This window comes from Limanda limanda, chromosome 8 (genome assembly GCF_963576545.1).
Source record: "Limanda limanda chromosome 8, fLimLim1.1, whole genome shotgun sequence".
In the NCBI taxonomy this organism is placed as follows: domain Eukaryota; kingdom Metazoa; phylum Chordata; class Actinopteri; order Pleuronectiformes; family Pleuronectidae; genus Limanda; species Limanda limanda.
Window position 1 is genome coordinate 24,261,434 of NC_083643.1, and position 65,004 is coordinate 24,326,437.

The 65,004-nt window shown below is 42.2% G+C and overlaps 2 protein-coding genes across 3 annotated transcripts in view; both read left to right on the forward strand.

Moving 5' to 3' along the window:
- avpr1aa (arginine vasopressin receptor 1Aa) overlaps positions 1-1,447 on the forward strand; it is a 2,959-nt gene extending 1,512 nt beyond the window's left edge. The window contains exon 2 of the mRNA XM_061076668.1: positions 129-1,447. Within this exon, the coding sequence (XP_060932651.1) occupies positions 129-412 (284 nt within the window). The 3' untranslated portion in view covers positions 413-1,447. The remainder of the gene's footprint in view (positions 1-128) is intronic.
- Positions 1,448-19,679: 18,232 nt separating this feature from the next.
- On the forward strand, positions 19,680-58,246 carry ppm1h (protein phosphatase, Mg2+/Mn2+ dependent, 1H). 2 transcript variants are annotated; one of them, XM_061076277.1, is made up of 11 exons: positions 19,680-19,949; positions 29,174-29,339; positions 30,381-30,428; positions 32,039-32,395; positions 41,726-41,838; positions 42,144-42,228; positions 42,444-42,562; positions 49,081-49,144; positions 52,207-52,314; positions 55,016-55,167; positions 55,500-58,246. In XM_061076277.1, exons 1-11 carry the CDS (start codon positions 19,705-19,707, stop codon positions 55,645-55,647), a joined length of 1,605 nt encoding a protein of 534 aa, XP_060932260.1. In that variant the 5' UTR covers positions 19,680-19,704; the 3' UTR covers positions 55,648-58,246. The 2 variants fall into 2 exon arrangements, with proteins under 2 accessions (XP_060932260.1, XP_060932261.1); XM_061076278.1 differs by lacking the exon at positions 30,381-30,428.
- The last annotated feature ends 6,758 nt before the right edge of the window (positions 58,247-65,004 follow it).

The window sequence follows — 65,004 nt, forward strand, 5'->3', positions numbered from 1 at the left end:
AAACAAACAAATATGTATATTTCAACTTCACGTCAACCAGCTTCCACAGGCATTTCTGCAGCCTCGCCTGCTCCAGATGTTTTTTTGAATCCATCATCCTCTCCCTCTCTCCTCTCTCTGCCCTGTAGATTCTGAGAACACAGCGGTGACTATTTCTGCGCTCCTTGCCAGTCTCAACAGCTGCTGCAACCCGTGGATATACATGATCTTCAGCGGCCACCTCCTGCAGGATTTCATGAAGTGCTTCGCCTGGTGCCGCAGAGCAAACACAGACTTCAAGAAGGAGGACTCGGACAGCAGCATCCGCAGGACGACCCTGCTGACTAAGATGACCAACCGCAGCCCCACGGGCAGCACTGGCAACTGGAGAGAGCTGGACAACTCTCCCAAGACCTCCATTCAGATGGAGTAACGGCTGGGAAGATAAATGTTTACCGGGGGTGGGAATGAGCACATGTGTTGCAGCGGCGCAGAGGTGCACTCACAGTATCAGCTGGTCTTAGCTGCAGACATGACAGACAGTGACGTAAATGTCCCTCACACCCCAGAGCCGCCATTCAGAGAGGAGACATAGATTGAGAAGACTTTTGGAAATGTCAATTGTTGCTTCTTCATGAGTTCTTGTTGCTTCACATAATCTCTGTAACAATATAAGGAAACTATTGGAAAAAGGTGTAAATCATCACTGTTTTATATCTTCTAAATAGTTTGTAAATGCCATCTTTGCTAACAGTTGTGTTTTGCATAATATTCAAAAATCCAAAAGCAACAGCACGATTTCCTCTTTTCGTGCTTTTGCGAGAAAGCAGTTTTCCAGGAGTACGGGTGTGTTTACGGTGGCTATCCCTCCCTGCACCGCTACCGAGGAGCCTTTCCTGTCAAGGTGTTTGCAGAGATAAAACTTGCAGAGCAGCCAAGTGGTGTGTGGTGGTGGTGACGATAATTCCAGACCACAGGTCTCCAAGTAACTGAGGCTCATCCTTTGTGGTTAGCTTTCCATTTTGTTATTATTTCTGCACTGAGACAGATTTTAGAGGGTTATAAACAAAAAACACATTTACACCAACTTTTCCTTTGGGCCCTTTACAGAAAGGACATTTTAATGGTTGAGGGATTTGGGCTGCATTTACCCACTGAGCCTTTTACATGCATCCATGTATTTGTAATGGATTTGTTTCATGTTAAAGCAGGCAGCCCTAAAGGATGGCATTCATTTCTGCTCAGCGTGGGCAGATGGAACATAGAGGGACATTCACTTCACACTCACACACACACACACACACGCACTTGGGTGCGAAGGGGGTGGCAGTGGCTTTGATAGGCCCCAGTCTGCCTACCCACCCACAGGCCCCTCCCACTGTTTACACAAAATGTTGGGGAGAAGCTCAAACATTCCACTAACGCAACGTCAACACACTTCCTGATATTTTTGGGACATCCTGCACCACTGAGGGTTGTATGTGGGGGGTGGGGGGCGTTAGGGGGTGTCTGCATTTTCGTTCTGTTTATCACAGCACGCACAAACAATTCTCTGCACACATGTCTATTACGTACTGCACCACTATGTCGCTCAGATCAACCTGAGAACACCAGGAGGAGGCGGGCATTGTAATGTAGCCATTTTGATTCCTTTATTTGTACATAAAAGTCACTTGAATATCTGTAAATAAGGGAGGAGGCTAATATATGTAAATCTTGTTCCATGTGGATTCTATTTGTCTGTAACATCTTGTGCACAAGATAATCTAAATATTCAATAAATTTATGTTGAAATATACACAGTGATGTACTGGATGTTAAGGCTTTTGTCTCCTGTTTTCAGAGTTTCGACACAGACGATGTCACTGCCGCTTCATGCAGCTGCTGCAGGACCAGAGAAACCTCAGGCCCTAGTTTCCCTGAAAACTGGGCAAGTTACAGGTTATATGTGCAGCCAATCTAAGAGCTAAAACCCTGAAAAAGTCTGGGATTATGCAACAGTGCAACATTTCCGTTTTGTTAATGAGAAGCTTCTGGTCATTAAGCTGTCCTCCCCCAGAATTTATACCATATTAACAGATGCTCTGATAGTACACATGAAAGCTCCCCAAATTATCAAATGTTTTCTCTTCTTATTTTTCTTACGGTTATTGAGCCAAGGACAGTGTTTGATTTTGTATTTTTAAATAAGAATATATGGCTGCTGGCTGAAGAATCATATTTACCAGTGAAAAATAAGTGAAAAAGGCCAAACTATTTTGGCAGCAGCAGCAGCAACCGAGACGATCCACAAAGAGCACAGTCAACACTTTTCACAGGGTCAGAGAAAGTAGATCCAAAGAAAAGTGGTTACTAATCTGAATAAATTCAGGAACGTTGACAGTTTTACTGGAAAGGGGCTTTGCTGGTTTAAAAAAAAACATTATTTAAATTTATGTTTTACTCTCAGCACCACAAACAAAACACATTTTTACTTGTTTGAGAAGGGGCTATAAATCAAATAGGTATCCTGAAACCAGAGCAAAAACCACGACATCTGCATGGTGAGAAAATCAACAGACCGATACTTGAACTGCCTTTTTAATGCTGATGGAGTCCTTCACCTATTTTGAAAATAGAATTATGAAATATTTTCACAATCATTCAAAATAATGTCACACCTCCATACAATAGTAGTCATACTTGCAGTAGTTGTTATTGATCATCGATTAACTTACTTTTATCCATTATTATTATCATATAATACAAACTGATACTGAGAGAAATCCTTTTTATTTATGTCTTCTTAATAGTGACAGCTCCAATCCTCCACAGCTCAGTGTATAGTCCTGGGAGTCATAACACACATGTATAGAGGGGGAAGTCCTACAGGAAGTTGTATGAGTAATTCAGATAGGACCTGCCATACAGGATGGACGTGGTCATTGTCAGCAATAAACAAAGAGAATATAACAAGAATCCAGCAAATCCCTCCTGGTATCAACAGGGATTGTACAGCTACATACTCAGTGCCGATTGGAGGGACAATGCTGCAGGTCTGATGTACATATGTAATTTCCCAGCACAGCGCTCATGTGGGATATTATTAGACATGCCAATCATTCGATACGGGGGGGGGGGGGGGGGGGGGGGCCTGAGGTCATCTGTCAGAGTCTAGACTCGAGGAGGCAGCGATCTAGTTTCTCCTGAGAGCTAGTATGATTCTCCACCGGGCAGGCAGAAAAACAGACAGATGAAATGATCATAAAACGAGGAGCATTAGAAGAAGCTCTTTATACCTGAAGTCTCTGCTCATGGAAACACAAAACATTCCTCTCATTCAGTTCATGGTGTTGTTTCATTTCCTGTGGATATTTCTTTAATGTAATGACACTGGAGAAAAATCCCTTTAATGATACGGGTGCCTGTTCATCTGCCTGTTCTCTTGTCCTGTGGTAATGCTCCGGAGCTACTCCAGAATTATTATTTGTCCTCCGTGAGTCCTCCTCAAAGAGTTCTACAATAAACTGTCACTTTTCATTGTTTAAGAGAATTTCTGAAAAAAGAAACTAAAATTGCGTTAGTTTTGTTCACTTGTGTGTTTTTTTCAAAAAAGATTTCAGACATTGCAGACTCAAGTTGACAACTTTTCAAAATAAAATATGTGTAATTTTGCTCCATATTAAGCAGTATAGAAACAACACCAACGTTGTGCTTCTACTTTGAAGACAACTTGCTACAGAAGAAGTGATTATATATGAATATCATTGCTATGAAGGAGATCAGCACCTGTGAAAGTCAGTGTGATACAGTGAAATGAAAATTTTAAAATTTTAAATAATCTGGTGATAATATATATCACCAGATCATAACATATTGTCAGGTATTATTGGCCACAGCCACTGTAGTTTACCTGAGGACACAAAGTAAGACATGTTCAACTTGATACATAAACTGAAGGCTGAGGTCCCGTTGCTTGTTCATTCAACTTTCTTTTTGTATCCAAGTTATTGCTATGGATGAAGAATGCAGGGTGAGATCTAACAAGTCTGTGACAGCAGCAAAGAACTTCACATCCTTTAGTCTCCTTCCTGTGATGTATGCATCAACACTTTAGGGCATGAAAACACAGGCGGAGGGAATTCCACTGAGGGGTCCGACACAGTGAGCGGAGCCATGAGCTGCATTTATATGAAGGTCATTGTTCCCCTGCACTCATCTGAGCCCTCACTTCACACATACTTCACTCTGTCGACTCTCGGCATCTAACATGACTTCAGGCAACAGGCTGCTGTTTCCTGACAAAGGTTTAAAAGTTGACAACGATCCTGGAGGCTTGACTGCTTAATGGTGCTCTCCGTCTCTAGACAGGGAAATGTTTAGATTGTGCATCGTGTGGGACTAACGCCAAGAATATCCTCACTTCCTCAGGCAGTAAACAACCTCCACCGGGCTTTCCTCCCTTAGCGTCTTGCTGCATCTCCCTCAGATGCATATGGCCTGATTGGCCTCCCTGCTTCCTGCTCCATTGTTCTCCTTCAAATCGTCCTTGTAAAAGAACACATTTCTATCCAGCATTGTGTGGTTTTAATCGATTCCCAGAAGTCATTCACTGCATGCAAACAAGCAGGCCTAAACGCACAAGTACACAAAATCTGGAAGTCGATCTACGACAAGTGTCACGAAGGCAGGAGGCAGAACACGCTGCAGTTTTAAGGAAGCCTAGGAAGTAACAAACAAACGCGACACAGAAAAACAGCTGTACCCCCCCCCCCCCCCCCTCTCCTTAGAAGAAAATTAGGTTTCCTGCTGAATGTTTTCTTAGACATCTCAGCTGATCCACTGGAGTCTGCCTAACACAACATTTTTTTATCTTGGTCTATACATTGTCAACAAAAGTGTTTTGCTTTGCAGAGTGCGTACAGCTGAATGTCTATTGTCTACTTTGGCACTGTCAGCATATTCCTGGGGTCAGGTCAGTGTCTGTAAATGATTGTTTCCTTCCAGCAAAGGGTTTTTACTCCTGTTTATTTGAGCTGAGCTCCTCGAAAGCGGAAGGAGAGAATCTGAATCTGAGATAAGATCATTGAAGCTATGCCACATTGTTAACGGTTTTCTTGCGAATATTTCAATGGTAAAAAATCTTTTATGTTTCAGAAGACCTAAGGTGGAAGTAACATAATGACACATTTACATGGACCCAAATATTCGAATATTAACCTGAATAAAACCCTGCATTATCTGATAACCTTAACCTGAATAAGATCATATACTTGGAATAAACAATACATCAATTAGAACATGTGGAGTATTCTGACCTTTGTCACATTATGTACTCATAATGAGTCTATGCTCTGTAACATGTAGCAGAAATATGAATGGAAGATTATATATGCAACTCCAGTAGACATAATCTGAATAATGTCTCCACAGAATAAGGTCAATAATTACATTACATTACATGTCATTCAGCTGACGCTTATGTCCAAAGCGACTTACATTTTTAGTACACCCAACATTTATGAGGGGCCATTTGGGGGTTCAGCATCTTGCCAAGAGACTTCGGCATGCAGAGGGGGAAGAATGGGGATTGAACGGCAACCTTCTTGTTGGAGACCCCCACTCTACCCCCTAGGCCACACCGCCAATAATCTGAATATTGCCATTTATGTAAATTTAGTCAATGTGACTGGCCAGGTCTGAAAGGCCTGAGGACCCGAGCGGTGAAAGTCCTGATGTTACAGGGAGAGGCAATCAGCAATATAGTCATCCAGATATAAAGATGAGGGCATAAACATTCAAACAATCTCTCCACAAGGACAGACCCCAGTTAACATGAATGCAGAAGCTTAATTTAACGTCCACTTTGGTGTTGACCCGGTCAATCCCAGAGCTGTATAGGGACGGAGCTCTGTAAATAGCAGCCAATCGCAGGTCCCCCCCCCCCCTGGAAGCCAGACGGGGCCTTGACACTGTTGACAGTGTGGTGGTGGAGGAGCGAATCAGCAGAGACTGCAACGACAGCAGAATCAGACCAAGGTGAATGTTGTGCTGCTGGATGACAGGAGAACTCCCTTTTAGAGAGTGACTCAGGGAAATCACCTGATAATCACAATGAATGATCACAGAGAAACAACACACTTTAGAGGGGACATATTATGAAAATTCCACTTTTCTAGTGCTTCTACACGTTAATTTGGGTATCTAGCATGTCTACCATCCCCAAAACAGGTCAATCTGAGAAGGGCTGCTTTAGACAGGGTAAAAAGGCTGCTGTTTTAAATGATCCTTGTGGTATTTTGACCAAAATATGTTTCAGACATTTCATTAAGACAATGAACCATATCAACTGCGGTAAAATGGGCATAATATGTCTCCTTTAACATAAATAGCGTGGACAATTGTGTAGGCAGCGTACTTACCCCGGGGAGATTCTGTCTCAAACCTCAATAGACTCAACCACGTTAACACACTGATCACTACCACTGCGACTCACACTGAGAGGACAAACAACAGTGTTCCAGTGACCACCACCCTTCAGGCCGACCACACTGCAGTCAAAGTGGTGTGCATCCCACGACCACTCCCAGCAGCTCGCCCAGCTGCCTTAAACAAGGAAAAGAGTGAGACTCAGTTGGTTCAGGGTCGCAATAAAAAAAAACAAAAAAAAACAATCAACACATTTATTATAGGTTGAACTGTCCATCACGGAATGTGATGCATGACACGTCGGACCAACATTATAAAACTAACTCAGAAACCAGTGGCCAGACTACACTGGTATAGGCAAAGCAACAGCCTGGCACTTGATCTGCAAAGAGGGGGATTGAGATCAGTATTTAAATGCAACCACATACATTAGAGGGGATCACCCTGTACTTTGCTATTGAGCGTGACCTTGCTCAATATGGGGCCCTACTTTACAGCGATAACGGACGTCTGACTCTGTACTGTGGCTCAAGGGAACAGGCAATCAGTAACATTGTCATCCAGATATATGGATGAGGTCATACGCATTCAAACAATCTCTCCTCAAACAAGGACAGACCCCAGTTAACATGATGCATACGTTGAACTTGACGTCAACTTTGGTGTTGATCCTGTCAATCCCAGAGCTGTATAGGGACGGAGCTCTGTAAATAGCAGCCAATCGCAGGTTCCCATCCTTGGAAGCCAGACCTTGACACTGTTGACAGTGTGGTGGTGGAGGGGTGAATCAGCAGAGATTGCAAAGACAGCAGAATCAGACCAAGGTAAAGATTGTGTTGCTGGATGACAGGAGGACCCCCTTTTAGAGAGTGACACAGGGAAATCACCTGATAATCACATATATAATTGTGACAATGAAAATAGTTGACGGTTGCTTTCCTGTTCAACAGGGTCATCCGTGATAAAGTGGGGGAGAGTGGTCTACTCGCCACTGATCCCTGACATCTTTTGACCTCATGACACAGTCCACTCATTCGTTTCTTTATGGGACCCAACACAGTGTTGTGTTTAATTTCACAATACAAATTTTATAATGAGAGGACTGGAATGGAGGACCTGAGAAAGGAAAACAGATATAGACGATTATAAGTAAAAGCAAATAACTTTATTTCAGACTGTTTATAAAAGCTAAAATAACTAAATTACTGAGACCACATAGAGACAACACACTTTAACATAAATAGCAGGGACAGTTATGTAAGCAGCATACTTACCACAATGAGATTCTATCCAAACCCCAATAGACACCAATGTGGGCAGTGGGCATGGACCTTTTCAAGAGTTTGAAAAGAGCCGGAGACGTGCGTTCAGTTCACAAATAAATCTTTACAACTAAATACATAAGAGGGAATCACCCTTTATGTTGCTATTAAACGTTACCTTGCTCAATATGGGGCACTACTTTACAGCGACAATGGACGGCTGACTCTGTACTGTGGCTCAAACAGGGGAGAGGTGAACCACGACGCTTCTCCTCCCAAGCATTCAATGTACAAGATTTCAAGCAGAAAAATAAAACCCATCTCTTTCTCCCAGTCTCCCTTACCTGCACAAACACAGCAGTCACCATCTACCAGGCATCAGACACAGAAGCAGTACCTGGAGGGGAGATCTTTAATCCCATCTACCAGGGCAGTGCTCTATCTCCAGCTGTCTGACCTCACATATACAGCTCTGAAAGAAATTAAGAGACCACTTCAAAATGATCGGTTTCTCTGGTTTTGCTATTTATTGGTATATGTTTGAGTAAAATTATTTTTTTGTTTTATTCTATAAACTACTGACCACATTTATCCCAAATTTCAAATTTCAAATATAAATATTGTGTTTTAGAGCATTTATTTGCAGAAAATGACAACTGGTCAAAATAACAAAAAATATGTGTTTTTTTCAGATCTCGAATAATGTAAAGAAAACAAGTTCATATTCATTTTTAAACAATACAATACTTTAGTTTTGACTTAGAAAGAGCTCAGAAATCAATATTTGGTGGAATAACCTTGATTTGCACTCACAGCTTCCATGCGTCTTGGCATGCTCTGCACCTGTCCTTCACATTGCTTGGTGACTTTATGCCACTCCTGGCGCAAACATTCAAGCAGCTCAGCTTTGTTTGATGGCTTGTGACCATCCTTCTTCCTCTTGATCACATTCCAGAGGTTTTTCAATGGGATTCAGGTCTGGAGATTGGGCTGGCAATGACAGGGTCCTGTTCTGGTGGTCCTTCATCCGCAGCTACACTGACCTGGCTGTGTGGCATGGAGCCTGGACAAAACACTCCTCGGAGTTGGGGAACATTGTCGGAGCGGAAGGAAGCAAGTTTTCTTCCAGGACGACTTTGTACTTGGCTTGATTTATACGTCCCTAACAAAAACAAATCTGCCCAATTCCAGCCTTGCTGAAGCACCCCCAGATCCAATTACTTTTGAGGTACTACAGTACTAGCACTGTTTCTGCCATCCAGCTGGTCCTATTGCAAAGGATAGTGATGACCACAGCACAGTTTTTTATACTTTTCTTCATTGAATAAGATTTGGTCCAGATGATCACCTTATCAGTACCTCATTCAGTAGAATCAGGTCTGCCTGTATTGGAATTCAACAGACACTGGAATGGAATGGCTGCCATACATGTAGAACAATTTGGAGTGGTCTCTTAATTTTTTCCAGAACTGTAATTCGTAATTTTGTTATTATTTCCCACTGCTTTAAACCCATATATCACTTACTATCCTGGGTTTGTTGGTGTTGGAAATATGTGACATTTCTCATCTAAGCACATGAGTAAACACACAACCATGAATTTGTTTAGTTACCTTTTAATGTTGGAGGTTAAAAAACAAACATTTAATTGTGTTCAGGTTTCAGACCCATCATGCAAGATAGTACTGCCCAGCACTTCCTGTTTTTTATACCCTTGGTCGTGGATGACATAACTGGGGCAAACCAAGTGCAGGGTGGTCTACTTTTGATTTTCAGGTAGTATTAGTTGTGTTCCAATGTATTTCCTTTTATGGTTGTCTGTGCCGAAACAAGACTGTGTCTAGAACCCTGCTCATTTAGGTTCAGACCAAAGGTGTGAAGTGAACACTCTATATAAATAGCTGAGTCGTGACTTCCAGGGGAGAAGAGGTGAAGAGATGTTGCCACTTGCAACCAGAGTATTATAGTTTGAAGTCAGGTAAGCACTGTAGATAATACTATTCCCCTCTAAAGGAACAAGAAGTCTTTCTCTGACCCTTGAGCTAAGCTATCTCACAGTGTCGCAGTGCAGGCACAGCTGGGAACGGCCTGGAACTCCGAGAACGGAAAGAAATCTTTCTCACATCCACAAATAAATGTGAATATGGGATTGTGTGTTTGAGAAAGATGAGACTTGTTTGATTTCCTCTCCAGCTTCAGAAAGGTGTTCGAGGATGGGGTTTCAACTGGCACATACCTACACCTTTATGTAACATGACGTTTTCTCTGTCACCACCCTCAGGCCAAACCAGTGGTGAGGCCAAAGACGAAAGTATCATTGTCATCTCCACAAAACAACACCCATTCATGAGATTACCAAAAACACAGACCTGCTTTGTAAAATGGAGGATAAATGTCGGAAACTATGGTGTGTTTACGATTTCTTTTCTGCGTTGCATAACACTTTCATGCAGCTATTAGTCTATGCAGCCTGTTTGTCTCATTTCTCAAAGAACTGGAACTTATTAACCAAATATGTGGTTGAGCGTGCCAGAGGATCACAGCATGACATCATCATACCAGGGCTGCACACCGATAACAGACTCGCTCCGTGAATCTGCAAACCGGTTGGTAATCAAAGGCCGAGCGAGGCAGGTTTAGATGAGAGGCTGCTGGAAATGTCATCTACTCCTTCGTCCAGTCTCTGTACACAAAACACAAAACATGTGTGTAAGCACAAATACATAGGTCACATATAACACACACACTCAGTCACGTATTCAGTTTCTCTAATGTAATACATATGTCCTAATAATGGATATGTGTTTATGTCACATAACAATGTTAAGCTTCTTTATTTGAGAAACAAGTGACTGATACACACACACACACACACACACATACACACACTGCAACCACCAAAATATGTGATGTCTTCAAAGAGGAGTTGTTGCCTAGAAACCAGCAGCACGTCTGTAGCTCATACCTGCAGGTCAGGGGGAACATTTACCCGCTGTAATTATGAAAGCTGTAGTCGCCAGCTCTTAATGCTCCTAATGCCTTCCTGTCTGGTTAGTGCCCCATGTTCCAGCCTATCTCCGAGACGATGCCTCCTCAGACACAAGCGCTGCGTGCGCCTCCTTTCAGCAGCCCTGCTCTGTGGGCATCGCCGAGGAGAGACGTGGCTGAATGTCAAGTTCACAGCTACAAATTTGTAAAGACCTTTACTGTGTCCCCCGGAGACGAGAGGAGTCCCTCTGCAAATGTGTGCACATGTCAATATGTCATGAGTCATCAGTTCAAAGTGACTGAATCATCTGTCGCAAACAGGGATGATAAGCTACTTCCAAACGTTCATCTCAGTTGAGGTATAAACCAGCTGACATACTGCTAAAGGTCTGCATGTAGCATTACATTGATAAAATATCATTGTCAATATGAAAGATAAATAAATTATTTATTTTTTATCTACTTCTACAATATAATGATAATTATGGGCGGCATGGTGGTACAGTGGTAAGAACTGTCGACCCACAGCAATAAGCCCTCCTGTTTGAATCCCGGTTCCTCAGCCAGGTCTCTCTGTGTGAAGTTTAATGTGAGATGGTGGACCAAAACATCTTGACAGTAGATTTTCCATAAACCTCTCATTTGTAAAAAATACTCTATCTGTTACATATAGCATTTATTTATGTGGTGAGACAGATGCTGGAGGAATGAAATCACACAATTATGGTGATAAAGTGCTTGACATGTCAGACCAATCTCTCCCTCAGGTGTTCCGTTTGGTCGAGAGCTGATGTCTGAGGTCTTTACATATGATTATACGACTTTTACACTCATCAAACTGTTCAGTGTCCTTTGTGAAGGTGTCGGCATTTGCTTTGTTCTCCACATTTTTCCCCTTTAATTTGTCACCTCTTTATACTTAGTTATCTTTAAGAGCTTTTAATTACATCTCAGTCAAAGTCTTCTTCTTCTTCTTCTTCTTCTTTGTCATTTCTGCCATATGTACAGGACATGGACAGGATTTAGGAGTTAAAGATCTGTTGATGGTAGCAGTGGGGGGTAGGGGAATGGAACATTCCTTGAAGGCGAGGGGAGAGTTCAGCATCCTGACAGCCTGGTTGATGAAGCTGTTTTTTCAGTCTGGTGCAAGCTCCGGAATCGTTTCCCAGATGGAAGGAGACTGAAGAGGGGGTGTGAGGGGTGGCTGGCGTCGGTCACAAGGCTGGTGGCTAGTTGGGTGTTGAGGATGTCCAGGAGGGAGGGGAGTGAGGTGGGGGGTGAGTTGGAGGCTCCTGCGGTTGGCGGCTGTGCAGCTACTGAACCACACAGTGTGCAGCTGGTCAGGAGGCTCTCGGTGGTGGACATGATTGGTGATGGTGCTGCTGTTGTTATTTTCTGCTCAGGATGCAGCTCTGCAGAAATCCAAAACTTTTTCCAAACGAAATTGGAGCGGTTCTCTGTAAATAAACATGGACTTCTAATACATTCATTTGTACCAGACTAAAAAAAGAATCTTACAACTAATTGAAACAATAATGTAAAAATGCCTCCTTAGACTTGCATTAGTAATGAATGTGAAAGTTTGTTATATTAATAGTCTGGGTTTTTTCTTTCTCAATACATGTAAGCATTATAGAAACTAAATATAAGAGAGTTATTGATGTGATGTCACCTTTCAATTGCTGTTTATGATCATCACACTTTACAATACATTACTGTCTTTAACATTTTTTCCCAGGTATCCTGTGCCCTGTCATGACTTATATGGACACTGCACCATTCCCTCCAGCACATTTTAATATCCAACTATAGTTTGTCTCTATGTTGTTTTGAGTTTTTAGGGCAAGTAATATCCATAAAATACCCAATATGCAGTTTTCTGCTTTTTTTCTCGATGTTTTCTTATGATGACTCACTATCTTTGATCGACTTCTGAAAGATACAAAAGCACATCATTATTTCTGATGGCAGCAACGTAACTCTGCTTTTTGTCTAAATTGCAAGAGGTGATTGTCAGGTATAACCGTCTTATCTTAAATTGCATACAACAAACTAGCACAAACATAGCACTTATCACAATGTATTCTCTTCTCGCTTTTTTTTTCATTTAGAAACATATAATCTTATAACTTGATAATTGGACCGACAGATGATCTTTTGTTGGCAAACTGCAACACAGTTAAAATAGTTATAATGCCCATCTAAAATTATATTAGACCTGCACTTGATTGGTGAACATTCAAAATGCCTCCAAAAACAACACGTACAAGTTCAGAACCGCATCAACAACCCACCCGGTTCATCTCCCTGTTTCCAGAGGCAGACCCCAGGTTTATCCTTTCAGGGTAAAGCCGTTGTTTACCAAAAAGTGAGAAAAGCAATAACAGAGACAAACGCTCGGAGCGGTCTCCCCTGGGGAGCGTCTGCCCACCCCCAGCTTAAACTGTCAGAAGGAACAGAAATGAATCAGGGCCTGTTGACTCCCATAAATCACTGGCAGTTATGAGGTGTGACCGATGTTATTTCTCACTGCGTCACACAAAAACAAACGAGGAGAGTGTTTGGCTGGGCATTTACGGCCATTTATTATGAATATTAATAATAATATTACAGATGCTTTTTAATGCAAGTTTTAAACCAATTAAATGTAAATTCTGATGAGCTGCTGTAAGCAGAGTGAGTTGGAAGTTTTGGTGAAAGTCTGTAACAGACCTTTACAGCTCACATTTTGAACTTAATAATGTTGATGTATTTTTTGCACTATAGACTTTACTTCTTCATATATGACAAAGTGTGTCTCTCAAAAAAATAGTGACCCTTAATATCGTTCATGCTCAATTAGCACTCAACACACCCTGCTTCTCCTGAAAAATCCTCAGTGCACTGGTGACATCTGCTGGTCAGAGACTAAAACACCTAAATATCAGGTTAAATTTAGCACTACCTACCACTAGAGGGTGCAAAATATATCATTGATAATTGACACCAAATTAAATGAATCAATGATAATTATTTCTCGAAATTCTATGTATGTGTAATATATATATTTAGTAAGAATATGTATTAGGCATTATGTGACTTCACATATAAAACCAACGGAAATATCTATAACTTCTTACTTTCAAAGAACATATTTTATTATATGGAAACACAAAGAAATCACATTTTTTTTATTCCATGATGTCTACGCTTTATTCTGATTATATGGCTTTTTCCTCACCGTCTTTTTCCTATATTTCACTAATTAAAAGACAATAACACACAAAAGGGCAACTCATTTTCTGTATAATGTTTTCAACATATGGTTCCACAACATAGGAATAAGTTTAACAATAGAAAAACCTGTGGAAGTAATAGGAACTAGAATTGCGTATTATCAATAGTGGGGTAGGTATAGTGGCTCCAGATGCACAGTATTACTGGCAGTAGCAGTAGCTGCTGTACTACCAGCATAACCTATATTTGTATTAATTGTTGAAACACAGGTGTTTTTCCTATCAGCTGAACAAAAACAGTATAGTAACTGTCAGGTGTTAGTATTTCAGATAGAACATACACATGTGTGTTGTACTGATTGTCTCTCAGTTTATCTGACAGATAAACTGAAGACAGAGGCTTCACCACCTCCAGATTATTCTCTGACACGCGTGTGTGTGGGCGGCTGTCTGTGTCCCTCTGTGAGTCAGTCACCAGCTGGACGAGCAGACTGATTAGACACACACGCACGCACGCAGAAAACTAGCTCGTCTGATATCTAGCAAAAGTCCGTTCCAAAACTTTGGAGCGTAGTACAAATTGAAAGGGTATGGTTGAATAGAGCCTGTTGACATATAATCTGCATGAATAAACTATGCATATGATTTATTGATGACATTTTTAAGCATATAAAATCAAATTTAATTGACTGTTTATTATTTTTAATGTATTTATATAATTTATCTCAAATTTATATGTTGTTCTCTCATCTCTTTAATGGCTGCCTGCAGACTAAAGTATGTAATTTCTTTTAAGCTGCTTCTCATTGTTTTCAAATCCCTCTTTCCAGATAATATTAATGACTAACAGGTCAATGAATCCAACTCATTGTCTCACTTTAATTGTTGCTTGTTCCAGAGCGACAGTCTGTGGTGTTCACATCATACAGCCCCCCCACACTGGGGACCAGTCTTCTTTAAAGATGAGAGGTAACACTCCTTCTGAAAAAGAGGTTGTTAAAAGGTTCAAAATGGATGAGTCGCACTGAGAATGAGATGGAAGACTTACTGACACTACACAGTAATATTATTTAGGAACTTCCATTTTCAGGTATTTTAGACACTTTTTTATTTTAAAGAGAGCAGCAGTATGAATGGATGGATGGACAGATGTCTCACAAAATGATTAATTTAAATGTTTGTCCAATTAAAGTACACACAAGTTTGTAGACAAAAAACAGTGTATGTGGTCACCAAAGCACAAATTACACTCATATGTGATGACTGATAAACATCTACTTTCAAATCCATGTACATTGATGTGCTCCATAAACAGCTGAATGTTTTCTACAATACTTAAGAACCTGAGTGGGATCGGGACTTTGAGGTACAGATGCTGGGCTGCTAACCTCTGGCTCACAGCGAGTTTTCCATCTATTTAAACTGGGGACTGGGTCTCTCTGCCGGTCGGCCATGTCTTTCCGCATCAAACTGGGAATATCGTTTCTTTATGGACTTTGCCTCCTGCAAAGAGGCACAGTCATATTGAAACAGGAAGAGACTTTGCCCCAAACTGGTGCCACAACCACAAAAAACACAAAAGCCACACACTTTTGCAAAAACAATCCTTAAAACGGCACCTTATCAAATTGTGCATGTCACCAGTAGGCAAAGGTCTAGAATGAATGACTAACGTATATTTATATTAACCCTAATACATCTAATATTATCGTATATGTTTAATGTTGGTGACGTGTGTATATTATATATGTCAAATCTTGATTTCTGTATCGTAGACCATGGACACATTCAGCTCCAGGTCCTTCTGACTCTGGATGTGCATCCTGAGAGAGAGTATATCACACTCTGCATCCCAACACACACACACACACACACACACACACACACACACACACACTGCCTGGTTGTGTTTGTAATTAGGTCAGTAGACTTCTCTTCTGGCAAATTCATGAATTATTGATCGGGTCCTGTCTGCCAATTTGGTGACTCCACTTAAACTGGAGTTCATCTGTTTTCACTGACATCCTGTTTAATGACTTGTTTGTATGGTCGAAAATAATAAGGACTGAGTTGTAATAAGGGACAATGAGCTTGTATTCAGAAAGCTATGTTACACAGTATATTTAAAGTAGGAAAAACATTTTATATTTCAACTTTTAAGATTAAGAATATGGACATTTTCTACTGATAAAAAGAGTTTACACATGGAAAAAAATCCACATCCTGTACATGCATATGTGCTCTCTCTTAGTCAAGTCAAAGTTTATTTACAAAAAAAACATAAGTATAAAATACAACAGAAAAAAATAAAATATTGCACAATAACAGGTGAAATCAAGGTCTTGATTCGAATTGAAAGCCAGTTAGAAGAATTCGGTCTTAAGTGAAGATTTAAACGTGACTAAGGTCAAGAGGTTCTGATATGAAGAGATAAACTGTTCTTGTTCTTAGTGATCCTCAGTATTTCACACGCTTGGCTTTGAAATTCAAACAAATTGTTTTGGGACAGGTTTATGTAGACACGTGGAGATATTTCACTTTTACAGCCTGGTCTTATAAATTATATTATTATCGTTCTCTCTGGGAACACCTCCCTCCAAAGCAGGAAGCAGTTAAACCTCATATCTCAGTGGAGAAGCGTGGATCTCTGGATGGGGGCATTAAATATTAAACATTGGTTGGGTCAGGTCTCCAACAAGTGTCAGATGACCACAAAAACCACATAGGGTTTTCAATATTGTGTCAGTATACTGATGACAAAAATAATCATGAATATATATATATATACAGGTGCATCTCAATAAATTAGAATATCATGGAAAAGTTCATTTATTTCGATAATTCAATTCAGAAAGTGAAACTCATATATTATATGGATTGATTACATACAGAGTGAAATATTCCATGTGTTTATTTCTTTTAATTTGGATGATTATGGCTTACAGCTAATGAAAACCCAAAATTCTCTATCTCAGAAAAATAGAATATTACAAAAGACCAATAAAAAAATTACTATTAATACCGAAATGTCAGCCTACTGAAAAGTATGTTCATATATATGCACTCAGTACTTGGTCGGGGGTCCTTTTGCATGAATTACTGCATCAATGCGGTGTGGCATGGAGGCGATCAGCCTGTGACACTGCTGAGGTGTTATGAAAGCCCAGGTTACTTTGATAGCAGCCTTCAGCTCGTCTGCATTGTTAGGTCTGGTGTATCTCATATTCCTCTTGACAATACCCCATAGATTCTCTATGGGGTTCAGGTCAGGTGAGTTTGCTGGCCAATAAAGCACAGTGATACCATGGTCATTAAACCAGGTATTGGTACTTTTGGCAGTTTGGCCAGGTGCCAGGTCTTGCTGGAAAGTGAAATCAGCATCTCCATAAACCTTGTCAGCGGAAGGAAGCGTGAAGTGCTCTAAAATGTCCTGGTAGACGGCTGCGTTGACTTTGGACTTGATAAAACACAGTGGACCAAAACCAGCAGATGACATGGCTCCTCCCCAAATCATCACCGACTGTGGAAACTTCACACTGGACTTCAAGCAACTTGGATTCTGGGCTGGACTTTCTGAATTTAATTATCTAAATAAACAAACTTTTCCATGATATTCTAATTTATTGAGATGCACCTGTATATGTACAAGCGATCAATCTATGTTTATTATATTATTAGTGCTTATGATTATAATGCTAAACATGTGCTCTTCTGTTTGAAGGCTGGTCAGACAGCTGCCAGTGCTCAGCACAGTCCAACATGTTTTGATTTAAGTTTTGCTGAAAGAAGAAGGAGACAGTCCAAACGATTCCATTTCCCAGTGAACTTTTCAACTAAATGATTTGAATGAATTTCCAGCCGAGTCAAACAATGAATCATTTCTCAGAGTCCGTGGTACTAGTTCCTGGGAGTCTGGTCCGTGAGCCGACTGATGTGCAGACTATTAAATAACACCACATCTTGTGAGGTGCACGTCTCCAAATGCAGCCATCGTAAGTTCACTCAGGTCTAGACACACACATCATGACGTGCTGGCTGAACGCCCAGCTAATCAGATTTCATCAAACTCCCAGGCCAGAACGAAGCGAAACAAGTTTATTTATCATGAACTTATAAATAATAATTTAAAGTTAAACGTGGTATTTCATAAACCTAAGCAGATGTGTGGGATTTGCAATGATATCTCTTTTTAAGTCCAGTGAACTCACTTTGAAGAAATGCAGCAGTCCCAGTCAGTATAACATCTCAGACCTTTCCTTAAAATATACTTAAACATAATTATATTTATTGCTATGAGTCAGATTATGCTTCATGTATATTAATTGCCTGTTTGACCTCTTCTCAGTTCTTTGGCTGCCCGCTCCTCTTATTTACAATGACTGTTTTATCAGGTAGAGAGCATGCCAAAGTCAGCTGACTGCACCCACACTGTCTTCTCTGTCTGTTTGAGAGAGAGAGACAGAGAGAGGGAGAGAGAGAGAGAGAGAGAGAGAGAGAGAGAGAGAGAGAGAGAGAGAGCTCTCTGTTAAACAGCTGTTTGTTTTTATATATGTGACATTTCATTACTTGTAAACTTGGCCTGAAACTGGTGACCTGTTACAGAAGTCTGATGCATAAAATGATAATAAAATGACTTATGTTTGTAGTCTAAGGGCCCAGCTGGGGTTTCCACATTCTCTCAATATTTAATTTGTTTACGCAGCAGTGTCCCCCCTAAATGCAAATTACTTATATATGAATTTCTGGCATTGGACTTCTCTGTTTTCTACCTGACCCTGGACATTGAAACACCTCTCTGTTTCATGCTGGACACCGTCTTTTCTCATGAACGTTGTCAATATTGTTATTTGGTTGATGCTGCTTCACACAACATCTATTTTCACTTCTGAATAAAGTCTATGTAGTTGTCAACTTGTTCCTCCCTCTTGTTGAGGGTTAATGTCAGAGGATGTCACACGTTGCACAGATTTTTAAACCCCATGAGGCAGGTTGTGATTGACGTCTGAATATGGGCTATACAGATAAAAATGGACTGAGTGATCCAAATATAACACTGAAAATTCTGTGTAGGACTTCTCTGTGAGCAAAAGCCTGTAGTTTAGCCCAAATAACCTACAAATATATCTTTGTATCCTGCAATAACAATGTTTGCGGATTTGGTCACCTTCATCAAACAAGCAAGACAAGCCCAGTTTGCTGTAGAGTGAATGGAAGTACAGCACCTGACCCTATTTATTGCTCTTAATACAGAATCCCAAGGAAACATTTTTAGATGTCAACACCAATGAGATTGGTGATATTATTGTTGTGAGATGAATGCATGTGTGTGTTGGGTGAATGAGGGGAGTGGGTCCACTCCTCCGAACATGGGTCAGCAGCACCCGCTGCACCTTGCCCAGGGAGGGAGTCGTCTCCCTGGGATCCACTCACCTTTGACCTCCGGCAGAGTGAGTGAAACTAAGCTGCTGCTCATCAGTGCGACGGAATCCACCAGCAGCGACCGGTTTGTCACATGACCAGCGAGCCTCCCTCCCTCTCTCCCTGTCATCTCTCCCTGTGTGTGTGTGTGTGTGTGTGTGAGTGTGTGTTTTAGTTCCGTGTTCACCGAGGGGCTGGATGAGTCTTCACGGCGTGTCAACCTTTCAATCCGCTGCAGGGATCGGTTGGGCACGGGGAGCATCTTCTTCTTCCTCCTCCTCCTCCTCCTCCTGCTGCTCCTCCTCCTGCTCCTCCTCCTGCTCCTCCTCCTGCTCCTCCTCCTCCTCCTCCTCCTCCTCCTCCTCCTCCTCCTCCTCCTCCTCCTCCTCCTCCTCCTCCTCACGCAGTCGCTTCACCAGGACCCACTCTGGACCATGCTGACGCGGGTGAAGTCTGCGGTGGCCAGCTTCATGGGAGGCGTGATGGCCGGGGGCACCAACGGAGAGCACCCGGGCTGCGGCGGCGGAGGCTCGGACCTGCCGCTGCGGTTCCCGTACAGCAGACCGGAGTTCCTGGGACTCTCGCCGGACGAGATCGAGTGCTCGGCGGATCACATCGCGAGACCGATCCTCATCCTGAAGGAGACCAAGCGGCTGCCGTGGTCCACCGGCTACGCAGAGTGAGTAGACCCGTGTGCGCGTCCATGTTTTCCCAGCGCATCCTCCCCGGACCAGGAGCTCGGTCCTCCGGGCGGAAACACACACACCAGCCGCTGTCTGTTCTCCTGTCTCCTCACTGCAGGATCCATGCAGGGCCTAGATTACAGGAGAATAAAGCCCAGGTGCAGCAGATGGCCCACATATTCCACAACATAAACACCACTCCCATGGGGCCACAGCACATGATAAAGCAGATCATCTATAATCTATAGTGGCCTCATTGGTAGGACATCAGTACTGTGGAAGCATAGCTGACGTCATTTGTTTACAATAAGGTCACTGGTGTTGACTCATTGTAGAAAATGGAGTTAGAAAGTGTTGCGTGATCAGATCAATAATAAACTACTCCATCAGATAAGCTAGATAATATGTTCCTCACCAGACCTGTTACCAATATTTTACTTCAAATCTGCATGTGTCTGTAGAGCCAGTAAAACCTGATCACAACCTTATAGACACATTGGAGGGCAGCTGTTCTCATTATTTGCTCAGTCAGTGTTTGCCCTGTCACACACTGTTTTCCTCCTCCCACTGAATAACTGAGCCATGAGATTCACCTGTTGATATCACATATTAGGAGAATCAATTGAGGTCCCTGGATCCTCCTGAATGCCAATTTAACCCATGGGCTTATAATCGTCACAGGATTTAATGCAGTGGCTCATGAAAAGTTGTTATGAACTGAAAAATGGCAGAAATGAAGAATTGTATTGTTTATTTATTCATTAAATAGGGACCGAGCACGTTAATGAACATCAGTTTTAAAAACACTCCATATAAACATGCCAGATTCTAGCAAGAATGCTTATTTACATCTGTAGTCCCAAAGCAGGTAACACACAAAGACAGACGCATCTCAAGCAACAACATTCAGACACAAATATAAACACCACACAAGTAAAAGAGGACCAAACACTGCCTGTTTTTAAACATAACACCAAAAGATAGATCTCAACATTTCCTGGACTTTGCCTTTCACATACAAGCCAGGAGATTGTGTGGGTAAGAGGCGTTCACAACAACAGGGGTACGTCCGGCTCCTGGGTAGAACCTGCAGGAGGCAGCACAGCGGTGGTTCGAGGATATTTATAAATCAGAGGCAGACATTATATGATCAACATCTGTGTTCAATTCCTCATTCAGTTAGGTGCACATTTTAAATCATATGACAAGATTGTGAATAATCCTCAGATTTTTTTTGAAGGTCTCATGTCAGATATGTCATCAACACATTTCTCACCTCACTGTCTCGCAGTGAATTTTCCAGACATTTTCCTGCTGCATTTTCACATGGACTCACTCAGACTTTTGACTAATATTTTACTATGGGGCTGGCATTTGGGTTCTCGCATACTGAAAAATTGCTTTCAGTGTCTGAAAGCAGCCACAGACTGTAGCTTTTATAAAACAGGAGAGCGGAGCATTGAATCACTTAATTTGCATACAGCTGAGAGAAGTATGCAAAGTCACTACACACAAACAAGAGTTTGCCTTTCATGTCCGGGACATTCATCTTTGACAGGACAAAACTTAGAAATATTATAAAGTCAATATATAATAGACTTTTTCTAGTTTTCTATCTTTTGCAATTTTTTATTTTTCAATCTTGTTTGCACCAAGCGCATGCAGTGTCAAGTTGTTAAATGTCATACGTTGATACGTCGCAAAAAGGTGTGAAAACTCCAACAGGACATCATAATGTGATCTACATAATGCGACTCAGGTTGAAACATTTCTATATATTGAATTTGCTTTGAATTAAAGCAGCAAATAGTGACATTTCTGAAGCTGGAACCAAAATACATTTGGCATTTCTGTTTGATTCAGTCCTGAAAATGGTTTTAAGTTTCATTTTCTGACGTTAAATTCTCAGATTGATTTAGTGTTTCACACTAACGAGCTCTAAAGGCACTATGGTTCTTATATACACAGAGGACATCTATTTGAAATTGTTGAATTGTCATAAACCATGAGCCTTCTCTATGCTTCCTCATGCCAATCTCCCGTGAATAATTTTCATCTGAAGACAGAAAAGAGAGGATTATAATTTGCTTCTTTGTTCAGAAACCATCTCCAACTCATATATGTTCTAAAGTGGGTTGAATGATTTTTGCTATCGTGTTCATATATATATTTACCCCAGTTATTGTGGTTTTAGAATTTGAAGAACACACTGTGGTGTTTGTTTCTTCTTCAAATTTGCATATGGAAACAGGATATGGGATCAGTTGAAGAACCGGACTTCATGAATACATGTGATTCTGCTGCGTGTGTGTGTGTGTGTGTGTGTGTGTGTGTGTGTGTGTGTGTGTGTGTGTGTGTGTGTGTGTGTGTGTGTGTGTGTGTGTGTGTGTGTGTGTGTGTGTGTGTGTGTGTGTGTGTGTGTGTGTGTGTGTGTGTGTGTGTGTGTGTGTGTGTGTGTGTGTGTGTGTGTGTGTGTGCCAGCTTGGCATCAGCCAGGACTGTACTGGGGATTTGTCAACACTGGGCCGACCTGCCAGCTTTGTTGTCATGAAATCTCTCTGCCAGCGGAGAAAACCTGAGCCCATATGACATGATGTGATCCATACAAATCCTCTCAGGATGGTTAAACATAGTCAGATACTGGATCAATCTGTAAAAAAGATAGATACTTGTAATGCATCTTGAGATGTTTTGCTGGGTGGCAACTGTTTGCAGCTCTTCAGCCTGAAGGAAGTAGAAAGTTATTCCACCCATCCATCCATGCCATGTATCCTTTGTTGTTGAGAAGCTGGAGCCTAGCCTAGATGACATTGGGCAAGAGGTGGAGGCTACACGCTGGACAGACAGTAGCTTGGTCCAGACAGTATTCATGTCTGACCAACAGGGCGACATAACAGATGGTTTTAATTAATTCTTTGCACTGATTAAATTATGGTTTGAGTGGAAAATACAAGTTAAGCACGGCAGGTGTGTACATTCTTTCAGCTCTGGTAAAAAAATTGAAGTCATTCCAATAAAATTCTATGTGCCTAGTTTCTTAGCACTGCTCTGCTAATGATGTGGCTATAGGGGGCGACAATTTAAGACCATCACTTGTCCACTACTTGCATGGACAGAAATATCTCAGCAGTTATTGAAGGAATTGTGCAAAAATTCATGGTCCACAGACAATTGAAACTTCTGACTCTGGTAATCCAGAGTCAGAAGCATTTTTGGATTGCTTTGGAATGTATACATACAGTATTTTCACGGTGCCCAGAGGATAATGATGCATCATTTTGACTTTTCCTCTGACATATGTGCTGCCTGAAACATTATACTGGCTAAGCATCACTTATAGCTTGTAAGCATGCAGACATTAGAATCTACCTCGAAACGCTGCTTTGCCTAAAGTCGCACAATCTCACAGATCCTCTGACATGGCTTGAGTCCTGTTCATACCTGTTTGCAGTGATTAAGCTACAGTTTTTATCTAGTGACTAGAAAAAGAACAATACAAAATGGATGCTTTACAATCAGATCTTAGAAACACTTACTCTGTGTTTTCCACCTTTTATACAAACATCCTGACTATTTAACCCACGTGCTGAGGCTGTGCAGGATGAACTGCGTGGTCTCGTGCTTTCCTCCCTCACCCCCCCCCCCCCCCCCTGTGTGTGTGTGTGAGTGGGCCTGTCTGAGCCTCAGGGTTATCCAGGGTCAGTGTGTTGCTCTCAATGATAGGAAGAGCAGCTCCTCTTCATGAGGAGGACTCCGATGCACAGTGCACTGTCAGGTCCAGTGAGCGTGATCATTTGAATGGATCAGTGACGATTGCTCACTCTCACTTGCCTCGCCCTTTCTTCTACTTTTACAGCACATGTACATGCCGCACTTTTGTAGAAAGGCTCCATCTACTGCAGCTGCCCTCTCCAGCACTGACCACTTACCATGTTCTCTTATGTTGCTTACTCTTTCTAAAAGTAGAGGGGAGGATGCCCCTGATGTTTCCTTCACAGTATACACACAGGAAGTCTTTTCAGTTTTAAAGGGGTTCACCAAGGTGACCATGTCGACTACCAATACATACACAACTCTGCCATGAATATAAACTCCACGATATTTATAACATTCTTTTTACGGTGGATTATTGATTCCTCCCACAGTCCAAAACCATGCAGCTTTGGTAAATTGCAGTCTCTTGCCAGTAGGTGTGAATGGTTGTATGACTCGATGAACCCTGCATCCATCCTGAGTGACTGATACAGTTGGACAGCACTTGTGTGCATATGTGAGTGCACCCAAATGTATCCTCAACACGTCTGTAGATCCCATCACACAGACCACATTCCCGAAAAGGCCCTGCGATTACTTGCGTCCTTTCAGGGGCCTGCCCTGCCTTTCACCCAATGTCAGCAGGGATTGGTTCCGGCTAGAGGGATGGATAGTTCTTTGTATGAGATCGGGGAACATGGGACACAAAAAGCAACAATGGCCCAGATTTTATATCAATTTTCAGTTTAAATACAAGTAGGTTTTAACACATTGTGCCCACACGAATAAATCAAAGCAGACAGTCTGGATAAAACACAGGCACTACTCCTCTGGTCCAGTGGTGCAGGGGATGGTGATGATAAAGATAATTCTGTTCTACAGTGGCCTGAAGAAGATGTTCATGGAGAAGTGTTAACTAATTCCAATTGTTATGAATGGAGCCAAAACATGGTCCAAACAAGCGTCAACTTTTCTTCCTCAGCTGCTTCTCTCCATTTTTTTTCTTCTTCTTCCTCAACTAATCCAATTGCGTCTTGGCAGAGGGGAGTGGTGACACTGGGAGAGCACAGCGAATTTGTGACAAAGGTTTCCCACTGACTCAGTACCAATAACACATACCCCTGCAACCTCAGCAGCAACCGATCAATGCCCAATCATGTGTGTTTTGGCTGCAGGTCAGCAGACATGATTGTGTTAGGGCCGACAGAGCTGTGTCTGCATATAGAAGGCAGCAAGGAGACATAGGTGGTGTGCAAATCGGTGTGAAGGGAACAGAGACAAGGAGGTGAGATTTACAGGGTGTTTAACAGTGTGGTATCGGTGAAAGAATTCCCGGAATGCATGTTTGACAAATCTAATCTAATTCCATGAACAGACCATACATATGTGTATATTTATAACTTTGCCAAGGAGGTTATTTTTTCACCCCTGCCTGTTTGATTGTAATAATTCATTGATCTTGATGAAATCGGACACATTTAGGGAACTGATATGAGTGTTAATTTAGGCACAACTCGATTGAATCTAAGGGGATTGTTGGTCCTTTGGTGGAGATTTGTGCTCTACTTAGTGTTATTCTACTGTAGTTGGACTAGTTGGTATTTTTCTAAGTTTTCTAATATATTTTGGTCAATTATAAAGGATCTTAATAAAGTTAGTGTCACCCTCAGCTGTGGAATGGAAGCACACCAGCGTCACTTCATTCATGCAAAGCTTCCCAGTGCTCAGTCACATGATGGAGCACATGTTCTCGGGTCGTGTCTGCTTCATCAACACAGAACCAACAGCATTCAGTGGGAGCTGTCTTATTGCGCGGCTTAAGCAGTTTAACAATTTGTGAGCACCGCAATCTCTTTTTCGGATTATTTTAATCAATAACTCTTTTTTTTAATTAAACAGTTTTTTTTAAAGGTGTAAAAACTCTATCATAGATAATAAAGTGATTCAATAGCTGGCATAAAAAGCTGTCATTACTGTTTTTTTGTAATTACTCATGCTGTGTCTGTGTCTGTAGTAGTAATAGCCTTGGGGCAGTTTTTTTGTTTTCAACAACTTGGTATTGCTCATGTCTGCTTTGGTTGCACAACAAGATGAATGAATCATTATAACTCTCTTACAAGTATTGTTAAAGCCCTATGAGACAAATTGTGATTTGTAAATATGGGCTGTACAAATATAAATTCTATTGATTGATTGATATAGGGCTACACTTCTTGACTATTTTCATCACAGATAAAGCTTCTTATTATTTTTGCACAACTAGCACATAAAACAATAAAAATACAAAAAAGCCCTTGATCATTTTGGAATAAAACCCGGAGATGGATCCAGAAAATTTTTTTCAGTTTCATTACCATCTGTTTGGGGGCTGATATTTTGTGCAATTTGGTGCACATTAACTTGGTGTGAAGTAAAAAAGTGATAAATGTGGTTACACAAGGGGACTGTTGGGCCTTGTCGGAGGTATGCACTCTACCGAGTTCCCCTCTTGTTGCATTTTGAGCTATTATGGCCGTATATGTAGGTTTATAATGTAATAATATCCCTAAAATGACCTGCAGGTTCCTTAATCTTTTGAAGCAGTGTTACTGAGAAAGAAAAAATCCCTAAAGCAAAGCAGGAGCACAGTGGACTCCAGCTCTGACAGGATAATTAAGGTCATGTGATGGTCTAGAATGTGAAGAAATGAAATGAGGTAACTGAATATGACAGCCCTGCTCTCAGATACAGCTCAGGCCTCGGGGTGTGGACGGCTTTTCGTCTCGTATCAGAGTTGAAAAGCTTGAAAGCTCAACTGCTGTGAATCTTGTGATCTTCCCGGGTCAAACGGACTTCATTCCCTGCAGTGTTCGTCCTCAGACACGCATTGTGGCTCATGAAGTTTATAGCCTCCTTTCGTCATATGAATTTCAGGAAAAGAGAAAGATCTCACAAACATACACCGTGTACTATAAATCAGTGCTGACCATGTTTCAGAGCATATAGACTGATTTTAAAAGCTTGTAGAAAAAAACACTATATAAATAAGAGCTGGCAACTTTCTTTTTGTAGGACATGACTCTCTGGCAACAAAGCCTGTGTAGTGAGCTTATTCTCTAATACCAAACAGTGGAGATTTTTTCTTTTCCCTTTAATTACTTCACTGTATGAATACAATCAACAATTGATGCCAACTCAATGTTAACTGTGATAAATTATCCATCTCCAGCAGGTTTCAAGGTCTTTCCCATTTGATCACAAAAGTGAAATGAAACCCACGGTTACCTGGAAATTGGACTTCCACACCTGATAGATGTGGACAACACGGGGAAGGCAAAGAGCTAGTAAAATCAAAAAGAAACAAATACTCAAAATAAAAACGTCAAAACATAGCTGTGATTAAAAGAATCACAGCAAGCAATACAAAAATCTCAAAACAAACCTGACTGTAAACATTCGGAACAAACTGAAGCCAAACAATGTCCTACTGACTTTGCCCCAGAAGAGACAGCTCCTGGAACTCTGTTTGATGTCTAATGCAGCTAAGGAAATTATGCTTTAATACAGAACGAGAAATGAGAACCAGTGAAAGATTTATTATTAACACTAAGCAGCAACAGTTATTAAAATCAAAATTAAGATAAAACCACCTTTTGTGCTGTGGAACACATTCTGCATTAATGAACAACAGAAACACTTGGTTTTAAATTTGCTATTAATAAGCAACATCACAGCTAGATTTAAAAGTTGATTAACGTTGACTGACATTTGAGTATGAAAGTTCATTCTTGAGCTGGGAAATAATAGATTTGCAGAAATTACTTTGTAACTTAAGGTCCATTTATCTTTTGCTGGATCTTTTAGCTACATTGCATGTACTGCATCACTGAATAGTGAGTGTATGGAGAAATGAATGCATGTAATGACAACTGAGCCATCTTCATTACAACTGAGCAGCCTCCACGTGTTGATGAAAGATCGCAAGTGGACCTGAGAAATATGAAGCACATGGACAGCTAGAACTTTTTCTGTCGAGCCCTGAAAAAGTCCAGATAAAAAACCTGTTTTGTCTCATACTCAAACACAGAAAGACACTGCTAAAACCAGGATTCAAACCGGGAACCAAACTGCTGCGAGATAACAGTGCCAACCACAGCACCACCAACAACTTCACTGCCCCACTGTGATGAGACGTGAAGCTCTTGCCTGGACTATAATGAAAAGATATCCACAGTATGTGGGTTATAGCTGTGAGGGGAAAGCAAATGTTCCATTGAAACCTGTCTTACTGAGACAGGGGAGTATGTTATTATTAGTCTTGAGCACGGGGGACGTGGAGAGCATGTTGTGTAACACACCAATCAAAATCAATCTTGCTGAGTGAAGGCCTCCACAGTTAATATCCTGTGGTTTTGACGACCCGTCGTGTTTTCTTAGCTGTAGACGCACGATCTCTCTGCTCTGCGTGTTAGTTCCTGTGACCAATTAGGGTTATTTATATAGGATCCCCCATAGGGAGGTAATCATGACTGCCTCTCTGCAGACAATTAAGAATAGATGCAAATCTTGCTGTATTCATGAAATTTCAATTGGTCTTTTGTGTCGCATAATTACAGAAGGAAAACAAGAAGAAAGTGACCTAGTTTCCACAAAATTTCTTGTTTGTTTTTCACACTTCTTCCCGCATGCAGCTTGATTATTTAACTCCCCATGCTCTAATTTCATAAGGTATTCTGTGCAGAGTTTTGAAAAAGGCCACTGTGGAGTTAACATCTCCTGCGGTGTGGCTAAATTAAGAATGCCTGGAGTATTGTTAAGCAGTGTGTGCTTGTCCATGACTACAGCAGCTCGCAGCAGCAATGCACCATCTGCCAGGTGTTGTATAATCCAGTATTCATGTGTCTTTCTGGCACTGGACTCAAATTTAAATGTGTACGTTAGGTCAGTGTATACATCTGCTGCCTTTCATTCACCATATCTCACTTTATTCACTGCTGCCATGGAGGCAAAACCATCACGTTTAGATGAAAGGTCATCTTCTATCGCCTGTAAATCTGCTGAATCAGCAGTCATGTGTCCAGCAGACGCTTTGAGCAGGAGTCCCGCAGCAGATCGTATCTGTGGGCATCCCTCTGTCATCTCATTCAGGAGATTTGATCTCTGCATTAATAAACACAGAGAGGCCCAGTGACCTTGTGAAAAGTTGAAATGAAGACGCAGCTGCTGCTGAACACTCTGTGTTTCTGATGGAGGGCTGTACCTGAAGGGATGTGAGTGAAGATGACAGATGATGTCACAGAAATTGGTCATCCCTCAGGGTACCTTAGTTTTTTGAATATATTAACTCACTTTCAATTTGTATCATGAATAGTTCACACATAATGACACTTAGTATTTTATTCGTACGGATTTTCTCTTTATAATAGGGGAAGTGTTAAGATGAATCATGGCTTCAATATGTGTGTCTTGTTGTCTCCTCTCCATTCAGAGTGATCAATGCAGGGAAGAGCTCATTAAATGAGGACCAGGCCTGCTGTGAGGTGCTGATGGTGAAAAGGAGGCCGGCAGGAAGCAGCACACCCAACCGGACCCCCCAGAGCCGCAGGAGGTCCTCCCTGCCCAACGGAGAGGGCCTGAGTCCCCAGGAGAACCTGGTGAGTCAAACGCATGGGACTGGTTCCATCGGGAAGTTATCGAACATTCCATCTTATCCAACTTAACAAGTCAAAACATATCGGTTAACGAGTGAATTATCCTTCAAGTACTTATAGTTTTAGACAAAACATTTAAACAAGAATGTAAAAGAACAAATATGACCCTGAACTCTATACCTCAGCCTGAGAACTTAAAAGAGCAGGGACCGAGTAGAGCATTGGATTGTTATTTCGAACAATGTGAGAATAAAATCTTAATATTATAACAATTTAGTTGCAATTGATAAGACAGTTGTAATATTACTGGAATCTTTTCATAAAAGAGCCAATTGTAATTTGTGAAATCTATACTAAATGATCACTTCAGAAGATGTTCCACACTCCTCATTTTAAAGCTTGCGACAGGCTGATCATCTGATATTCCCCCTCTAACATGACACTTATTGTTCTGACTTTATTTCCATAGGTTTTCTCCTATTTCTTGCAAAATAAAAACTTTATTTTGGTATTATTACTTTACTCGTTTAGTGTTTTCCGTTGAGTTGGCCCTGATACGTCGTAACCCTACGTTTTGATGACATGTTAAAACTCTTCAAGAGCTTCTACACTTGAGCTCAGAGTGAATGTAAAGTCCTTGAATGTCCCTGGGGCCTGTTGATGGGACCCACTGTCCCCTCATCCCGTCCCATCAGCAGTTTATTGGGGCATACAGTGACAGCCAAGGCAAACATGAGCACATTTACTCACTTAGAGGGAATTCAAGTTTACTTTGTGTTCTCGCACACAACACACAGTGTCATGCATGAAGGAAAACAACATGATTATAAAATGTAAAGCCACTTCTGTTTGTCTTAGGGAGCTGTGCACATACACAGTCACTTTATACTGATGTGTATCTCACTTTGTCTTTCTGATTTTACAAACGCACTGTGATTTATGTTTCCTCATTACATAGTTCTCTTAAAACACTTTGTAATTTGATTTGTGATGTATTTTCCTCATATTTATATAAGTAACACTGCTGCTAATGTTTACTCTCAGCCCACCAGTACTTCACCCAGTCCTACCGAGAGCCTGCAGAAAACACATGCAAGTACCTCATGACTCACTGCTGCAGTGATACTAGACCCATAAGAGTAGTGTAGAGCTGTTTCTAGTGCTCTTTGCTTCATAGGCTCAAGCTGTAGCTCCAGCATGCACTATATATTTAGAAAATCTGAGCTTTAGTGTGTGCAGAAATATATGCAAGCAATGATCCACACTCAGTGACCAGAAAAATGCAGTATACTGTGTTAACCCGGACCCTGCTGAACTCAGCCCCTCCCTTACATTCTCTATGTTTCCAAGCATCTTCATTTACAGGGCTTAAGAGTTATTAGTATCTTAAGAATAAAAGCATGATCCGTGGTTGCAGGAGGGGGGAGGATCAGACAGTTGCGGCCCTTTTTGAGGACTCAAAAGCGTGTGATGAATGAGCCACATCACAGGGGACTCTGTGTATGACGTTATGTGGGAGGAGGCCTTGTGTAGATGGACTTAAGGAACATGCATGTCAGATCCATTAAAGCCTGTAGATTGAAGCATTGGTGCCAGAGGAAGCAAAATGAGTTCAATGCATTCGTGGACCTCTTGCACCACCAAGAGGAAGCACACGCTCAGATCAGAGGCTGTCATCGAAGTGACAGCTGCAGCCCCTGAAAGCGTTTCCACTGAACACCTACGGCAGTGGTTCTCAAATGGGAGTCTGTGGACTCCTGCAAGACCATGAACAGTTTCAGGATTTATCTTTGAAATTGATCATGATATTGGGTAGTCTGGGTTGACATGGTGAAAATATTTTTAATAAAGTTTATCTCAAGTTGTTGAGATAAACAACTTGAGATAACGTAACTAAGTAGAATTTAAAAAAAAAAATGGCTGTCAAATGATTCCAAGGGACAATAATTTGTCCTTAATTTGACCTATGGGACACATTTGGATACAGTTTCTGTAGGAAGGAGCTTTCTCATTATTGTTGGGTAATGTGAAGCCCTGAAGTCGCCATGAATGTGCACCATGATATTTGTGTGTTTTTGCTTTCTGGTCACTGACAGTCTCCACCTGTGGTTTCCAACCTGTTTGGCTGCACGCTAAATGTAATTTGTGTGCAGTTCAGCCAGTGATGTCCTCTCACATAGTTTAATTTAGGTTACAGACGCCCGAAGAGGTCAAACTATCCAGCATTTCACAATGAAGCTAAGAAAAATAAGAAAATAATATATTTTATAGAGGAAATGTGTTTTTTTTCATTTCCTTTTTCCATCTGATGTTGACACAGCTACATAGTCTCCAGGTCAGCTGTTCATCATATGACTGCAAGATAATTGGGGGCTTTTATTACACACTTTTATAATAATGGATGATAAGTCATTAAATTGTGTTGATTTTTATCATTAATTATCCTAAATAATTATAACTATCATGAATCCCAGTTGGAATAATTAACCTGCTGAAATCAACTTCTTAATAACTGTTGAGAAACCCTTCTATATTCTAACCAACAAACTGCAAACACTGCTAATGATCACAGAAAGTGAAGCTACAGACAGAACTCCACTTGTCTGCCAGATGTTGTCAGATAAAACAATTCAGAGATGAAAATGTTGACTCAGCTGATAACTGACACTGTGTTGGTCTCTGTATCTGATGTCTGTATCCAGGACGGCTCTGAAGACCTAACCTTCCACTACTGGGCGTTGTTCGATGGCCATGCCGGCTCCGGGGCAGCTGTCATGGCCTCCCGCCGGCTCCATCACCACATCGCCATGCACCTTCAGGAGGTGATGGAGGTCCTCTGCACTCCCAACCTGCTGCCACCCACATGCCTGGGCGAGGAGCCCATCAATCACCATCTCACCCCCACAGCCCAACGCGCCCTCACCCGGGCTGCGTCTCTCCGGGGCGCTGCAGGGGCTCCCGGGTCACCCAGCACGCCACCCACACGCTTCTTCACGGAGAAGAAAGTTTTGCAGGAGAGCCTGGTGATCGGAGCCATCGAGAATGCCTTCAAAGACATGGTAAGAGACATGTTCTGGGTATAAAGGGGCAAATGTGAAAGATGTCACAGTGATAAGTTCTCCCCAATGTGAAATTCAAATACTTCTCGCTCTATTCAAATTAATTCAAATGTTCCTGTGGTCCTGCTAAGCCTATCGCTCAAAGAAAACAGACAATTCAACTTCAGACGATCTGAAAAAACATTTAGAGATTTGACAGAAGTGTTCTGTAGTACGGTATGAACAGAAACCAGGTCAGCATGCTGGTGCAGTTTGTAGATCTGTAGCCTCACAGCGACCGGCTCCCTGTTCCAATCTGGGGACTATCTGTTTGAAGTTTGAATGTTCCTCTAGTGTCTGTGTGGATTTTAACTGGGAACACCAGCTTCCTCCCACAGGCCAAAGACATGTAGGTTGGGTTTGGCTCATTGGGGACTCTAAATTGACAGTATAGGTGTGAATGGTTTGTTGTCTCTATATATATAAGTCCTATGATTCACTGGCGACCTGCCCAGGGTTTATCCTGCCTCTCGCCCAATGTCCACTTGGATTGGCTCCAGGTCTCACATGACACTAAAAGTATAGATGTCATTGATAATGGATAAATGGATAAATGGAGGTTTTTCCAATTTTTCACATCAAGGGTCAACACATACGATGGCTTAGTTATATTTAGTTTGCACAAATTTATTTCCTTTAGATTAGTTCCAATATTTGCTTGAAATTTCCAGAGGATTATTGTCTTCTTAAATGTTTAATTCAAATAATTTGAAAGTCATTCATATTGAAAGCAAATATTTCTACAGTATTCCCTTGACTTGCGTTTTTATACCATGCATCCTCCCTTTGGATATTTTGAATACATTTTACAGGATAGAAAAAGAAAATACAATAATGTTTTTTTTGTAGTGAGAAGTTCCTACATTTGGTTACTTTACTGTAACTCTAATACAATCTACAATCCAAATTAGTTTCCTCTACATTTTCTTTTTACCTTAATTAGAAGGTCCAACTAAATGCACATAGACATCCCAGTGTCCTCTGATTGGTTATCAGATCAAACATGTTCAGTTAGACCTGTACATGCAGAATACATAAAGTACACAACATACACATGTAGTAATCATCATCATCACCATGTCCTCACCTGTTATTGAAATGGTATTTAGTGTTTCTGTATGTTGCGTATACACTTACTTTCTATAGTGGAGAGCTGTGGGTGTCGTTTTTCAAAATTACTGTTTTTACTGTTGAAAAAAAAAGTGGCAAAAACAAATCAAGCTTCTTTAGGTGGCTGATATCTATGAGTGTTTGCAATTTGATTCAGATCCAAAAAATTAATACAGATCTAGTGAATGTAAATGTGGTTTCTTAAGGGGGCAGTTGGGTCAGAGGTAATATGCACTCAAAGTGCAATTCTAATTGCCTATACAGCTATCAAGCTCAAATTAGATGGGTAGTGTTGTTAACATAAGGATTTGGGTGTCACCCTCCTCTGGCAGTCCTGGGTTTGTACCCTCATGGTTGAATGCACTTATTGTAAGTCGCTTTGGATAAAAGCATCAGCGAAATGAAATGTTATCTAATGTAATGTTAAGGTCGAAGGTGATGAGGTGCACGGGGGGTGAAGTGTGGTCACACACATGAGCCTGTACAAACACTCTGAGGACAGACACACACGTTCTTCTCTCACACTCCACCCTCTGCAAATTCATACTGTATGACTGTTCCTCTCAAGCTGGAAGCAAGTAGTGTCAGTAAGTCAGCCAGCAAACAGCCAGGGGAAATGGTGCACTCTACCCCTTCCACACACACACACACGCACACACACCATCTGGCTGTGTTGTAAGTGGATGAAGAAGACTTAACTCATACAGAGGCCAAAAGATCGAGACCAGAGCCAATCCAAACAGTGTGGCCTGACAGTCTTTGAGGGGGAAGGTCAAACGTCACCGGCCTCAGTTTCAGCATCATGGTTTTCCATCAACAGTCCCTGCTGGGTTTGCACTTGGCCGGGTCACGACAGAATAACAACTGTTACATTGAAAGATCAAATTTGCTCCAAAGGAAATAGTTGCTCATTTCCATCAGTCGAATAATAGTTTCAGCTGAAAACACAAATACTAATATGTATTAATGAGTACAAAGTAAAAAGCTGAAGCAATAAGGCAAATACACAGGCCCTGTGTGATAAAATGAAAAAATATTTATATATTTATGAATAATTAATTGAATAAAATCAATGTAGTATCTAATGTACGTTGTCTTGCTGCTGTAAACCTTTCTGGCTTTGTAAATGCTTTCAAACAGACGCTCAGAATGATCTTCCAGTAATTCCTCACCCATGTGTCCACATCACAAAGTCTATGCTAAAAGCAAACATTTGTTCTGTGTGAGTCCTGGTGCTTCCACCTTTTAACCACTAGGTGGAAGTGTTTAGTTAACTATTTGTACCAAGCTGCATTGGCAATAAAAAGGGATACAAAATGAGCACTTGAGACTGTTGATCATTCAATAAAGGATCTATTGTGGATTTTGGGTCAATGATCAGTTTGTTCCACAGAGTCATGAGGATTGTGTTTATATAAATACTTTGGATATTAATAGAACTACTGTCGGACAGTAACGTTTGTTAAAATAACATGGCGGAAATCCAGATTTTTCCCAGGATTCAGATCATAGAATATACAAATGACGGCCCACCTCTTACCCACAGTACCTAATCTACTCTCGCATTGAAATTACTTATCTTTCTTTTGCTCTCTTTGTCCTCTCTCTGTTGCACAAGACTCAAAGCAGTCTGCAGGAATCCACGTTTCCCTCTGCTCCTCCTCTCTCCTCTCATTTGCCTCTCCAGCTCTTTACCCGGCTCTGAACCTGCACTTTTCAAACAATTATTGTAAAAGCAATTTGAGCGAGAATGTGTCTGTAAGAGTTTTCCAGTTTACTTGTTCGACACTAACATCACAGACTACTTTTGTCGTCTTTTTGGAAAGTGTCAGAGAATCTTGGAAAAGTGTGTTGCTCAAAGTCTCTGTCCGAGTTCACCGAGGCCGCAGTATCTTATCAGAGGGATCCACCTTTAATCCTCCTCTGACACGACTCGCTGCATTCCTGTGAAAGTGGCCGGTTTGTGTGGAGTGGCTGCTCCGGCCTGATAAACACTCAGGGATAAACAGAAAAAAACAACGTGTAGCTCAGAGACAGAGTCTTATCACTCTGAGGGTTTGTTGGGCCAGGAGGGAAATGAGATGAGCTCAGCGGCCTCCTCAGTGCAGCACATGTCGCCACTGTGTGTGTTGAGGTTGAGGGAAACAGCCAGTGTGCCTAAAGCCTATAAAGCTCAATATTTAGCATGCTATATAAATTGAATAATATGTGTAAAAGTGTAAAAATAGCCAACTGCTCACAGTGTGGTTTCACAGCACGCAGAGCAGAGTCAGTGTTAGTCTCCAAAAATACATAATCCTTCGTAAAGCAATGTGTTTTTTCTGTATTTTAGTTTATTTAATGGATTAAATAAACAGGAAAAACTTATATCAGTTTCAAAGGTGCTGTCATTTTAGTCTTATAGTGTTATTTTTGGACAAGTCCAAGGCTAACTGTCCCTGATTGTGCTATTTCTCGGCATGTGTGCTAATTTAGATAACCAGCCACAGGATGTAGTTTTCATTTACATTCATGAGATAAATCTTCTCATTGAACATACAATGGCGTGTATAATGTCAAACTATTCCTTTATTTAGATGTATTTTTGTGGGTTTTCCTTGACATTAGGACAGAGTCACGTTATGCTGCTTTCTGGCCTCCTGGCTTCAGCTATGAAAGACGTGACCGTGTTATCAATTTTCTATCACTCTGACTGAAAGCAAATAAGCAACTCTTCCAAATGTTTCTGCTTTTTTAGCATGAGGTGTGTTGTTGTTTGCAATGGTGAAAAGTAACAAATAAGCCTTCATAACCTAATATGACATGAGTATAATTGATAAAATTATACATCGACATTCTAATGTGACACTAATGTAAAGATAGCAGGCATCGTAAATGATCTATACTGCACCGAGCCATCAGGTGGCGATCAAGATGTTAATGATAAGTTCTGTGTTTCTAACACATAACTTTGAACTTGATAAGTTATGTGTTTCTAACGCATTACTTATCATTAAGGAAGTAGCTCAAAGGACTAAAACTATATTTCGATAATAGTTCGGTTGAGAGATACTTTTTTTTGTTTTTTACGGTTCCCTGTGGACTTTTAAAATAAAACTTTCACTACATTAACATATAGTTAATCTAGTTTGGTCGGGTGAGATGTGTGGGCGTATACTGCATAATTACACTTTTTGTGCATGTCTTTGCTGTACTTTAGTGTGTCCCTGACCTTTTTCTTTTCCCTGAGTATATTTTATCCTTGTTGCTAGAGTGGCAGATATGCTGCTATATAACTACTTTTGTCGCCTTTTTGGGAGACGTTTATGATTCAATATTAAAAAATAAAAGCACTCGTGAAGTTGCTTCTCTTCCGTATATTAGATTAGATTTATTGAGCCAAAAATAACAAAATATTCTCCGTGGTTGAGTTTCAAAAAAAGTATCAGGATGTCATCTCTCCCTAATTATACATACGTGCACGACCTAATCAGAGGGAGGATTAGAACCTGCTATCATTATTATTTACAGGTATTTGTGAGACTCAAATGTTCACCTTGATCCATTATTTCAAGATCATTAACAATTTAAAATTTAGAAAATAATTGCCTGTCCATCAAATAATACCAATCAGATTTACAGCTCCAACAAGATGATAACGTAAGTTAAAGTCAATTGATTTATAATGGCTGAGGTGGTGATACGATGTGGGAAAGCATTTTGCATTAGATTGTAGGGACAGAGTAGTAGAGCGAGATGTGTGTGTCTGAGCAGTGCAGTGTACGGCCTCAGTGTCTGTCTCTTATTTACCTCAGACGTCGGATGCTTCCTGGAGGAAGTGAAGTGAAGAGGAGAAAGGTGTAGATGTTTATGCAGACATTTTCATTATTAAAGACTTGTGCCTGCAGCAAGAGTTACAGTGAGGATAAATATGTATGGCTCACTATGGATTCATAATTCATCCCGGGCGAAGGACACATTTGTTCACCTCCCTCCCACTCGACTCACACACACACACACACACACACAAACACACACACACACACGCACACACACACGTCTATCCGTCCTCCGTGCCCCCCCATGCCCTCTCGCTCCTGAGAAATGTGTTGCTTCTTCAAACAGACAGCTGCAACATTTGAGAGTGTGTGCATACACACACAAAGACTTTCTGACTCATACAAAATCGTACACAAAGCACACACACACATGCATACACGCAGAACTATTTGTACACCCATGCAGTCGGATTCACGTACACAATGGACACGACTCTACACTCCTCTTTTGTTCCCTGAGGTATAAAAACATGCATATACTGTACTTGCTGTAAACACGCAGACACACAACTTTAGAGAGTGTGTAATAATTAGATGGAGGTCATCAGCAACAGAGCAGAAGGCGATGTGCTTCAGCCGCATCCATCATAGGAAAGCATCTCACGGATGGACTAACCCATTTTTCACGCCATTCACTCTGTTGATAGTGATGGAAGGACGTGAAGGAAGAGGCCATGCAGCTCATCAATTTTCTCCGGTATAACTTCCTTCTTCTGTTCTGCAATTAAGAGCAGCGCAACAACAACCAGAGAGAGGGAGAGGGAGAGAGAGAGAGGAGAGGTTAAAGCAAGCCGTGTGAGAAGCCAGATTCAAATTGATGTGAGGATTTTGATTAATTCACTGACAGGTTAATTATTCATCTAATTAATGAATTAATAGCATGGGTTTTTTCATTCTTCAGATCACTCTTTTGGTTTAATTAGCACCAAATTAATCTGGGCTAATTAACTGGTGTAATAACCAGCAGTCCTTCCAAACTTTCTCCTCTATCCTTTTGGTTTCCTTTTTGTTTTATTGCTCCTTGGCACTCTTGATAAATGAATTCATTATGTTGCTTTAATTAATAATGGCATCATGGCAGGTTTTAAGTAGCAGGGCAATATTTTACTCCGTATCAGGTTCTTGCTTAAATGATATGTGCTGCAGCGTGATAGGAAAACATTTTTTTATTCTGGTATCCCTGTATTAGCTGCAGGATCAAGATGACTATTATTATTTCAATGTCAACTTATAATCACATTTAAAACCACTTGGTCAACCAAGTTAAAGGTATAACAAGAAAAACAGCAACTTGCAATATATCATAATACTAAAGATACTAATGTTCTCAACTCGAAGAATCAGGCCAAAGAGAAGAAATGTGTCTTCAACAATGATTTTAAGCAGTTGAGAGAGGGGGCAGATCTAATATGAAGTGGTAAAATGTTCACAAGTTTGGGGCGGCTACTGGAAAAGCTCAATCACCTCTGGTTATGAGATTAGTTTTAGGTAGGGCTGGGCAACGATTAAAAGTTTTAATCGCGATTAATCGCATGATTTCCCTGATTAATCACGATTAATCGCATTTGTATACGCAAAATCCAATAATGAATTAAAAAGTAGTGTATAGCGCAATTTTATTTTCAATGTTCTGCCATATGAACGAAAGTGCAAACACTTTTAACATCAGCATTTAATACAGTAGCAGTTAAAAAAAAAAAAATTCAGTGTAAATCTCAACTTAACAATGTTATCAAAGCAAATACAAAATTAAAGCTCAATGCCACTGCCAGGGCATTAATGTTATCCTCTTCGTTATGAAAAATCTATACTCCTCCCTGCGTCTAACGTAGTCTGCCGAAGCCTCGCTCCACTCGCTGTTTTCGTTGAATGATTTGCTGATATCAACTGTGTGTTTTGCATTTAGGTGATATTTTAGACTGGAAGTACTCCGGTGATAAGAAAATTCACCTTGGCAGTGGCTACAAATTACTTTGGTTCTGTCGACTCCGCCGTCTGGAAAAAACTTTAAAATGAAAATGGCCATGTAAAAGCTCCGTACCCTTAAGGCCAATTTATGCCTCTCCGTTTTTTCTATTACGGACAGATAAGACCGCCCTATCTGTCGTGAAACGCCCTCTCCGAGTGCTTCGGACAGCTTTTCGTACACGTCTGATTTTTCTAACTATCCGTCTTCATGTTGGAGACCCGACGGACCGCTCTTGGCTGTGATTGGTCCGCGAACGACATCATTTCCGTATGATGTCATTTCCGTATTTCCGGACCTCAAACTTCCTGTTTACTTGTAGCAACAAACACGAACACAACTATGATTCTACGATTAATGTGACGTGTGTGTTAAGCCAGCGGAGTTGTCCGGCTGACGGTGGCTCGTTAGAGCACTGAGGGCATGTGTGCACGGTCACATACGGTTATAACGAGCTTTCAAAACGGCGCTAGCAGGCTAGGCTAGCCACCATGCTAACTGCGGTGGTAACAGTGCAAGAACCTGCCGTCACGACTTTAATTCCACTTCTATCATGACACTGTTTCTATAATACCGTCAGGTTAGAAGCAAACACTGGATAGTAGTTGTTAGTGCCAGGAGTCCCTGCTGACTGTGTGTGGAAGCTGGGGGGGAGCTAGCTCCGGGTAGCTTCTAGCTACATGTAGCCTCAAGCAGATTCAAGCTGTGGAATCAGCAACACAGTTCGGAAACAAGACCGGGGAACCGCTGCGCTAAGAAACGATTACATCAGCATCTTGACACGCTGGGTGTCACTTTATTTAGTTCTGTTAGTTGCCATGGTTCAGTGTGTGGGAGGCAGGCTAACATGTAAACAAAGACACGTGGACTTCTTCTTCCCAAATGGGGTAGGCTTCTCTGAGCTCGTCTTCCGTTGCGCCACCTATGGGTTTGGCGGGGAATTGTTTTTAGACGGATAGTCGTCGGAGAAGTAAAAATCAAAAAGACTCTTTGCCCTCCGTTGAGACCTCTCCGAGAAACGGATACGTAGAAGTATATAAGAGCCTTTATCCATGGTTGTTTATCCGCCAATTATTTTCTTTTTTCCGGTTCCGCAGCAGTCAGCAACAGACTTTCACAAAATTAAAGCCTGACTTTCACAATAAAACAATAAATAATCAAACCTGAGTTAATGCAAGATAAAATAATTGACTGAGTTAAATAAGTGATGAGTTAACTCGATTAAAATGAGTTAACTTGCCCAGCCCTAGTTTTAGGCAAATCCAGTAGCAGCTGAATGGCTGATCTCAGCTCTCTAACATGAAGAAGTTCATTTAGGTAAGGTCCAGTCCATTAAGAGATTTAAAAGTTAACAACAACATTTTGAAATCAATCCTGTATCGAACAGGAAGTCAATGGAGGGAGCACAACACAGATGTAATATGGTCCTTCTTCTTCTTTCCTGTCAGACGGAGAGCAGCAGCATTTTGGATGAGCTGCAGGCGTTGAATGGATGACTGGTCTAAGCCCACATACAAAGAATTACAATAATCAAGTCGAGAAGTTATCAAGGCATGGATCTCCCTCTCTAGATCTTTAGGAGGGAGATTGGCCTTTACCTTCGCTATGAGTCTCAACTGAAAGAAGCTCGTCCTAACAAGGGAGGAAATCTGCTTGTTACATTTGAAAACACTGTCAAAATAAACAATAAGACTCTTCACAGAGGAGTGAATATTAATGGCTAGAGGGCCAAGGGGCCCACATCCAGCAGTGCAGGGTTTGTCCAAACACAATGACCTCACACTTGTTTTCATTTAGGTTGAGGAAGTTCAAGCTCATCCATGATTTAATGTCATTTAGACAATAAAGCAGGGGCTGCAGTGAACCCTTCGTTTTAATATTCAAGGGCAAGTAGATTTGTACATTGTCCACAAAAGAGTGGAAAGAATGTACACCATGTGCAGCATATCTAAAGAGACAGAGAGACGTCTATCTGTTAGGTTGGACTGAAAGCACCCAAGTGCAGCACCTTTCATTCCTACAACAATCATTTCTAAGAAGAATTTAATTAAATTTCATTCAACACTTGTGGGTGTGTTAGCTTTACGCACGAGTCCTGTGCGGGTGGTTACTTTGTTTGTAGTACAAACAATAAATGTCATTTTATTTCAAAAGATTTAAATGAAGCAGGAGACGTACATATGATAAGGACAAGCAGGCACTACTGTATTTGTGTGATGGTTTTGAGTGAAAGCATTTCAATATCTGAACGTGAAATCATTAAGTTCTGCTCTCAAACTGAAAAGCCACACTCTTGAATGAAGATGAGAAGAAAAAAAACAAATCATGAGCCGTGTTGATTATATCGGTAGAGTGTATTGTGTTTCCTCATTAAAAGGAATATTTGTGTTTGTTTAGGATGTACAGATTGAAAAGGAGAAGGCAGTCTACAACATCTCAGGTGGCTGCACTGCTCTGGTGGTTGTGTACGTACTGGGGAAGGTCTTCGTTGGGAACGCTGGGGACAGCAGGTGAGAAACACACACACACACACACGCACACACAATGATTGCACCCTCATAATAAAACACACAAAGTGTATTTATACGTATTTCATCTGTATTTCATCTGTATTATTATAATAACTAGAAAGATTTTTATTATTATGAACATTATGTTAACTATGAACTTTATTGTCATTTCATCAGTATGCTGTCACCACCCTTCTTTCCATCCATCCATGCATCCAGGCCTTTTTTCACTCTTTCTCTCGCTGTTGCTCAGCTTCTCCTGCTTAAAGTAACAGAGATGTGTTTTGTCTGCTCGTCTCCCTCAGAGCGATCATCATCCGAGCCGGGGAAGTCATCCCCATGTCAGCAGAGTTCACACCAGAGTCAGAGAGACAGCGACTCCAGTTCCTGGTGAGAAAAAAAATCTCTTCCCTGCACGTTTCCTCTGAGAGCACAGCTGTCAGATATTAGCAGCACTGACCTCCCCTCCTGTTGAGGCACCAGCCATGCTTTGCTCTCAGTCTCCTTCACACTGCCTGCTCTCTCTGCAAGCTTTATAGTCTACGGAATTGTTTTTCCTATCCCCTAGGCATGTCAATCTCATTTTTTTTCTTTTCATATCAAAGGCGTACATGCAGCCCCACTTATTAGGGAACGAGTTTACACATCTGGAATTCCCCAGGAGAGTGCAAAGAAAAGAGGTCGGCAAGAGGATGTTGTACCGTGACTTCACCATGTCGGGATGGTGAGTTGTTCTACTATTTATTTCACCACTTAATCTAAAATGCACAGGGGACAAAGCATGCTCACTGTGAGGAATCCAACGTCAGATTTTTTTTTGCATTGTTGTATTGTGTGCCTTCCTGTTACATGTTTCAACTCCAAACACACATTAGCTAAAATAACAGTCATTGGAGTTCATACCTCCACCAAGGCCCAAGGGTCCCCTAAAAAAACATTTACAATCGCTAGATCTGGATTTTTATTTGGATCTACAACCATTTTCACACACTCCCCTAAAGTCACCTAAAAATTTCAGATTTCATGCTCTATGAATTATTCTCCGACAAATGGTGAAAAACACTATTTTCCAGAATGTGAAAACAAATTCCTAGATATACCCTAAAGCTTAATGGGTTCTTCCCTGACCCATACTGCATCCTTCCACCAAGTTATATGGAAATCTGTTAAGAAGTTTGTGTTCATGCTCACAAATAAATAAAAACAACCAACAAACAAATGGACTCGGGTGAAAACATAACCTCCTTGGTGTTTAGATCGTCTAACTTAGTGTTTATATTTGAGCAACACATAATGCAGCCAGTTTGAAATTGCCCACAATAGCAATCTCTCCGTACAGGAATGGAAAAAGTCATTCAAACACTTCGGTGTTAGATGGAGGCGAGGAAATGGCCTTGACATTTCTGCTTGTGTGTGAGAAGAATGCTATTAGGAATCTGTGGGCACCGCAAGGACCCGACTTTTTATCTTACTATGGAGAGAGAGAGTTAAAAAAAAAAGGTCAAAGAGACTGAGGAGGATGGTATGGGAGTAAAGACGGAAGAAAGGGGAGAATACTTAAAGACAGAAACGTGAGGAGAAGGAGGGAAAGGGGGAGATTCAATCATTGGAGAGATAAAAACGGACAGAGCGATTACACGAACAGCTTCAAGTGCCAATTTTATTACACAGATCGATTCTGTAAAGCAATCATCGCTACACAGCTAATCAAGACACATGAGGCGAATGTGAGCAGAAATGTTCATGTTGCAGCCGATAAAGTGGAGATAATTCATATACTAAATTAGAATACTTATCTTGAGCAATATCTCATATCATATCATATTATTTTCTATGGTGAAATCTTGCTGTGCCATAAGGGACTATAGCCAGTGTCGGATGGATGGATGGATGGATGGATGGATGGATGGATGGATGGTGGCTACAGCTGTCAGATTCAATTTACTTACATTTTATTTGTATGGTGCCCATTACAACACATATTATCTCAAGGCACCTTATAGAGTAGGTCCAATAACCTACAGTCCTATAGAGAGAGCCCCAACAGTTCTGCAGTGAGCAAAAACCTGGCAGGGCGGAGAGAGGAAGAAACCATCGAGCAGAACTCCACTCTGGCATCCATCTTGCCTTCGGTTGAAAGCAAAGAAATGGCGGAGAGACATGAGACCGGGAACAGCTGCACACACACACACACAGCTGTATTCTAGCTCTGTCAGCCAACTGATCTAAGTGTAGTAGTGTTATCAATAAAACACTAGCAATGATATTTGCACTATCTAATATTAATAAGTGAGTAGTAGGCATATCTGGACCCTGCAGCTCTGGAGCCAGAGAGAGAGAAGAGCCCAGTGCATGATGGGAGTTCCCTCTGCAGTCTAGGCCTATAGCAGCATAACCAAGGAAAGGTTCAGAGCTCACCTGATCCAGAACTCACTGCAAGCTTTATCAAAAGGGAACTTTATAAGTCTAACTGAAATGCAGAGATTGGGAGCTGGTTCTACAGGAACCTGGTATCAGAAGGCTCTTCCTCCCATTCTACTCTGACAGACTCCAGGAACCTGTGCTTTAGAGGGTGAAGTGAGCTCTTGGTAAAATACAGCATCGTGAGCTCTCTGAGTTAAGATGGGGCTTGGTGATTAGGTTTTTTTTTTGGATTTTAATTTTACTAAGGATTTTAATTCCAGCTACAGAGAAGCTTCTATGGGAGACATGTGGTCTTTTGCTTTTAGTTCCTGTTAATCCTTGTGCCACAACATTAAAACGGAAAATAGAAAATGTATAAATACTAGAAGTAACTCAAAAGTGTACATAGATAAATAACTTGAGTAAATGACAGCTCGACACGTTTTCAGGGCGTGTCGATCTGTGTCTTTCTGTGTGCTACATTTCTATTGAGTGAGCAAAGGTGGGTCATTTGCTCTCCAGTTCTCAGAGTTTGTGACTACACTGTGAATAGGAATCATCATTAGTTTTGATTATGATTATTGTTTTTAAATCTATGTTCTTTTTTTCTTAAAGGGCTCTAATTACGGCCATCACTTGTTGAATGGGTCACGCGTATGTTTGCGTTTATGCATGAAGCTTCAGAGGAAGAAGGAAAGCTGCTGAGAGCAACCTGAGGACAGAGCAGGTGTCTGAGGACAGATGAACACTGAACACTATGTTTCCCGACGCCACCTCCCTCTGGGTGTTTTGCGGCTCGGCTGAGCAGATGTAGGTCAGTCGGCGGCTTCCTTCCTCTCTGGGCGCCGAACACGCCACCAGTCGCCCGCCTGCTTCTCTGTCTCCGCAGCGCAAACGGCCTGTGATGTATTTTTAATCAGGTTCTAGAGACAACCCAGTTCCCTTTCAGTCTCACACGGGCTTAAGTCTGAGCTTTGAAATTAGTACCCTGTCATTCGGCGTGGATGATTGCTCTGATGTGCGTGGGCGTGACTTTAGCGTGTCGTCCTATAGGTGCTCCTCAGGCTCTATAGGTAGAGATGGTCTTTTTTTTTACGTCTCTGCAGCTGTCTGTCAGGGGATGTTCATGCTCTCCTGTAGCCTGTGTGCCCACATGCTGCGTGTGTGTGTGTGTGTGGGCGTAATCCAGCATCCATGATCAAGGCCGCGCTCTAATGAAGGCATACAGGCCTGTAGCCCACTTCTTTCTGTCTCCCTCCCTCGCATTCTTCACCTCCCCTCTCTCCGCCAGTGTGGCCGCAGTGTGAGCTCCGGCTTTGGTGTAGCAAACAGGAATGGCTGTTGTTGTCAAGGGCGCAGGGCACATTTTTGTTGTTTGTTTTGCGAGGCGTCCAGGAGTGATAGATGTTGAGCAGTCAGCCGTTTACGACACAATCCAAATGCCATGGCAACACGGCCCAGCCTGGAGGAGGGAAGATGTGCGAGAAGGTGCTGGAGAGTACAGGGAGAGAGAGAAAGAGAAAGGGAGGGAGGAAGAGAAAGGGAGGGAGGAAGAAAAATAACAGATGAGAAGGAAATTTCAAGACAGAGGGAAATGTAGGTAATTTGAGTTAAGCTGCAAATGTAGAAAAAGAGATAAAGGGGGAGGGAACTGAGGAAGAAAACTGTTGGTGAGATGTAAAGATAAGAGTAAATAAAAAGATGATGGCGTGTTGGAAGTGATAAACAGCCATGAAACGCACCTTAGTTGTGTGTCTTTAATGCCTTCGCCCACTGGAGGCTCTGTCCTCCCTCTGATCCTATAGACAATACATGAGAGAGGAGGGAGACGAACACATCCCTTCATCACTGTCATGCGTTCACACCCCCTCTCTGCCTTTTCCTATCTTGCTTTCCCTCCTCCTTCTCTCCCTTTCTTTATCCACCATGCCTTGGTAGCAGCATGACTGATGCCCACAGTTTACAGTACGTGTGGAGAGTCACTGGGTCACTTCCATTAGTCCCGGCCTTTCTCTGCCCCTGAAAGCACCAGACTCGATGAAAGGCCCATCAAGGTCGAGCACACTGTTTACTGGTACACAGACGTCCCCTGCGGCAATTTGTCTCACTCAACAGGTGAGTGTGTCTGCTGTGCTCATTTTTATTGCCAAGGCAGAAGCAGCATCTAGCTCCAGATCTCTTTGTATTAAAGGCAGCCCGACTGTCGACCGTTCAGTTTTGGACATTTGGTCTTAGTGTTGAGTCGTTTTGGTATGAAGAAGCTACTAGCCAACTGTAGGCTAACGTTACTAGCTGCCAGAGCCATATAGAGAGTTTAGGGCCACCAGAGTTAGTGTTAAGTTATTAGGCGCCAAAATTCAGGTACCAAAATGTCTTTGATCCAGTCCATACCGGCCGTATAGGAGCCGGTGCCTGGCTGTCACAGGAGTTCGGTACCCAACCCTAGTGAAGTTAAAATCTCTTTCCAAGAATCCAGCACCATTAGATTGTCTGTGTGGTCTCTGCAGGACAAGTTGTAGAGATTGTTGCAAAGGCAAATCCACCCAGCCAGTCTTTCCATCGAAGGCGTGCAAATGGCAACCACAAAAAATTCTGAGGTGCATGACAAAATGTCGCAACTAGTTTTGATGCCATGATGTCCCTTTTGGCCCATGCACCCTCTCAACACTACATTGACTATAAAGCAGCCTTCACTCATACATTTTACTTTCTGGAAATGTCCCGTGCAACTGACTCGGATATTTGCATTCTCACATACAGCCCCTCTGTGTGTGTGTGTGTGTGTGTGTGTGTGTGTGTGTGTGTGTGTGTGTGTGTGTGTGTGTGTGTGTGTGTGTGTGTGTGTGTGTGTGTGTGTGTGCGTGTGCGTGTGTGTGTAGATGATGATACTCAGCACACACTGCTCACATTTCTCTTTAACCCCCTCTTTGCACCCAGCTGAAATGACATCACCCCTCTCCTCTCCTGCACGTCCTTCCACCTGCAGAAGGGATGATCCAAACACCCCCTGTCCTCCTCCTTCCCTGCATCCCTTTTCCTCCTCTCCCCTCCCCCGCTCGCTCTCTCTGAGTCAGTCGGACGCTGCAACGAGACCAAACAGCCCTTGGATAAGAAAGCAGTAATAATATGGTCAAACATCGCGGCCCCTGGAGCAGCTCTCTCCTCGCGTGTGGTTTCTGTTGGACTCTGTGTCCCAGTGCAGGGATCAGGTATCAGAACAGGATTAATGTGTGTCTTTCTCCTTCTGTCACACCACTCATTATCGCCGTGGCGTTGGCTGTAAACACACATCTCGAGAGGGTGCCGTCCCCGGCAGCAGGCTCTGGGGATTTCATCCCAGACCTCTCAGAAATAATGACAAGTGTGTGTCTCTGTGTTGAAGTTTCATTTATTTTCGGAGACTTACTGAAGGTGAAGGACTCTAACGATAGATATGGCAGCGGTGATGGTGTTTCCCTTTCTGTAAATAGAGAGGGTAAAACCTGCACCAGTTTAATAAATGTCTTTCTTAATACTTGTTTTAGTTTCATCATCAAACCGCTGCTTTAGAGAGCTTTTTTTCTTACATCATTACCAGTGCAAACATTAGTGAGGAAACACTTCAAAAGCCTGTTTTTCTTTCTCGCTGAGAGGAGAGTCTCGGGCCGCACTCCACTGTATCTCACTCGCTTGTGGCTTTTTGTTCCCTGCGATAGCCCTCCGCTCTGCACACTGTTAAAAAAGTGCTGAGAGCAGCAGCGCTCGCCTAAGGTGGAAACATATGGTCTCTCTGAGTGGAACCAGCAGTAATGCAAAAACCAAATCCCGGCCACCGCTAATCTGCTACACAGCAGCTGAAACGCATCGGCTAAAGGTGAGCAGGGCAGGCCCGGGTCACGTGGTGTTTGCAAAATAACACGTAAGGTTTGCCTGAAGCAGCTTTTCATGCTCAATAGCTGCAATTAATTTGATTTCTTATGATCCAAAGAATTTAAAAAACATCTTATGACCGTTGTGAACGTCTTTCCTTCATTTCCTGGAGTCCAAAGGCTAAAATAAATAATAGAATCCATTTATAAATGTCGACCCAGGTCAGGACTGTGACTTCACAACAAGCCAGAATCTCATATTCACAGCACCTGGTGTGAGTTGTGAATGGAAAACTTTGTCCTGGTAGCTGGAGTGAGGATTGGCTCACGTCAGTGATGTTTCTGGGGCTGTGTACAGACACAGCTGCTTCGTTTGAAGTCAAACCGTTGGGTGCACACGGATGAAAAAAAAAGACTGTAAGCACTCAGTAGTAGTTTGAAGCTGGAGAGGTGAAAAGTCTATCGTAAGATCTGGCATGAATGCATATTACACGGGCTTCTTCTCTTTTTTCTCCTCGTGCTGCAGCTCCGTCTGGTCCAAGTCTGAACATGGTGAATTATTCATCATTTGGGGAAGTTTAAACACCGCTCTGAGATCAGGGGAATGTGAACGTGGATACTCTTGCATCATTCAGCCCTTTTACATCCAGAATATTCAGATGCATACGTGCACACACACACACACACGACCAACGGTATACCAAGAGTGTCTCATATATTAAAAGATGTCTCACTTTTTGCCAATAGGAAGAATTTTACAAGATCAGTTAGAAAGACAAAATAAGGAGGGTGTTCTGCTGAGTCTCTGTGTGACGTCTGGGTGAATTTCTTTCCTCATTGTCTGTCTCTTTCCTCCGAGCGTACTCTTTTGTCTCGTCTCCTCGGCAGCCGGGCCGGCGGAGGGGCGGGGCGTCGATGTATCTCCAGGGCACGTGTGCACTGCCTGGCATAAACCAAAAACCCATTAAAGTGTCTTCTCTCCTCTGCGCAGGGCATATAAAACCATCGAGGACGATGACCTCAAGTTTCCTCTGATATACGGCGAAGGGAAGAAGGTAAGAAGCGCTCCGCTCTCTGATAGTTATTCCCACGGCCTTGTGCGACTCGCCGGTAATCAAAGCTCACCAGGGCGCCATGAGTCAGCAGCCCCCAACACTATCACTGTATGGAAGAGCCTTTCATGGCAAAAGCCTTCCTGGCCTCACTATCCACTGGGATTCACATCCTGCACCAACCTATGGCACAGAAGGTATCTCTTCTCTGATGGCCTTTGTGCTTTTTATGTCCCCAAGCACAGGGGTTCGGTTGAAAACCCCTGTGCTTTGCAGGGGGTCCGCAAAATTCACTTCGATATTTCAACACATTTCCAGAATACTCTTGAATATCGTAAAACATATCTAAAATAAGAAAAATCTGTCTAAAATAATATAAAGGTGCTGGTGATCATGAGGTTAAATTTAAGTAGGCCTCAATTGTTTGTGTGATATTGTATGATTATCATTTGTGACATATTCTGCATTACCTTGTCATCTTCCCTCTTCAGTTGTAGCCCCAGTTTACGATGATTGTTATTTATCACCGTTACTTTAACGTTCTCTCAACATGTCAGCTACATGTCTGTACATTTGTCATGAACGTTATATATTGATGTACATATGGTTCTGAGATGCAGTACAACTTAATTTTGTTTTCAATTCTTAAGCACTGAAAATCAACCGTTTTTGTTGTTTTTTCACAGATTTTTCTAGATTTGTTTGAGATTTTTAAATTAAACCAACATGGAAATCAAATGTTAAAACTTCCTTAGGCAGGCGTAGGCACATCAGTGGGCCGCGGATTACTTTCTAGTCACAATGGTGGTCCCTGAGACAAAACCAGTTGAAAACCCCTGCCCTAGCAGATAAAAGGCAGCACTGACGGGTCAGTCGTGGGACGTTAGATGAAGAAAATACGACACAAGACGGATGAAAAGCGTCCAAAAAGTGACATACGTAAATTGGAATAGAACATCGACAAAACACAGACTCGCAGGAGAATCTTTTCAGAGTTTTTACACGAAATGCAAACGCAAAGGTCAAAGCACAGTGCACCAGCGTTCATGACATTTCCCTCTCCGTCAGCGGTGCTGTGCGTCTGCGGCGTCTCGTCCTTGATGCATTGAAAAGGTCAGAGAGGAAACATGATGGAGGCGAGTATGTTTTCTCCGTGGCCTTCTCCAGATTCTCTGTTCAATACAGACAGTATAGATCCGGGTTGGACTGATGACTGGGGTAGATGTCACCTCGCAGTGCTCTCTGCCAGCAACCACGTTCAGGTTTACCTCCGCTGCCCTGCCCACGTCGCGTCCTCTCCCTTTGAAGTGCGTCGCGGAGATGGACGGCGAGATAGAGTGGGGGGGCTTTGTGCGAGGGAGAGGAATGCCAGAGCACTTCAAAGACCGGCACGCAGCCTGCTGGGCTCTAGCGCTCAACAATTAATCCCAGGATGTTTCCCCTTCTCCGCCCGGAGGAGCTTTGCCGCTGTGAAACACACTCTCCCTTTTTCTCTGCCTCTCTGTGCTGCATACTGATCCAAACCCGATCGGAATCCGGCCTCACTCGACCACGTGCTCCTCTCCCTGTCCTCTTGTGCCACTCTTTGTCACACAGTGTACAGTAGATGCATTTAGCCCAGTTCCCCAGTTTAGTGCCAACAGCCATTTTTAGAGGCTACGGTGGCAATCTGTGCAGACAAAGGAAATCAAAAGGAAGTTTCACACAGTTTACGAAATAGTCTAAAGGTGTCTGGGCCTTGGAGAACAATCGTTTGGTCTGATTCAGCTTCAATTTATACCTCTCTTTAGTGGCCATATGCAGGTTTCTCAAAAGCTGTTTGACTCCTTTCGTTTCCCCCAGTGACTCGTGTTTGACGTCATGAATGCACTGAACACTGAGGCGCTCTCTCTCACCTAGCCATCTAGCCAAATTAGCGCGTTTAACCAGGTGTCACTTTTCTATCGCTGACAATCGGAGTCGAAGTCGGAGCTAGGGATGAGTATTGATAAGATTTTAACGATTCCGATTCCTTATCGATTCCTGCTTATCGATTCGATTGCTTATCGATTCTCTTATTGATTCTTTTTGGGCAAGGGGGGGAAAAAAAGAGCACAAACGGGTTTATTTACATTAATTTTCTTTTATATTATTTTCTATAATGATGCACACCATATACAGTATGTATACATAAACATTTACATTTTTTAAATAACCAAAAACATTCACGTATTCCTCTTGAACTAAAGATAAACCTGACATTCTTCTGTAGAAATTACGATAAAATAAAACTTATATAACTTAAATAAAACTTACTCTGTTTAATTTAAACATGTTACTAGAAACTACAATGCTCCTTCCTTTTTTAAAAAGGGTATATGAAAACTGAGCTGCCAAAATTAAACTAGCAGTGGCAAATACCATCAAGTCTGCACCAGCAATTGTAATCAACAAAATCAACAATTCTTGTGCAGAAAAATAAGCATGTCTGCTTTCTCCGGAAGGATACGGGATCTCTCAGGACTAATTGTGTCTCCAGCCGTGGAGAACACTCTCTCAGATGGGGTGGAGGATGCCTGAACACACAGATAGGACTCAGCTAGACCTGACAGCAGGGGTAAAGTGTGTCTCTGGTCCCACCACCAAAGGGTGGCGTTATTCGTAGAGGGGATGGAGGGCAGACTTCTGTACAGCTGGACCTCTTGATGCACTCTCTGGGCCATGGACTCAGGGAGCTGTTGTTGTTGCAGGGACTGCGACATTACTGACGAGCAAAGCTGCAGTAGCCGCCGAGCTACTGCGACGTTACCGACGGGCAAAGCCGCAGTAGCCGGCGAGCTACTGCGACGTTACTGCCGAGCGAAGCCGCAGTCGGCGGGGAGCTACTGCGGGTTGCCGCCATGACATGTTTGCTGCCGTCTGAATGAAAAAGTTCGCGCATGCGCAACGGCACAGGGAACCGTTAGCAGAATCGTTAAAGAATTTCGCTAACGATTCCAAGGAATTGGTTCACTGGGAACCCGTTCTAAACAAGAACCGGTTTTGCTGAGTTCATATGACTCTTACATGCTTTCAATCTTCTGCAGGCTCGGGTGTTGGCGACCATCGGCGTCACAAGAGGTCTTGGCGACCACAATCTGAAAGTGCACGACTCCAACATCTACATTAAACCCTTCTTGTCCTGCTGCCCTGAGGTAAGCTCCGTTTCAGTATCACCCTTCATCATGTCCTCCTTCACAGTGTGTACAGAAGAAAATGAAACTACTCCTTTACACGCAAGTGGCTCAAAGTTGTAATAAATGTGCTAATTGTTCATACCCACTCTTGAGTGGGTGGTTTCCGATTACTTGAACTGAGAAATACCTATCCTGTAGAAATGGGCTGTTCACTTTTTTCTTTCACAAAGGATGAATACAACTCACGCTATTTGCATTATTCTATTGATATGGGATCTGGTGAAGAAATTGTGTCCCCTCTTCTCTGTATCCATGTGTGTTCTTGAAATTTATGTGAAGTCATCTGCTATCGTCTAACAAAGAAGTCAAACGTGTTTCCACACAAACACAGATGAACACCAAAGCCTGCTCAAACATGATAAGTCAAACTAGACACAGACCGGAAGGCTCCAAAACCCCCAAAATCCATTTAATCTCTATATTCGCTTGTAGAATCTGTTTATAGAGATTAGACGGAAGAGACAGAACCGTGTGTTTATCATTTCTGCAGTAAATACAGAATGATATGTTTTGTTCTTTACCTCATAACCTCGACCTCCTTGTAAAATGAGAGCTTATAGGTAACAATGTGTAATGCCTTTGGCCATTCACAGTCCACATGGATTAAAGTTTTCCGTCGCTATGACGGATTTCCGTCAACTCCGCTCGCATAAGGCGTAAAAAGCCGAGTATAAATCGGCCTTCCGGAGTCGCATTTCCGGTTTCATACCCGGAAACTGCGGAAACCACGGAAGATTTAGAAGAACGAATATAGACCAAAATAGAAGAGCACTTGGCAGAAAAGATCCGAAACTATGAACACTAGTATAACCCGTCACTGACGGGCGGATTTGTCCGCCAGAAAAAGGCTCTGAGGAGCCGCCGTGGCGATGTATATAAACGTATGTCACACACGAAGAAGAGCCGACTTCAACAAAAAACATTACTCCGGCTAGTGGTCTTGCGGTGAATTGCGTTGCAACACGCGCCACTGTAGGGGAACTATAAACCAAAACGAGTCCGTAGAAGCTGCGTGCGTGCGTGCGTAAAAAACGACTATAAATCGGCCTTAAAAATGAGATCGATGCAGATCCGAAGAGAAAAAAAAATAGGGAGGGGGGGGTGTAACACTGATATGATTTGCAATAACTTCACCAATCAGCTGTGATTTTTTTAACCTTTTGTTTGTGAACCATGCCTTGCGTCTTTCTCATGTTTGAATGGATAAGTTGACGCGGCATTTTAAAAAACAATCCATGCGTTGGCATATAATTGTTCTTGAAAGCATTGTGGAAATAAATGCTTGCTCTGACAACTTGTGCAGACGTTTTGTCATTTATAGCCCATTAACACGAATGGTGAAGTCTTGCAAAAAAATATTGGTTTTATGCCCTAGCTTTAAACTAGTAAGTGATAATGGACCACGTGAAGTTCAAATATCGAGGCGGTAAGCAGCCACGACCCAAGGTGAGTGCCGATTTTTTTTTTCAGTCAGATGATTTTTTTTTGCTTTAATCCCTGAGTCCACACTGAGAACTGCACAGTCAACATAAAACACACAAACATTCATGCATGATGGCAGTGGTCACAAAGCCCATGACTTGATCTTTAACTTATTGCCCTCTGAGGTCAGTTGTAGTTCAGCCTCCGTTTTGATCTCAAATTCATTTTCCAACTATTTCCATCAGTGTTTATTATTTAGCACAGAACATAAACACATTATTAGCATATGTAAACCTGATTATTAGAGGTCCCGCTGTGTGTTAAATGCAGAAAACATTTTTTATAATTACAAAAAAATATTAAATCTCACCCTGCAGGGTACATGAAAGAAACTTTTCGAGGTTATGAAGAAGCTCAGAAACAAAAAGCATGACCCTGGCATTAGAAGTCATCAGTTCATAAATGAGAGATCATATGTGGGCGACGGGTCAAACACAAATGCTGCCGGCGTGACCCATCGAGTCTTTTTTTAACGCTGCTATTTTGAAATGTCTTCTGGGAACTACAGACTCTTTCGTTTTTAGTGAAATTTGTTACACCCTGAATACAGCACTCATTGTTTCCCACAGTGTATCATGAAAAAACTTACACAACCGATGGTCACTAACTGAGCAATATCTACCATCATGCATTGCACTCGCAGCAGAGAAGAGCGAGTGCAACAGGAACAGCCCGACCCGTCTTATAAATATAAATACAAGCATCGCAGCACAGACTGTGGCAAAGAAGATTATTTCTACATTTAAAGATGATCATTTAAAAAGTTTTTTACTTTAAATTATTAATATTAAATGTAAAATAAACATTTAAAATGTGGGATTTTCCACCGTCAGATGTTGTTGTTGTAATTTATAAACTAACGAGAAGTGTCCACAATATTTTTTTTCTTTTCCCGATGAGCTCACTATATAGTTCTCTCTAAAGAAGTCAACATATTTTGAAGCAGGGAATAGTGAGTGAGTGAGTGGGTTATTTTGGACGAAGCCATTGACGTTTGTCGTTTGGTTTATATGACATTTGTCTCTTTCAAGTGGGAACATTCTACACATAGTCCCATCCTGCTAAGAATTAGTATGTATACACTTGGTTTTTATATGTAAACATTTTTTGGGGGTATCAGTGTAAATCCTATACAATAATAAGTCCAAGTCCCCTGACCCCCTGCTCTATCCTTCAGGTCAAAGTTTACCCGATGTCACAGTGCGAGCATGGAGCCGACGACGTCCTGGTTCTCGGGACAGACGGTCTGTGGGACGTCCTCTCCAACCAGGAAGCAGCTGAAGCCGTCACCTCTTTCCTGTCAAACTGTGACCCCGACGACCAACACAGGCAAGTCAGCACTCAATCCCACAGCAGCAGCCGCCAGTCAGCGCTGAACTTCCTCTCACCCCCCTCTGTCGTGTGCGGACAGGATGAACACTGTTATCTTGTTGCAATTATGCAAATTTCCAAATATTAAGATAAGTCATTTCTCTGATGTCAAGGAAAAGCGTGTAATACTTTATTACCGGAGCTGCTCTGGCTTTTCTTCTGCTCTGAGCTGAGACCAACCGTTCTCCTGAATGTTTTCCTCTGGCTGTGGGCAGATATAGTCAGATTCAACCAGTTCCTCACTGTACATCACCATTAATCATGTATGGCTCTGTGTCGTGTCATGTCAGGTACACGATGGCAGCTCAGGACCTCATCATGAGAGCACGCGGCGTGCTGAAGGATCGCGGCTGGAGAATATCCAACGACCGATTAGGCTCCGGAGACGACATCTCCGTCTACATCATCCCCCTCATGTACGGCAACAAGCCGAATTAGCACAGCGACTGAAACTGCAACAAGGCACCAAAATATTCTGAATCCTGCCGTGAACTCCCAAATTTCACTTCTGCAGTTTCCCTCATTCCCTCTTGCTCAGTTTTTAAAAGTGCTTTAAGTAGGGACTTCCTCTCTGTCGCTGAGGGATCCGACACTTCACAGGTCAGAGGTGGGATTTCGGCCCAGGCCAGTTTGCCCCCGTTAATCATCCGAAGATGATTTTCCCACCTCTTTTATTCTCGTCTTCTTTTTATAGATAGAAAAACTACTGGACGCCCACCTGCTGAATCATGAAAAGCTGAACTAGAGATTTCTCCTCCCCTTAATCCTGGAATTCTGTATTTCACCGAAGAAGCCATCTGGAAAACCGAGATGGTTATATACATCTCAGGATCGCTGTTACTAACTAATGCACAATATTTATAAATGTGAACTTGTAAATACTCCCAGACGATGTAACACATTTGATAAGTGTATTTGGTTGAGCACCTGTACAGTGTAAAAAACTAGCCTGAGGACTGATGTCATGTATATATATGAATTGTACCTCCTCTGTTCCATGTAGACGTTTTAATGTAGCCAGGTTCAGTCATCTGCGATAATCTGTTATGGGAATGGGGAAAAAAAACTTGTAAACGTTCTTCAGATTGTACATCAGCTGTTTCTTCTAATGCTGCGTTTATGATTCCTGCTTATTTGTACCCCTAGCATTGAACTACTGTACTCACTATTAAGGAAAATGGCTTTCTTTTCAAATGAAGTAACACGTTTGTGAAGAAAACAAATAGGAGGGGTCCTGTGTATCCTGCTTCCATCCTCTCGTTGCACTGTTCAATGTAGCCCTGCGTTTCAATCCATTCTGAGTTCAGAAGGAAAAACAAGTCAAAGTCTTTTCGGTTGCACTTTTTCACCATCAGCCATCTACCTCATAATGTCCGTCTGTTCTCGTCGACCTCCTCCAGTGGCTGTTTGCACACTACGTCCACTGCATCCTCAGCTGCTGCCTGTGCCATTATAAACTGACATTCCCCTTTTTGCTTATGTAGGTACAATATTTTGTTTAACAAAATGTATTCAGAAAAGCAGTAAAGCAAAAACTACAATTACTGTCCTGCAGTTGTGTGCCTCTGCTGCCCCGTACAGTTTCAGTTCCTCCAGGTGTTCCTGACTTATTTCCTTCACAATACCTTTAGGTCACAGTGATTTTTAACTTTTAACCCTGGAAATCTAATCAATTAATCTTTGAGTTGAGTGACAACTGGTCAAAGTTTGAAGAAATTCCTAAAGGCAGAACTGAGACATGTTCAAGAGGCAAATACATGTTTTGTGAGGCCACTGTGACCTTGACCTTTGTTTACCCAAATCTAATCAGCCAATCAGGTCAAAGTGAACTTTTGTGCCAAAGTTGAAGGGATTCTCCAGAGGCGTTCTAGAGATAGCGTTCACAAGGCAAAAAGGGTTTTGTGATGTCACCTTGAACTTGAATCTTCAACCACTAAATTCATGATTTAATCTAAGTGACGTTTTGTACCACATTTGTAAGAATTCCTGGAGATGTTCCTGAGCTGATGGCGTTCACAAGATCAAATATGTGTGTTGTGGGGGCCACAGTGACCTTGGGCTCCGACATTCAACCCAAAAAATTTGAATCAGTCTATTGATGAGTGCAACTGAACATTTGTACCAAATTTGAAGGAATTCTCTCAAGGCGTTTCTTGGATATTGTGTTCACAAGTACGCAACATATGAGGCATTAAAAGAAGAAAAAGTCATGCAGGTCCCTCTAAAGCTGCTATTAGACATGCACTGGACTCCACATTTCCTCCGTATTTTCTCTTTTTTCTGGAGGAGGTGCATGAGAACATAACAGGGGACCCCCCTTGATGACGCTTCGAACATGCGACAGACGCAAAAATGAAAAAACACAAAGAAAAGAAATATCTCCCGGTAAGAAAAGCATAGAAGACACAGACGAAAGAGGTCAAGAGAGTTTGTGGTGATAGGAGCTCACACTGGTGTCGAGATGATGTAAACATTATCACGTGATCTCCGCAGCAGAGTTAACATGTCACTTCCTGTCTCTGTCTGCTGCTCCGCCTCTCGCCTGGAAAACGCGGAGGATTTGTTGCTGTTGTGAACGTGTCTGTGCAGAGAACCTCCTGCTCTGTGTTGCTTGTGTAAAAGGCAAACTGTGGGTAAAGTCAGTAGCCAGTTCTCATGTCTGAAAACGGCTTAACAGTGACAAATGCCGATTGTAACGTGCTCGTTATAAGCAAGTATAGATACGATATTCCGTCCCTGATTCAGTTGTTTCCCACATTTCCCATCATTTATTTGTGCTTTTCAGCTTCTGTATGATTGTGTCTTACCTGCTGTACGAGCTGTTGAAGCTGGTGAAACATGAGTAAGTTAATTTAAATGTAAAAAAAATGTGAATATCCTCTTTTCCTATGGATTCTGTTCTCCTATCTTTCACTGTAAGTGAAGCTGCATCTCTAACAAAAACGTAAGAAGGCATTTGTAACGTTTTGAAAAAATGGTAACAGTGTAAAACATTTTCCTTTTCTGCTCTTATTAAAAAACATCTTGACCTTTCAAATTATTCTGCTGTGTCACTGATTAAAAAGTCAGTGTGATTTACACTGGAAATCACAGTGCAGGATGATGGACTCCAGTTTAAGGGAGTAAACGGTCGATTGCAATAAATAACAGAAAGATGACTCAATGTTTGTCGATGTCCTGTTAGCATGAGGACTTTTATTTTGTAGGAGCTCTGTGCTTGAACTGGGACAAACTCAATCCCTTCCACTCCAGTAACATCGAATAAAGACGACACCAGTCAGACAAACTGTGTCAAGTCAGTCCCAAAGCAAAAGGTGGATAAAGGATGAAGCCAGGGTATCAGTTCAATGGAGGATCCTGACAGAGGATTTCATGGTGGAGGCTGCGAGGGGCTGTAATTCCACACTGGAGCACACACAGCCCTAAGTAATGAACAACTGATAGTAACGGGGGGAAAAAAGAAGAACTGCACGAGATGTTCATCCTGACTTTTAGCTGCTCTCTCACTAGAATGGATGTGGAACAATGAGGAGTGATTTCCTGGTGATGTGATACCACATTCCTGAGAACAAAGACGTAAATCAAATGCAGAATTAAGCCGTCGTACAGTTCAGGACACGAGGACACAAGGTATCGTATATGAAGAGAAAGGAGATGCATTCCATAGTCTGGTGTTGTGAGAAGAAAAGAGGAACCTGCTGGGCCTCTGACACTCGACAACTCTCTTGTGCTCTTTGCTGCAGTGTCCTGAAGATTTATATTTTTCCTTCTTTGAAAGATAACACTGGACCGGCTGGATTATTTTTGGATGCTGCAGCTAAAAGCCAAGATTTAGTTTCTTCCCAAGACTCAACTGAAATACTCAAAATGTGAAAGCTGCAGTTGTTGTGGTTAGAAATAGTTTAGTTCCACAATAGGAGGTTGATTCGAATCATGTTGTCATAATTGAGTCGCAATTGTACGTCAAACACTATCCACTGTTGCTTAGTGCGAACTAGGAAACCCCTCAAGGACCAAAAGTCTCCTGGTGAAACAACATTAAACTTCATTAGATCCAGATTTTTATTTGAATCTGCAACAGATTTCACACAATCCCAAAAATCAGTCCACTAAACATGACATTGTGAAAAACGTCCAATCTCTTAATGTTGAAAAGAAGAAATATATATTTTTTCCTATAAAGTTTGATCTGCCCCTTGATCCAGATCCAAACCAAAAGGTAAGAGGTTCTTCTTTGGGTTATTCACCACCACTCCACTGCATTTTCACAGCAGAGAGTTTAAACTGCCATCCTATGAAGAACCCATATTACTTTGAACACTGGCTGTTGTAGTGTAGTGTTGTAGGAAGCAGCCACAGGTGTCCCATCTGAGCTGCTGTCTCCAAATCATCCATGAAACCTGTGTCAATCAAAAAGACACGCCTCCAACCCGCTGCTCTTGAGACCTAATATCTACTCAATTACATTATTTTCAGATGGACCACTGAACTCAACTTAGTATTCCAAGGGAACAGTCAGTCTTTTCTGAATGGCAGTGTATGGAGCCAGCCCCTGTTGGACATCAATGGTATTGAACTTTTAACCACTTACACATTCGCTGTAGACGTAGGGCTCATCACTGAGGCTGTTTGAAGCAGAGAACAATGAATAGGCACTGCTTCACAATACAAGTTAATATATCCAGGTTATTTCTGACTCAGTTGACCTTATTCTTGTGTTGGAGGTTATATTTTCACCATTTGTTTGGGAGCAGGATTACACAAAATGTGGTGAAAGGATGTTGACTGGGTTGTGGGAAGAACCCATTTAGTTAACCATCACCAGAAATTGTTTTTCTTGCTTTCTTTTGTGGATATTTACTCCAATTTCCCGTTTTTTCTGGATGGGCTCATTCTAGTTTTTTGTTGAATGTGGAATATTTTGAATCTTTAGAAAATCTAAGTTTTACAAACCATGTCAATCAATGTAAATATTCCCTTTTAGAACTTGCGTGAATAATTTTTAAATTCTTGGTTTCTATCAACAGGTGACGATTAGAATATCAGCATGTTAAACACACACACACACACTACCTGCTCTAAACACACAGGATCATGAGGTGTTATTGTAGGAGTCTCACACCCCTGATCCTCTGCAGGAGCTGAAGGACCATCTGGTCCCACCGGTCCTCCTCCAGTCAGGCAAGCACTGATCTGGCACTCCACTCCCACTCTCCACCCGAATGTGTGTGTGTGTGTTTGTGTGTGGGGGGGTCCAGATTGGATGACGGCAGTGATGACACAGTCATTTCTGTGGGTGGCTTGCTTTTCCAAGGTCGCAGCACTCCTACCCCACCCGCGGATTGATCTGAGGGAGATGCTGAGTGGGCTGGCAGCGAGATACTCATCGAGATACACAGGATGAGCCGTCTCTGAACTGCAGTGCATCATGGGAGAGCGGAGGCCACAGCCTTCAAACCTCTTTCAGCTGAGCATTAAGTGAAAAGATGTCTCATATTGTTTGTTGAAATCCAGTAGGCTTCCTGCAGTTCTGTCACTTAACATTTTCATGATCAGTTTATCTGTCAACCATTTTGTCTATAAGATAAGTGGAAAAAAAGAAGACGTCATCACAATTTCTTGGAACCAAATGTGACTTTATTTTACAAACAGCCCAGTAAGTTATGAAATTTAGTTTAATGCGAGAAAAAGAAAAATCCATCAACCAATCAAATTTCATTTACAGAACTCATGTTCACAAATCCCAAGTTTCGTCATAGAGCAAGTCACGCCATCCTCTGCCCATAAACCTCCAAACAGGACAAATCACATTTGAAAAAATGATACCAAAAAACGGTTAATATTTTTGCTTGGAAAAACAAGTATTGATAGTTAAATAGTTTAAGATGAAAATCACATCATTGGCTTAAGTATTTGTTTCAACACAACTATAAACTATTTCTAATAATCAAGCTTCTCAACCCTGATCTGTTGAGTTTCTTGGTCCTACGTGAAAGTTGAGTTTCGGTAAGTTACACAAAGCAACACTTTTAATGATGTCACACTGTGCAACACACACTTTCTTGTGTTTCATATTTCAAACTACTGACAGTTGAGGAATTATCAGCGAACTCAGTATAAATTGTCTTAGTGAGGTGTTGGGACACCATGTACTGATATGTCTCTGCACCCTTCTGGCATTTTGATGATGGAGGTGGAGAGCGCTGTCTCACACTTTGGTCCCAAATCTCCCATAGGAGCTCAACTGGGTGGAGACGAGAAGGTCACGGACTAGAAGATGATTCACATGATTTACATACGGAGCCGTTCTGTGACTCCTGATGCCCGGAGGTTCCGTCCTTGGGGTTTCTAACCTGGTTTTCTGGTTCTCCCTTGAGTTTGTCAGCCTCTGTGTTGATTGATCGACTGAGAAATTGGCTCAGTCATCAATAACGAAAATTACTATTGAATGAAAACATCAACCACATTTGAGAAGCTGAAACCATCAAATGTTTGGATCCCAAACTCACTAAGCTAATATCAAATTGTGAGCTATTCATTCCTAAACTTGCTGCATTACAGAAGCAGCAAAATTTGGTGAACACACGTCCTCACACGGAGACATGAGTTCTGACGTCCTGTCAGGACCAAGGTGCGGCTGCTCCAGCCGTGCAGCTGTGATCCCCACGTGAGCCCACAGAGTTTCCACAGGGGGCTTTAATTTACTGCTCCAGGGCTCTGGCTGCCTCCAGTTTGATTTATCTGGAGCCCGGCTCAAATGAGAGCTCTGACACAAGATGGATGAGCAGGACACGGGCTGCCTCTGCTCGGCTCACTGGTCCATAGGCTGACTCGCTTCACCGTCACTACATGATAAATGATGTTTGGTTTTTATCCTAGAGGCTGGAGAGACTGTTTTTTTTTTTTTTTTTTTTAACAAGATACTGATTTGAATGTATTTAATGCAGACCTGTGGGCTGCTGCTCAAAAACTTGAGAACTATAAGTCCCTTCTGTATAGTTTGTTTACCGGTAAAGCTTCTTCTGCAAAAAGAAAGAAGAACAGAACTCACTCCTTTTCAACCCACGCCTTTCTCTACAATGAGTAGCAGGAGGAGGATTTATTGTGTAATATCTGAACAAATGCTGGTGGGAAGAAGTGAACACAACTCTGCCTAACACACCATCAAGTGTGAACTCTTGCATATTTCATGGGAACATCCGTGGAAGGTCACAGGCAGGATTCAAGTCTCAGTCAGTGACCGGAGCTGTGGGGGGGGGGGGGGGGGGATCTGAGCTGAAGACTGCAGCCTCGGCATGGCTTCATCGACCCAGCCGGCGCTGCCTGGCACCCACAGCCTATCAAAGCTCATTATCCATTCCGGCCGCAGCCCCCCCCCCCCCCATCGATGAAACCCTCCACAGGCCGGGGCTAATGGGATACCAGAGCCGCCAGATGCTGCTGGGGCGGCGGAGGGAGGATTCCTAAAAAGGTTAACTCACAGTGCATGACCCACATCGGTGCTCCCACTCCCCCTCCAGACCCCAGAGAGGCCATCACTGCTGGAGAACTCAGCAGGGGGTCCAAGTCATGTGGTGTGTCTGCCCTCCAAATACTGAGACCCACACACACACACACACCACCCAGATTTAGCATAATAATCAGATTATTGGGTGAGCAGCACCAACAGCGCTGCACAGATTAATGTCTGAGCTCTGGCCAGCCGAGACGAATAGGTGCAGCAGTCTCACACACACACACACACACACACTATCTGTGTGTGGTGGTATGCAGCATTATCAACAAAGGAAGTCGCAGCACAGAGGCAGCCTGTGTGCCTGGGAGCAGATGTACTGTAGGAGAGTCCTGTGGGCAGCAGCAGCAGCCACGTCACTCCTCCTCCTCTCCCTCGCAGCAGCAGCACTGTGACCTACATGCTCTCCACGCAGCCCACTCCGCCCGGGTGCGAGGGGACCATGCAAATGTAAAAGCAGAGATCGACTTCCTCCTGCATGTTCGAGAGAAAACCAAAATGGTTCAAACTTGCGGATCATATGCACGATCCCCGCCAGAGAGCACACGGCTTGAGGGGAACCAGAGGAACCACACGGCGAGAATCTCCTATTTAGATCTGTGCAAAAAAATACAAACTGCGTACAAAGAAAGTCCACGTTTGCCTCAGAGTCATTGTTTTATTTGCATGACACACGATACAGTTCGGAAACACTTTCAGTTCAGGCCATCTTTTTTTTTCCCGGTTTAAAAGCAAAGCATCACACGGTCTGGTTGTCTGTACATCAGCGGGGCGGGTTACCTGCAGAGGCCGGGTTCAGAGCGCGGCGAGCCGGGCTCTCTCCTCCTCGGCGGACGCGGGGGAACCAGCACTAGCAAGGCAGTAGCTTGCGCAGTCATCTCCATAGCGGGCAGTGTCACAGCCCGACCAACAGCACAAACTACTACCTCAGCCAGTGGCCGGCCACGGAGCAGGAGCAGGAGGAGAGCAGGAGGCGGCAGGAGTATGGAGCTGCACCGCGGAGGAGACCACGACGCTCCGGGTCGAGCAGCCGGAGCCCGGGCGTCCTTCTCCCGCGCCACTCGTCTTCTGTGCAGACTTAAACTACGAGGGAAACCCCGCCCAAGCAGACCTCCCCTCCCCCCTATCTCTCTCTCCCTCCCTCCATCACCCTCCCTTTCTTTTCAGTGCAAACCAGCCCTCTCCCCTCATATGACCCGCTGCAGGAGCGCACACCACGGCCCGGGGGCCTCCGGGGGACGCGAGGAGGGGTCCGGCGGGTCCGTCATAATATCAACAGCTTAAAGATCTTTATGCTACAGGAGAAGATCGCAGTCTAATGACAAAAGAAGCCATAATATTATTACAAGAATAAAGACATTTTACAAGGTTAAATTTGCAATATTAACAGAATAAAGTCATTATTAAATTAAAAAATAATATTACATGCTTTAAGTTGAAATATTAGCAGAATACAGTTGTGATATATAAAATGACACATTTGTGATATTACAAGAAAGGATTCATAATTTTTATAAAAAAGTAATTATTGTATGATAGTTGTTATTTAATGACAATTTTCAAAAACAATACTATGAGAATTAAGTTGTAATTTAAAATAACGTTTCAAAAATAGAGTAGTAATTTAATGTGAAAAGTCATCGTATTTTGATAAATAAGAAAGTAGGAAATCAGCAGCAAGGAGAACCCATGCTCGATGGAGTTCCACTCTTCTGGGAACAAACTCCTGAACACATCTCTTTGCTTCTTGAGAAACCCCCTCACATCACAGTCAACCACTAGCAAACACTTCCTCCTCATCAAAAGAGGCAACTTCCTCCAAGGCCGTTTCTTTTATTTAGAATAAAAACTGTTTCTTGCATCATCTTCACTTTGATATGACCATGAAAGACGCTGCACATTCCTCATTCCAATACAAGTGTAGGCCAATCTTCTGATAATCCCCTTGTAACATGACAAGAAGCCAAAAACTACAATTAATTATCTTATAATTACAACTTTATTCTTGTAATATTACTTTTGGGATTTTTTTTACCATTTACGTGCCCTTACCCCCTCTACTATATAGTATTTACACCATAAACTATAAAGACCCAGGGACTAAAGTGTAATGTTTAAATATTAAATAGAATTCAGTTTATGGTCATGTGTGACAAGAAAAATCAGGAGATCATCAAACTTGAGAAGCTGCATCCAAACAACGCTTTTTAATCTTCATTAGATTATTCAAATCATAGACTCTGTATTAAGAAGAATGACATGACAGCTACCCAAGAGTGAAG

What these genes read in the sequence shown, in the direction of transcription:
- ppm1h (XM_061076277.1), top strand. Translation starts at nt 19,705, where the DNA reads ATGCTGACGCGGGTGAAGTCTGCGGTGGCCAGCTTCATGGGAGGCGTG. An exon ending in GGGAACGCTGGGGACAGCAG is followed by an intron (nt 41,839 to 42,143) that starts GTGAGAAACACA and finishes CGTCTCCCTCAG; the next exon opens with AGCGATCATCATCCGAGCCG. An exon ending in GACTTCACCATGTCGGGATG is followed by an intron (nt 42,563 to 49,080) that starts GTGAGTTGTTCT and finishes TCCTCTGCGCAG; the next exon opens with GGCATATAAAACCATCGAGG.